The sequence below is a fragment of the Lissotriton helveticus genome, chromosome 8 (genome assembly GCF_964261635.1).
Source record: "Lissotriton helveticus chromosome 8, aLisHel1.1, whole genome shotgun sequence".
Taxonomy (NCBI): Eukaryota; Metazoa; Chordata; class Amphibia; order Caudata; family Salamandridae; genus Lissotriton; species Lissotriton helveticus.
Genome location: NC_136069.1, coordinates 1,398,773,433 through 1,398,845,521, shown reverse-complemented (window position 1 = coordinate 1,398,845,521; position 72,089 = coordinate 1,398,773,433).

The window sequence follows — 72,089 nt, the reverse complement described above, 5'->3', positions numbered from 1 at the left end:
TGCGCCAAAGGTAAGCCCGTCTGCGCCCGTCCGCGCCTGGCCCACGCCAGGACCCCTGGCCCTCCCCGCTGAGGCAAGACGACCCGACTGACCTACGACGACGCCACTCTCAACGCACTCAATGCCGGCCGGACCCACGCCTGCTGCCGAGCCACCCCGAGACGCACCCACGGACCCTTCACCTGCTGCACCTGCAAGTTCACCTGCCTCCGAACCTGCCCCGCACCCGCCAAGACAAACACCAGCAGCAACCACCTCAAGTGCATCCTGATCAACACCCGCTCCGTCCACAGACACGCCGTGGAACTCTGGAACCTCCTTGACGCTACATCACCGGACGTCGCCTTCCTCACGGAAACCTGGATGAACGCCTCCTCTGCACCCGACATCGCCATCGCCATCCCGGACGGGTACAAGATCATCAGGAGGGACCGCATCAACCAGACCGGAGGTGGCATCGCCATCGTCCACAGGAACACCATACGCATCACGACCGACGCCAACGACTCCTTCGCCGCAGCCGAACATCTCCAATTCCAGATTCACACCGACCCTAAGATGACCCTCAGAGGCACCCTCGTCTACAGACCCCCGGGACCGCGCACACAATTCAGCGAAGACATCACAGACTTCATCAACCCGCACGCCCTCCCCTCCACCGACTACATCCTCCTCGGGGACCTCAACTTCCACCTGGAGAACAACAAGGACCGCAACACCACCGCCCTGCTGGAAAACCTCGCCAACCTCGGACTCAAGCAACTGGTCAACACCCCCACCCACTACGCCGGCCACACGCTTGATCCCGTCTTCTCTTCCAGCAAGTACATCACCTTCAGCCACGCCACTGGACTCCACTGGACCGACCACAGCTGCGTCCACTTCAGCTTCAAAAGATCCACGACCCACCACCACCCGCAACAGGTACCTCACAGGAATTGGAGCAAGATCACCGCAGACCAGCTCACCACCTCCCTCAGCCAGAGCCCACCCGCCAACACAACGGACCCCAACAAAGCAGCCCGCAACTTCACACAGTGGCTGACCGCCTGCACCGATGACCTCGCGCCACTAAAGAACCCTCCCAGCAGACGCAGAAGCAAGAAGGCATCCTGGTTCACCGACGACCTCAAGGACTCCAAGAAGACCTGCCGCACCCTCGAGAAAGCCTGGCTCCTCGACCGGACCACCGACAACATGACCGCCCTCAAACACGCTACCCGCAAGCACCACCAGCTCATCTGCACCACCAAGAAGAAATCCCTGAAGGAACGACTGGACAACAACGCCCACGACAGCAAAGAGCTCTTCACTATCATCAAGGAGTTCTCCAACCCCAGCACCGGCACCAACGACATCACTCCGTCACAAGACCTCTGCGACTCCCTCGCCTCGTTCTTCCACCGCAAGATCGCCGACATCCACAACAGCTTCGGCGCCCCACCCACGCACCCAACCGTCGAACCAACGCCCCCCACCGCCACCCTTCGCACCTGGACCACAGTGACCACCGAAGACACAGCCCGCACGATGAACACCATCTACTCCGGATCACCGACCGACCCCTGCCCACACCATGTCTTCAACAAGGCCGACTCCACCATCGCACCCCAACTCCGGAACATCATCAACGCCTCCTTCAACACCGCCACCTTCCTGGAGAGCTGGAAGCACGCCGAGATCAGCGCCCTCCTGAAGAAACCTACAGCGGACCCCACCGATCTCAAAAACTTCCGCCCCATCTTGCTCCTCCTTTTTCCTGCTAAAGTCATCGAGAAGATCGTCAACAGACAGCTGACCGCCTTCCTCGAGACGAACGGATCCCTCGACCCCTCGCAGTCTGGCTTCAGAGCCAACCACAGCACCGAGACCGCCCTCATCGCAGCCACCGATGACATCCGGACCCTGCTCGACAAGGGGGAAACAGTGGCCCTCATCCTCCTGGACTTCTCCGCTGCGTTCGACACGGTCTGCCACCGCACCCTAGTCCAGCGCCTCAGCAACATCGGTATCCAAGAGAAGGCACTGGAGTGGATCATCTCGTTCCTCGCCGGAAGAACACAAAGAGTCCGCCTCCCCCGTTTCGCTCCGAGGCCACCGAAGTCATCTGCGGCGTCCCGCAAGGATCTTCACTCAGCCCCACCCTCTTCAACATCTACATGAAACCTCTCGCAGCCATCGCACACCAGCACAACCTCAACATCGTCTCTTACGCCGACGACACCCAGCTGATCCTCTCCCTCACCAGAGACCCCGACACCACCAGAACCTGCCTACACGAAGGGATGAAAGACGTCGCCGAGTGGATGAGGGACAGCCGCCTGAAACTGAACTCGGACAAGACGGAAGTCCTCATCCTGGGATCTTCGCCCTCCGCCTGGGACGACTCCTGGTGGCCCCCAGCCCTGGGCACCGCACCCAAGCCAACCGACCACGCACGCAACCTGGGCTTCATCCTGGACCCCTCCCTCTCGATGACCAGACAAGTCAACGCCGTCTCCTCATCGTGCTTCAACACCCTGCGTATGCTTCGCAAGGTCTTCCGCTGGATCCCGACCGAGACCAGGAAGACTGTCACCCAGGCACTCGTCACCAGCCGACTGGACTACGGAAACGCCCTCTACGCCGGAACCACAGCCAAGCTACAGAAAAGACTCCAGCGCATCCAGAACGCCTCCGCCCGACTCATCCTGGATGTCCCCCGACGCAGCCACATCTCCAGCCACCTGAGGAACCTGCACTGGCTCCCCGTCGACAAGAGGATCACGTTCCGGATCCTCACCCACGCACACAAGTCTCTCCACGACCTGAGCCCCAAGTACCTCAACGACCGCCTGACCTTCTACACGCCCACCCGCCAGCTATGGTCCACCAGCCTCGCCCTCGCAGCCGTACCACGCATCCGAAGAGCCACCGCCGGAGGAAGATCCTTCTCTTACCTGGCTGCCAAGACTTGGAACTCCCTCCCCATCCACCTTCGGCTGACCCAGGACCATCTCGCCTTCAGGAAACAACTTAAGACCTGGCTGTTCGAGCAGTAGCATACCCCTCCCCCCAAGCGCCTTGAGACCCTCCCGGGTGAGTAGTGCGCTATACAAATGGCATGATTGATTGATTGAGTGCTCATACCCGAACCTGGGAAAGACCTTCTGGATGCAGCCTCTTACCTCCCTCTGTCCTTATTAAATGTGTACCAAAAAAAACTAGGGCAAAACGCTGATGAAATGCTTACTGGTTCACCCATACCAATCGAAATTTATACCACGTTTGAATACACTTTGTAACCTGCGGAGACTGGCATAGGTATTTCATACACCCTGTCTAAATCAGGATCAATATACCCTAGCCTTCCTTGATGTTCAGAAGTCATTTGATTTGATTAGTTGGGAACCTACGGGACAAATACTTTGCAGAATGGGTCTGTGTAATATAATATATTGCATGGGTAAATTTGCTCTGAGCCCAGCTATTGGTTCAGGTGTGCACCGGATGCCTAGTGGTGGAGGTAATCTGGCTGCAAAGGGTAACCTTACCATGCCCCGTCTCCTCTGCTGTGCGCCTTGCCAATGGAACCAGTGGCACGATTGCTGCGACAGGTGTTACAGGGCTGGAGAATTCAGGTAGGACAAACGACCCATGTAGAATCTATGTACTTGGAGGACGCTATGGTATACTTATGCAAGCCAGACATTTCAGCCACGTTTCTAATGAATGTGATGAGGGAGTTCGGTGAGTTCTCTGGCCTACATGTCGCCTGAAAGGAATCAAAGCTGCCCAGCATCCTGAGTCAGGAATACCATGGAGCACTGGTAGTGTTTGTTATCTGGGCATGCATGTAGTGAAGGGGCACAGCAGCGCCACCCTCTGAATGTGGGCCGGGTGCTCACTAATCTTAAACCATCCACTAAATTCTGGAACACCCTGCGGTTCTCCCTGATGGAAAAGTTTGCCCTAATCAAAATGGTTGTGCTGCCTGGTGCCTTTATGTACTGCAAGGAACCAAGCATGAGATTCCCCAGGGTGTATTTCGGGAACTGAACAAGCTCGGTGTAGACTAATTGTGGGCAGGGAAACGGTGTAGGGTGGGACAAACAAGGGTGGGACCTCGATCTGTATTATCTTTCATCACACCTCCAACACACTGTACACTGGTTCGATGGGGAGCCCAACTGGGAGAAGCAGCTCTTGGCCGGCACTAGGGGTAAAGACCTTTTGTCTCTACTACTGTGCAGCAACAGAATGCCTGGGATGATGCCACATGTGTTTCTACTGGTGTGCCGATGGGCAGTGTGGGTGGTGCTCTGCAGGGCGCCATATGCGCTGGAGCGGGAGATTTGGCAATCTGACCCTTTGTACACATAGCTCAAACCATGGCAATCATAGCTGGTGGGAAGGGGGTGCACTGCTTGACATGGCTATATGACGTATTCACGCATGCTTTTACAACGCATGCATGAATAAAAAAAATAATGTATAACTGTTCTTAAAAATTGAATGTATAATTGTATATATGTATTTACCCTAACGGGAGGTGCCTAGAAGTCTGTCAAAACAATTGTGATTACACATGTGGATGCTTATACTAGGTTGAAGATAGTCATTCGCAAATCAGCCACCAGTGCCCATAAGCCTTTCGCTGGTATTAGGCTAAATACCTTTTGGAACCAAGCTGCCCAGATAGAAGTTTTTCTCTCTGTCTCTATTGTTTCCCTTTTATATTGTCTCTCACTAGGTGAAACAAAAGCATGCACGACAAGGTCTTTCCATGTATCATAATGTACTTGAAAATATCTAATGGGACACATATACCTGCAGGGAATCATTGTCTGACATATCATGTCTATATGTAAAGTGCAGATTCACCCAAAAGTGTATCCTGGTGCTGAATAACAGATGTTTACTGTCATCCAACTCAATGGTACTCATTTTATCATCTGAATAAGGATGAAAGGTTGAGTTGACCCACAAGGATTTGAACCTGTGACCAGGAGGTCAATCAGAGCCCCCTACAGTGGATGGATTAAACCACAAGACCTGTATGCTCCCTGCTAAGGTTGTATTACATACACAGTATACAGAAGAGAACGATGTTTTCTACTTGGACACATAAGACCATTATATGTTTATAGCAATTGTTAGTAGGCCCCCAAATTAGCTACAGCAGAACAACTATGTTATAGGAGTAAAAGAGCTTTCAGGGAGTAGAGTATAAGGAAAGCCAGCATTAAAATAGTTTCAACAATCATTCTAAAAAAATCGAAATGGCTGGAATTGTTTTAACTAGCCTTATCCCTACTTGCTACCATTCACAACATATTACACATCCATATGTAAAAAGAAAACATCCACTACATACAACCTAACACAGCACTGGAACCTCCTTGTGTAAAATTGAGACATTTCTGCCCTTTCAATCATGTTAAAACAGCTTTGCTGTGGGATTCATTTTGTCAAGCAGGGGTTAGGTGTGGTCACCTTTCAAGCTGAATGCTATATGACAAGCACTGAACAAAGATGTCAGTATAGGTAGTGCGATGAGACAAACCTTGGAGCTTTAGAAGTGTATCTGAGAGGCAGATGATAGTAGTTACATGTAAATGTAGAATTCAGTAAGTCCTACTTTCTCTGCAGAATTATAAACATTTGAGCTCATGGTAATATCACCATGAAGCTTAATGTCCTGATGTCTCTGCAGAAAATGGGCAGCTAGTAGCATGGATCTGTCGTATTGAAGGTGTCGTTGATGAGGTCTCCATAGAGAGACATTTCGAGGCAGCTACATGGGACTACATGAGGGGTCTCTATATCTTGTCTTTTCTGACGAGATAGGGGTAGGTGTGGTAGATGGTGAACGACAACTATATTGTTTTAACAATATGGAGTTTCATATTGAGTTTCATAAATATTGAGTCCAAAATATTGTAAAGTCAAAAATATCAATGTAGCACATAGAAGGTAAGAATGTCGTTATTTTATGTATAATTATTTTAAATATTGTTGTAAATAATAATGTTTAGTCTAATATAGTTTTTAAAATGTATTTTTTACATTAATTTATTATATTTGTTATCATGTTAACTGTAGGTGTTATTACAATAATAATTGTTTAACATTTTTATAATACAGTTTGTAAATTTTAGGTGTAATTATTTTTTTCACTGTTAATTAGTAACTTAGAATTTAGCAGCATCCTATTGAATTTGCAGGGGAATAGAGTGGGAAGTTATTTAAATGATACATTTTTGTTGTTTACGTTAATTCATTTTTTATGTTAGTTAAAATGTAATGGTTAACCCATTATGTCAACTATTTAAATGATTAACTATTTTTTCAAATGTTGAAGTGCATTTTGAATTTTTTTTGTGTGTAATTCTAATTTGATATAGTGTTATCACTAATTAATAATTACATAATTATATATCTTGCTGTTTAGTTTGTAGGGTAGTGGTTGGGAAGTTATTTAATTTATACATTTTTGTTTTTTATATTTATTTTTCATTTGAATTAAATATTTAATATGGAATTAATTATGTAAACCATCAATTTGTTATTTTGTATGGGAATTGTTTATTGTAATGCAATTAATTTTTTATTCATTGACAGTTGTATTAGAAAAAAAGAAAATGAATGTCATATTTATTTTTGTTTTGATTTTTTAAATTTAATTAGTATGTTATTTTTTTATTTATAATTTATTTGAAATGTATTTTTGTTTGGTGTTGTTTTGAGCAGTGCAGAGGCAAGTGTATTTCTTTTACATATTTCTTTTGTTTTATATTTGTTAAATTAATATTGCATTTTTTCAATGTCATTTTAGTTTATTTATTTATAATGCACATATTTTTATTTTGAATATGTTTCATTATTTTTATGTTGCTAGTGTTAAAATATGTTTTATTTGATTAAGAAGTTAAATGGTCCAACAATTTCCCTACTGCTGCTAAGACTGGAGTAGAAATAGTAAATCTGACTTCTTTGAAGTTCAACACTTTTGCTTATATTTGTTGTTATTTTTCATTATTTTTTCTGAAAGATTTATATTATTTACAAAATAGAATTACAATTTATTTAAATGTAATTTTCACTTTTTCTATTATTTTTTTTATTCAATTCAATGCAACAAATCTTTATTCAGATGCATTCTATCATCCATTAAATTATAGAAAACAGCATAAAATAACAATCGTAGCAGTGCACACATCACACATGTTGAAACAATAATACAGCACAGATTTAAAAACAATATAAACCTGCATGATCACACAGCAGATTTAAAAAAGACCCAAACATACAGACAGCTTCCTCATTAATGAGCTGCAACAGAAATCTAAAAGCTGGTCTGTATTGACCAACATCATGACAATATTTCTTTAAAAGTGGGACTAAAAAAAGTCTGGTGTACTTAACATAATATCTATAGAAAAATATATAATGAAGCATAGATTGTCCAGATAGGCCATCACAAAGACAGGGCTTGGTTTCAAAATGGTGTACATAGCCCAAGGGAAAGCAAAGCAAAATATTTCATAGTGCCAGATCTGTGGCGAAAGAGCAAAGAATGTTCCCAGTGAGTACGAGCAAGCCTGATGTAGTCAGTAAAGCAGTCAGATTGTCAGAAATAAAGATATTGAACCACACTAGTCTTACCCTCCAAGTCCCTTAGGCGCCTTAGTTCCTCACTGTCATAAATTGCATTGGCCACAGCTTTCTTATATACGCCCTCACACATTAGTGGGTCAGTAAACAAAGTTTGCGTCCAGACGAGGGGGCGTGGCAAAGCGTCTGAAAAGATGGACGTGGTTTAGAGGCGTTCCACAGCCTCTAACCCACACCGCCCATTATTCTGCCTCACTAATCCTGCTAAGGAATCATAGCCGCCGGGTCGTGGAGGAGGCGGACGCATTTCTCCGCTCCCCACCATTTAACCCGAATGCCACAATGGACACGCAGCGGACGTGCGCAGCACGCCTAAGGCAAACCCGTCTGTGCCCGTCAGTGCCTGCCCGTCGCCAGGCGCCAGGACCCCTGGTCCTGGTCCCCCCATAGGCTATTCTACACGCGGGAACTGCTGTTTGCCTTGAAAATCGAAGAACCCTGTGAAAACTTCAAGTGGCATTATGACACCCCTTCAGAAACAGTGTAATAACTATGGAATTAAAGTCATGCTAGGTCCTAAATGCCCCCATAAGGTCACAGGTTTCATTCAAATTAACATCTACAGTCTTAACTGTAAGTCAGTGGTAAAACACCATGCCAACATTTTCGATCTTCTTCTGGACGAGGCCCCAGATATATTATTTTTGACAGAAACATGGATAACCATGGATTCCACAGCGAGACCCGCACTAGCCTTACCTGTAGGTTATAGGCTGCTTACTCAGAACAGGTCTAGTGGAAGAGGTGGAGGTCTTACAGTTATATTTAAAATCGCTTTCCACTGCACACTATCCCCACAGTCTATTCCTGACTGCGAAAGTGCCATGTTTTGAATTTCTCTATTACACAAATTTACTTTCATGGGCTTATATATCGCACACCAGGCCCAGCCAGGGCCTTCCAAGAGGCTCTGGTTCATACTGTTCCCACTCTCACCTTAAAATCAGCAAATTTTAATATCATAGGCAACCTTAACCTACATCTGGAATGTCGGAACTCCAAGGAGATTTCCTACTTCTTGGGTGATTTGGAGGCCTGCCAACTAATCCAGTTGGTGGATGGACCCTCTCACCAGGCCAGCCACCTACTGAATCAAATGTTTTCAATTCTTCCAAATCAGTCAGCTAACATTCCTCTGCCTCTCACTGGGACTGAACATGTTCTCATCTCTTTGCGTCTTGAGATGGCAGGCCCTATCCTGAGGTCCCCTTGTCAGTCCCTTATGAAGCGCCCTTGGCACAAATTGGACAAACCACTTTTCTATCTGCCTTAAAGACGTCCCGTCCAGAGTGGCCTGCTGACTTGGGGGCAGCTGATGGAGCTTTTAGGGGCTGGATTGCAGAAAGCAGGATGGACTCAATAACGAATGAAGTGACACTTATCAGAGCTGACCTCCTGATGATGAGTGACAAGGTCAAAACAATGGAAGCCGTCACAATGGACCTCAGCCAAGACTCCAAAATGATGCAGAAGCAGATCAAACACCTCCAAGTGACCAGTAAAGCAATGGAAAGCAAACTAGATGAGTATGATGGGAGGTCTCGCTGCAATAACATACGAATTCTCAGAGTGCCGCAGCGAGTTGAGGGACCCATGCCAGACCACTTTGTCAAAGAACTAATCATCCAAACTTCTCCAGCCCAAGAACCTATCAAAGTTTTTCTCGGTGGAGAGGGCCAAGTGAGTCCCAGGAGGTAGACCAAAACCCGGTGCCCCACTGAGGTCACTATTGGCGAGACTCTTCAATTTCAGGGACCAAGACACTGTCCTACAGGCGACCCGCACCGCACCACCTCTTAGAATCGAGAATAGTGTTGTGACATTTTTCCCTGACTCCACATTAAGGGTACAAAAACAGAAGCGTTCTTTTGTGGGTGCCAAGACAGACTTAGAGAAAAGAGTCTAAAATATGCAATGCTGTTTCCAGCGCTGCTGCGGGTTGAAGCAGAGGGGAAGTCTTAGTTCTTCAATACTCCGGCATAAGCTCAAGAGTGGCTAGATGGGTGGAGACAGGCTAACCAAAATGGCTCCCAGAGGAGGCGGGAAACATCCCCAGAGGACATCCCAGTCGGGAGATGCATCAATGACACAACATGGATGAACAAGGCCCTGAAGACTAAAAAATCCCTAGACTGGCCGTAGAAAACATCAAACTTCAGTGCGGATGCTGGAGAGATTGGATCGATGACCACCGAGCGACAGCAGCTTGCTGTGCTTCAGAAACAGTGCTAAGTGACTTTTTAATTCAATGCTGTAATAATATGAAAATGTTTGAATTTAATGGGGCAACAGCGGTGGGGAAGAGCAAAGAAGTAACATCCCCCCATTACCTTTAGTGTAGTTTTATGATGGGGCGACAGGCACTCTGCATAGTTGGGGATAGGGGCAGATCTAAGCCCAGATAGCAGGGAAGCAGGGAGGGGGGTTTGGAGTTTATGTTAAATTTTGTTCACAATTCAGATGACACTAACACACCTCATAAGTGGGGGTCCAACAATTCTTCAGCACTTTGCAACAATAACCATGCAATATCCAGGCCGGTGGTATGGTTGGCAATGGAAAGAGTGTGAATCACCCCAGTGGGATTGTTCACACCACAGAGGGAGACTAACCATAGTAGAAAATGGGACCACTTTTAAAAGACTGTATTAGACTATTGTCCTGGAACGTCAATGGCCTGGGGGACAAGCTCAAAAGGGGGTGGTGCTCCAATATCTGAAATGACATTCACCAGCTGTGGTCCTTCTGCAAGAGACACACTTGATGGGTAATGCATGTGGGGTGCTCACCAGTTGGGGACACAGGCTCATAGCACATTCGGCATTCACCTCTGGATCACGAGGAGTAGGAATCATGATCAATAAACACTTCCTGATAGCAATCAAGCACACACGGACCAACAGGCAGGGCAGATTCACAGCAGCCACCGGGAGATGGGAAGGTGAAACGTTAACATTGGTATCAATACGTGTCCCGTCAGGCCTCCACACGTTGGCCTTCAGGGATTTAGGGGGGCGAAATCTCCTGCTTGTTCCGCCTGAGGGACGGCTACTAATCCAAGGAGACTTTAACTCAGTTATATCGGTCCACTTGGATAGATGGCCCCCGAGAGAGGCACCACCCTCGAAGACACAGATCCATGGTATTCTCGAAGCCCTGGGGATGGTAGACTCGTGGCATGCGCTCCAACCTTCGGAGGCACATTCCACTCCGGAGCCCACAATAGTCTCTCAAGAATAGATGTTATCATTGTACCTGCAAATCCGATGGGACAGATCAAAGAAGTGCGTCACCTCGCGAGAGACATCTTGGACCACTACCCTGTCTGGACTATGCCGGAAGTGGGAGAGCCACAAGTTGGTAGAATAGCTCCAATCAATCCTTGGTACCTCAAAACAAAAATCAAACAAGAAATCGAGCTCTATTTCCGCGAAAATGAGGGTTCGGTGAAATCGGCCCAAATATTATGGGAAGCTCTTAAAGCAGTCTCACAGATTGCTGGAATCTGGTAAGAAAAAATGCAGGCCTCGCTAACTTAGATGCCGACATCCTGCAACTTGAGGGGAGGTTGAGGGGAGTTGAGGCCGATGCTATTAAACATTTGTTAAAGTCTAAAATGTAAGAATATATGGCCCAGACACAGCACAGGTGCATCTTAGGGCCACACTCAACAGGATCTATGAGATCGGTGATAAAGCAGGGAAACTGCTGGCTTTGCTGGATCAAAGAGAACAGTCAAACAGATTAGTAGTAGAACTAAAGGGCGAGTCAGGCACATCATTGACAGACCCCCAAGACATAGCTGATGACTTGGGATTACAAATCCCAAGTCGCCTCCTCGGAAGGGGAGGCAGAATCCGTGTCAACAAATATGTCCCTCCCGACCCTATCAGCAGAAGACCGCCTGACGCTGGACAGTAAACTTAAAAGCTCAGAGGTCGAGCGTACCATCAGAGATTTACATTTGATGGGTCCCAATGGACTATACATCGACATGTACAAACTAGCTCCCGGCGTGATAGCTCTGCATCTCACCAAGATGTTTCTAGAAAGCCAGGAACAGGGATCTCTTCCTGCAGACCAAAGAATGGCTACAATTGTATTTATTCACAAAAGTGGTAAAAAAAACTTGCGACGCCTACACAGGGTGATGGGTAGACTTGATACATTGCCGGAAGATGCAGTGGTAATGTCCCTCTATGCCACAATGGTGTTCGATATGATGGAGTGGCCGTATATGTTCACAGTCCTCAGGAGGATCGGTGTTGGCCCCAACTACCTGAACTGGATTCAACTTCTGTACAAAGATCCATTGGCTCAGGTTGTAGTCAATAACCACAAATCTCCCTTGTTGGCCCTTGGGAAGGGAACTAGGCAGGGCTGTCCCCTGTCCCCACTGCTCTTTGCTCTAATGCTGGAGCCCTTAGCAATGTGGATACGGAAATATCCCATCATCAGGGGACTCAAATGGGCAGAGGGCTGGGAGGATCGTATCTCCCTTTACGCTGACGACATCCTATTATACCTAGCGTCGCCCAGGACCTCAATAAATACAGCGCTTCACATATTCACTAATTTTGGGAAGTATTCAGGATACAGCATAAACTGATCCAACAATAATATGTTGAGAGGCAGGTTCCCTCCCATTTCTAGGGGCTATACGATCACGGAGGCATCTGAGGATTTAAATTCCTGGACATCTATGTCACCAAGGACCCAACACTGTGTTATGAGTGCAATCTCTTGCCCCATCTGCGGCAACTCCGAAATGATGTGAAACACTGGAGGACACTCCGACTATCCCTACTGGGACGTGCTGCATTATTTAAAATTATGTCTTTGCCATTCTGCATAACACACAGGGCCCAATGTGAGCTGAGTGCAAGTGGAGTACTTTAAAGCCATAGAGGCGGAACAGCGCAAACTCCTCAGGGAAGGGAAGCCTTCCTTCATTTCGACCAACAAACTAACAAGAGGATTGTATGACGGAGGAATAGGACTCCCAGATGTAAAATAATACTATTGGGTATCACAGTTAGCAGCAATCAACCTATGTGTTTATCAGGCACAAGATGACCCAGGATACCAGATGGATAGGTGGCTTCTTCCAACAGAAACTTTGCAAGAATACTCTATTTTAACCCTAATAAAGTGCTACTAACAGGGCCAACAGCACATGCATTCCAAATTTGGCACACATTCAATAAAAGCTTGGGATGGGCGAGGAAGATCACACTGGCCACCCTTCTCTGGGACTCAGAACGATTACGCAGTACCAAGGGCTTTGACTGGTGGGACTTGATAGGCAGTCCCCAGGTCGGGGACTTGTGGAAAATGGGGACGTTATCCCCTTCGCACAGTTACAAATGGAATTTAAAATGGCAGAAACAGAGAAATGTATATATCTACAGATAAGACATGCCCTGCGGTTGGCTATCCCGAAAGGAGAGTCACTCCCTGAATTCTCCCCACTCGAAGACAGAATCCTTGACAAATACATACCAAACAGAGCCATCTCCCTGACATACCAGAAACTAATAAAGCATATATTCTCGACCCACTCCTACATCTCTGTGCACATTGGGAAAAAGATGTTGCAGACCTGTAGGACGAAGAGTGGCAGGTAGCCTTGGCATCCGACAGGGAAGTTGCGATTTCCTCTAGATTTAGACTAGTGCAACTAAAAGTCCTGCACAGAACATACCTATCTGGCCCAGCATTGGTGAAAATGGGATACAGAGATGACACGGGGTGTGGTAAGCTGTGTGGACGAGAGGGCACATTCATTCATATCATCTGGGAATGTCCACACATTAGCAGGAGCTGGTCAGCATTAACTCAATGCATGGAGAAAGTTATGGGGTTGAACGTAGAACCTGGGCCTTGAGGTTCTGTGAATTCTGAACCCATGGGTTCCATTTTGTGTATGGCAGCAATTTTGTGGTTGCCCTCACATAGGCTGAAACTAGTCTTTTGAGGACATGTACACCTTAGCTCGAGTTCATGCTGACTCCTGTTTGACCTGAGTGAACTGACCCTGTTGCCTGAAGCTGACCTTGTTAAACCAGTTCCTGCCCTTTAGCTGATCAAGATTGAGGATCAAAGCACAGGACATTGTAGAGTTTGGTATGCACACACACACACCCCTTATCCTGCTTCTTATCTGTTTTCTGTTCCTTCTTTTATGGTCTGATTATGATATGGGTTGTGGTCCTTTTATTATGGGTTTGTCCGGCTTGTCTAAAGAAGAATGTTGGGTTTGTGCAATGATTGATTATGGGCCGGACAACTGTAAAATGGGTTTGTCGTTTGGCAGACCTTGCATGTCCATGTTAGGCATTTTTTGCATGCTTGCAAAAGCTAGGACTGCCCCTTACTTGTATGCTGAAGTTTGTAACCCTAATCATATAAAAGCCCTCTGTTTTCTGTATTCCTCAGACTACCTCATTCAGTTGCTACGGCTTCTGTGGGACGTGGCCTCACTTATTAAATTTAATAAAGATGTCTTTTCATATTTTCAGCTTCTGTGTCAAGTTCTTTTTTTATTAGTAAGTATTCCCTGAGAATGAAGATTACAATTCTTTAAATGGCACGGCCAACGTGGGCTTCATCAGAGAAGTGACTTTCTGTGGGAGTGATCTTGTCAGAAGACTGAAATCTACTGAGGAGGACAGGACGGGACTCTACTACTCTGTGCACAGGAATTCTGGAGATTCTTTGTCTTTGCAGCCCAGTATATTTCTGCTCTTCCTGATTTTGATCCTCCACATGATGTCACTCCTGACTGAGAACCTTTTTTTTTTGCCGTGAGTATTCTAAAAAAGATTGTTAGGTCATGTAGAACTTGACAGTTAGAATTTGGATAACCCTTTGATTAGTAAAATTAAGAAGTACAAGTGGGTCGCTCCCACGACTTTGTTTGGTTTCTTGATTTTGATTTGGTTATTGCAATTACCAAAGCCGAGGGGCTCGTATATTTGCGAGTATATCGTTTTTGATAACCCCTTGAAGTTTGAAGCTAGATTAGTGAGCTATAAGATGCCTGGTCTTAGCAAATTTAGGACTGTAACTTTGGAACTTTGGAATTTGTGTTGGCAACTTTGGGTTTGTATAGGTTTGTATATAAGCGAATTGCAATTTGTGTAGAACAGGTAATGAGGAGAATTTTCTCTATTTGGTTTAGTTGAACGGTGCACGTACGAGAAGTACATTAAGCACTACATTGATTATAATATTGTATATTTTGCAATATTTTTGGCATGCCTGTTTAAAAGCTCACATAAGAAGAATGTGTTGCTTTATCTGGAAGGTACCATGTTGTGATGTGAAATTAATTAGCCGTCTCTCCTAGAAGGAATACCTAAATAGGTAGGTATACAAACATATTTCTTCCTTGGTGATTCTGTATCCCCAGGGAATTAAAATATGGACATAATACATACAAGGATCCTTTGTTCTGCACAATGTTATAAATGAAGATATGCAGAGCGATTTTTTGGTGTTCTGCCAGCCACAGCTAGTGAATTAAGTGTGTTTTGGCTTCTTGGATATGCAGCAGTCTTTTTTTGCAGTATTTTGGAACACTATTGAGAAGCGTTTCTTGTAAACATGACTTACAACTAGTATTTACAAATAGTTTGGTTTAAGTACAGTCTGTGGGCTGTCCTTTGTTTTTGTTCTGAGTATTGGTTTGTGGGTTAAATGTGTGTTTAAATGTCTATGTGGTTTTCCCATTAGTGCAATTTCTGTAAGTGAATAGCGTTGGCGCTATTTATGAAATGCATGGCTAAAGCGCGCCGTATTGTGTGTCCTGAGTGTTTCACCCCTTTCTTTTTATGTCTTAAATAAGGGATGCAGCTTGCTTTTATATGTGGTATTATCAAAAATGATTGGGTTTATTAAAAATAATTATTAAATTATGAAAAATAATTATTAAGAATAAGTGCTACAAAATTCGTTTTTTACTATTCATGAAGCTTAATACTCATAATATGACCCCCTAGCATTAAAATTTAATTTGAGTTGTGTTGCACTGCATAATGAGGACATTAGCATATGACATCTCACTTAGCGCAGGCGTAAAAAAACTCATTTTTCTAAGGATTTACATGAGATATGTCTAATGTCTAATATCTGTAATGTGTAAGGAACATTCTGAGGATGATTAATATGTAACATACTTATAGGATATTTATTTTTAAGTGCCCCAAATATCAAAGTCGAATTTGGGTATTTTTGCCATTTAAAATAGCTTTAAAGTGCCTTAGGCTTCAGTAAATGCATACATTTAGGTATAAAACACAAATTTGCGGGTTGTTCCCATTTGGGGTTGCGTTTAATGGCTCAGTGAGCCAATGTGCCTGGTGCAGAGGTTTGATTTTAATATGAGGGTTGAAGGTTTTTAACTTTGGCTGGACCGAACTGAGACCTTCATCTATTTAAGGTTGATGAAATGAGTACCATTGCAAACAAGCATTTGTTCTAAAAACTGGTATGTGTGTTATTATGTTCTGCAAATTATTCACAGTAAATGTTTTCATAATATAAGAATAGAAATAAATTATAGCCCCTAACAGGAGTAATATATATAACATGTGTTTTAAATAGAGTGAATTATTGCAGGTTAGGAGGAAACCGGAAGGCCTTTTGTCTTTGACAAACTTCTTAGTGAGCAGAAGCTGGGGGCTAGGACAGCCGCAGAGGCTGGCTCGAGTCGCGCTGAGGTGTTATCTTTAGTTTCCCTGTAAACAATGGAAGGAGGCTGTCATGTTGACATTTGTGACCTTTAAATTAGGGCCTTGTCTCTGTGAAATGCAGAATGACCTTGCTAAACAGGCCTCTAAAAGGAAGGGTTTCTGGTTTCTCCACAAAATTAAAGAACTTAATTCCAAAGGGAAAATATGAAAAAGGTTTCTTTGAAAGTCCCAACACATGCAAAATGCTCTGCAGAAATGATATATTTGTATCTCTGCCTCTAAAAAATAATGTCTGCTAGTTGCTTTTATTTGACCGAAAATGAAGCATTGCATTAAGTCTTAGACAGAAAATAAGACAAAGCTTTTTATTGAAATTTTGAAGGCTGCATGCCTAAGTGAGAACGATTTTCCAATTAAGAATTATTTTTTATAGTGGAAATTGTGGCCCAAAGATAGCATGGAGTGTCAGTGAAAGAATTTTACTTTTGGAAAGTTAAAATGGCTTAATGTTGCAAGCTGACTGACAAAATGGTAACAGTTAAGTAATGGAAATTTATTTTTGTGTCTGTTCATGTGTATTATGTTTTGTCTTCTGATTAAAAGTTATAATTGATGTCTGTTTGTTAGGAGAAATGTCTCTCTTTTGTGTGTTGTGTATTTTTTTTTTGCTTCTGCCCACAGATCATTCATGGATTGTTCTGGGTGATTTTAAGGCTGACAAGACACGTGAGTTTGGTTGGTTGAAATGAGATGTGTTTTTGCGTAACTCCTTTGGAAAGAAATGTCCATGCGTTTTTCATGTTTGTGTATTTGGTTCTATCATGAATTGTTCTCGCTGGTTCTGTGTGTCTGAAAATTGTATTTGACAGCAGATATCCACTAATTGGTGATCTACTGTCAAAAAGGAGGGTAAGGATTTTAAACCTGACAAATTAAGCAAGACCAAATATTGAGTTTTGGGCTTCAGGTTCACAGTGCATAAAGTAAAGGACTTGAAGTGTGTGCGTCGCCGCTCATTTACATATGCTATTGTTTTGTCTATGTTTTTTGTGCTTGATATACAGCAAGTATATCTGATGGCTTAACATGTGCGTTTTGCGTTTATGTTGTTGCTTTTGATACTATTACAAGTTTACCTGTGTTGTGAAGGGATATACATGACGATGTGTATCCTGCAAACAGTTGGGTAGATTTGCTTTGACACTAAATTTCACAGAAAGACAGACAACACTTCATCAGTGTATGTCAAATTTGGCTTTAATGGTATTTGAAGGAAAATAAAAAAGAGATATACAGAATCAAAGTGTGTCACATGCTGATAGTCACATACTGCCCCTCCCCTTAAGGAACAGGCAGCCCTACATTTATATATCCTGATTGGACGTAAGGATAAATTATAGATCTGTGACTTTTGCGCATGGTGACCTAATTTTTATATTACATTAGTCAGTTTTGTTCTGCTTCCTGAATAGTTTATGGCCTTGTACCATAAAGGAAACAAGGTTTAGTTTTTCCCTGAAGAAAGGAACTGGAACATTAGCTGAGATTACCGTATATGGTTTAGCGGCCAGCGGTAGAGCTAACATTCACTCAAGTAATTTCTTTTTCTTCCTATAGATTTTTCTTTCATCACTTCTCCCCTGATTGATGTTGCATCGTCCCTAGTAATTGGGGATGTTAGCTGTGTCCTAGTCCCATTTTCCCTTTTCCATATTCCTTTCACCAGTTAGCCTTCTTTTATTATTATTATTGTATTAGGTTCACACTTCCAGATTACAGTAATGTACCAGAAACGCCTATATTATGTATAATTCCCTTTTGTATGACCAGACTGGTTTTTAAGAATTTTCTTTAGGCTTACTTCATGTCCCTGATAATCTGGATTATGCGATTTTTCTTTTGAGATGTTCTAGATAAGGAATTTAGGAACACCTAGACTTAATCATTGAGAGAAAAAATGTATTTATCCCATTAGACGATGTCACTATGTGTGAGGACATCCATTTAGATACAATTCTCATATAGTTATCTACCCTTAGATGGTAGAGGATATGCTCTCACATGGAAACCCAATTGAAGAAATTAGAGGCACTGTTTTGCTTATTGCCTTTGTCTTTGTACTCTATGAGAATGATAGTGTGTTCTAGACCAGAATTGTCTCATGGCGTATGGCCACTCCCTCGCAGATTGCAGGCCACCTGCTGGCAATCCTCTTGTTAAAAATAAACTGTTTTTGTACTAAATTGAAGGAAAATAACAAATGTGTCCCATTTCCTACGTCACTAGGTTCTGCGGGATTAAGTCATAATAACATGCGGACCTTTGATGAAAAGCTAATTCCCATCAGTGACAGTCCCAGCACCCAGACAGTGATCGCCAGCGTGTCATCAGTGATATCTTCAACATATTGTACTTGCTTCATCAGAAGGCGTTGAACATCAGAAAAGAAGGAGGAGCTGGTTTTGCCACAGAACCAGAGTTTCAGTGCAAAAGAGCGAAAGAGAAGGATTCCAGTTATTTAAAGTTTTTAGTTTTTCACCTGTCATGTGCTGGTAACCTCTGACAGTAGGCAGTCCATGGAGCCCCTTGGCCTGAGTTTTGGCCACACCCCCCCCCCTTTTCTTCGCTCCAACGGAAAGGCAGTGCACCAGTGGATCCAGGATTGGAAAAAGGCACTACATTGTGGTACCTATGATTAAATGGAAGAGCAGCCCAAGCATCCTCTGACACTGAAAAGCGAGTGTTGGAGTCTGAAAGTGTTGCTGAGTATGAAAGCCTGTTGCTCTTTCCTGATTAATAGTACTTGGGTCTGCATGAGATGATTTGTGCCCATGATCAATGGAGAGCACACTATCTGTAGTGCCTGTCGCAGAGGAGAGATATTGGTGCACTGCCTTGAGGACATTGAGACTGTCAAATAAGCTGCGAGTGTTTGCCAGGAGGGCACTCCAACAGATACTGAGAAGGACCATTTTCATGAAAGGCCTGAACGAAGAGGCCCATGCGGAAGAAAACAACAGAAAAGGATTTGATGAACAATAGAAGCCTGCCGGAGAGGCTTGGACGGACTCTGGGTATTTCCCGTGCGATTGCATAAAATGGGTATTAGGAGACTGATTTTTGCTGTTTTGCTGGCATTGTTTTAAAGTAGTATTCTGTTTAGTAAAAGCAGAATAAAGTCCATTCTCTGTGGAAGAGTATCCCTTTTCATCTGAGAGCATTAATAAGGATCACCACTGTTTCACCTGAACATATAATAAGTTACTGAAATGCATAGGAGCCATAAAAAATGTTACTAGATAATTTTAGGATTTGCTTTCTGCTTAGAGTTGTGAAAAATGATAATTTTATTTGTAATAGTGGTCATTATTTTCTCCTGTTGTCCATATGTTCTTAATAACATGTTTTCTAGTATTTTTAAGCATGACTTCGTCTTTTGTGGGTTGGATTGTTTTCACTACCCAATTGACTCCTGCACCCACCTCCCAACCTATGTATTTTCCGGATCACTGAAAGAATATCGACTACCACAATATCGAGTACCCAAAATATCGAGGAGAAAATATCTACTACAAAAATATCGAGTTTGTATGTACAAACAGGTAAGTACAAAAATATCGACTACAAAATATCGTTTACAAAAATATCGTTGTAAAAAATATCGACTTTACTAAAAACAATGTTTAATTACATTAATATAAAAATGTAATTACTAAAATATAATTAACAATACTTAAAATAACTTTTAATAATTAAATATTTAATGAAAGTAAAAAAAAAATATTTTTTTAATCATATTTCTTAAAACATATATATATAGTAACAAAATTTAATTAAATAATAGGCAATATTGTATATGTACCCCAAAAACCCAAAACTGACCCTGAACCCTAAAAATACCCCTTTACCCAAAAACTAAAAACTGACCCTGAACCCTAAAAATACCCCTTTACCCAAAAACTAAAAACTGACCCTGAACCTTAAAAATACCCCTTTACCCAAAAACGAAAAACTGACCCTGAACCCTAAAAATACCCCTTTACCCAAAAACTGAAAACTGACCCTGAACCCTAAAAATACCCCTTTACCCAAAAACTGAAAACTGAGCCTGAACCCTAAAAATACCCCTTTACCCAAAAACTGAAAACTGACCCTGAACCCTAAAAATACCCCTTTACCCAAAAACTGAAAACTGACCCTGAACCCTAAAAATACCCCTTTACCCAAAAACTAAAAATTGACCCTGAACCCTAAAAATACCCCTTTACCCAAAAACTGAAAACTGACCCTGAACCCTAAAAATACCCCTTTACCCAAAAACTGAAAACTGACCCTGAACCCTAAAAATACCCCTTTACCCAAAAACTGAAAACTGACCCTGAACCCTAAAAATACCCCTTTACCCAAAAACTGAAAACTGACCCTGAACCCTAAAAATACCCCTTTACCCAAAAACTGAAAACTGACCCTGAACCCTAAAAATACCCCTTTACCCAAAAACTAAAAACTGACCCTGAACCCTAAAAATACCCCTTTCATTTAACATAATTACCAATTAATCAATTAAATAAAATTAATTACCAATTACATTTTAATTAATTAACAAATATTTTTTAATTAACAATTAATTAAATATTACTACCAATTATTAAATTAACATATTTAATTAATTATAATTAAATTACTTCCCACCCTATTCCCCTATAAACCCACAACCCGCTAGAGAAAATACATTATTTTAATTGACATAATTAGCAATTAATCAATGAAATAAAATTAATTACCAATTAAATTTTAAATAATTAACATATATTATTTAATTACCAATTAATTAATTATTACTACCAATTAATAAATTTACATATTTAATTAATTATAATTAAATTACTTCCCACCCTATTCCCCTATAAACCCACAACCCGCTACAGAATTAAATTACACAATAATTAAAAAAATAATTAAAAATAATTATAAAATAAATTGACACTTTTCACACATATTATAACATAAACACACTATAAATAATTAAATATTATTTAAAAAACTATATTTTTTACTATCTAGATTATATACTTGGATATTTTCACTGTCTATATTATTTACAGTCGATATTACTTCACTTACCTTAAAAACGATATTTTGGCTGTCGATATTCTGTCTAGTCGATATTTTCTCCAAACGATATTTAAAACTCGATATTCTGTCCAGACGATATTTTGGAGTCGATATTATGTCTGTGCACCGTATTTTCCTACTACTACTTCTTTGCATTCTTTTCATATCTTACCTGAACACGAGCAGATTAGAAGGTCGGAATTTGTGAATAATTCCTTTGTACAGTTTCAGCATCAATACCAGTTAATAATGAACACCACTAATTGTTGGGTGTGTGGTCTTATGCCACATACTACAGATAGAGGTATTCCCTTTTTGGTTCTGTCATTTAGTTACAATGGGTCTGTATGGGCATATCAGACGATGTTTATTTATGCCAACGAAGTCTATCCCTTGCGTTCCATGAAAGATAACTCAAGTAATAATGCCTTAGTGAAGGGAATAACGGATAATATTGACATCGATTTAGATACAGACTGAGTGATTGCCTATGTAAGGGCAAAAGGAGGGTGTGAGGTTATGTGAATTCTGAACCCATGGGTTCCATTTTGTGTATGGCAGCCATTTTGTGGTTGCCCTCACATAGGCCATGATTGTGGCTGAAACTAGTCTTTTGTGGACATGTACACCTTAGCTCGAGTTCATGCTGACTCCTGTTTGACCTGAGTGAACTGACCCTGTTGCCTGAAGCTGACCTAATTAAACCAGTTCCTGCCCTTTAGCTGATCAAGATTGAGGATCAAAGCACAGGACATTGTAGAGTTTGGTATGCACACACACACCCCTTATCCTGCTTCTTATCTGTTTTCTGTTCCTTCTTTTATGGTCTGATTATGATATGGGTTGTGGTCCTTTTAGCTTGTCTAAAGAAGAATGTTGGGTTTGTTCAATGATTGATTATGGGCCGGACAACTGTAAAATGGGTTTGTCGTTTGGCAGACCTTGCATGTCCATGTTAGGCTTTTTTTGCATGCTTGCAAAAGCTAGGACTGCCCCTTACTTGTATGCTGAAGTTTGTAACCCTAAGCATATAAAAGGCCTCTGTTTTCTGTATTCCTCAGACTACCTCATTCAGTTGCTACGGCTTCTGTGTGACGTGGCCTCACTTATTAAATTTAATAAAGATGTCTTTTCATATTTTCAGCTTCTGTGCCACGTTCTTTTTTTATTAGTAAGTATTCCCTGAGAATGAAGACTACATTTCTTCAGCCTGGGCTGTATCTGTTGAATGTATAGGGGCCCACAGACCTAAATAGCAAAGAGAGGATATGGGTGATGTTGGGAATGTGCATACCTTAACGTAACATCGCCAGACTGTGGGGGGGTGGGAGGCACCAACGAATACTAAATGTAAGAGGGATATGGACTGGTGTATGCTAATGGAACGTTCAATATACAAATCACGGGGCTGTCACACAAAGTGGTCCCAAATATGGGGCAAATGGAACTATTATAGAGAGGGTATTTGTAAACCTCCAATCGGGGAACAACACCATATCACTTCACACGAGTAAACCGGGCTGGTGTTCGTAATCACAAACATAAAATGCTAGACCTGAATAGAATGATGCATGTTTTACATAATAGTAACACACATTGTACTGACTTGCTATATGTTTGTGAAGTGCTCAAGCTGACATCAATAAAAAGAATTATTTGCATCCCAACTTTGCTAAGTTCATCCATTACAAATGCAAGCCAAGAATTTAATAATCATTTATCTAGAGAGAGACAGTCCCTTATTATCTGCATAGTCAGGAGAGCCTCACAATTTTGCCAAATGGCAAACCATAACAATACTGGCCACACCCTACTCCAATCTACTATATAGGGAAGGCCATGTTATGTGTGGCAAATAAAATGTGAGGCTGAAACTAGGACAGATAAGACGATTCTACAAAACCTATTTTCTTCAATCTATATGGCCATACAATTTGAAATCCCCCACACCTCGGCCCCTTACATGGAAATGGGTAGACATTGCAATCTATATATTTGTAGCATTGGCACAAGGGACCCACCCCTTTAGGTTGTTGAAGACTACGTAATGACCCAATAGCCAATTCAAATGTGGTACTGCGCAGGGCAAAGATTAGAGGGCCAGGATTCCTGAGCAGAAAAAATTGTGCCCAAATAAGGAAAATTATTAATACTACTCAGGCAGTAGTTACTAAAAGACATATTAGGTAGGCCATAATAAATGGAAGTGTAAATCATTAATATATAGAATAAATAAAAGAGGGTCCCGCACGCACCCCTGTCTCACTCTGCGATGAATTCCAATGTTCCCAGACACCTCACTTTGTGCACCAATACGAACCATGGTCCTCATATACTGATGCAGATAAGCAACAAAATGGGCTAAAACTATGTCCAAACCTCGTGCAGCAAGTAGATGCCATAATTAGGCCCGGATCACACAATCGAATGCTGAGGAGAGGTCCATGAATGCTAAATAAAGGGAAGACTGTTTCTCTACTGTGTATTTTCTGAGGACCAGATTTAAATTGAGACACTGCTCAAAGGTTCCTACGAAACCCGTATTGGCATTAATGTAGAACAGACTCCTCTGACACCCAAGCCAAAATCCTGTTACAGATAAATCTGCCAAGTATCTTTGCAGTCTTTAAATAATTGAAATTGGCCGATAGCACCTCGGGGATGAACAATTTCCTATTTTTTTTAAATAGGGAGTATTATGGAAGTATCCCAAGTATCAGGAAGAGGAGAATAGGCGAGATTGTTAAAAATATTTGTGAGCAAGATAACCCATAGCCACCCCGTAAAATGTCCTTACAGTGTACTGATGCGAAAGTCTATAATTGCCTTCGCTAATTGAAATGTACTGGATTCCTCTATATTGTGTGCTCTATGCCGATGAATGTTTAATAAAAAGAAATATATAAAAAACATATATATATATAATGAATGAATGAATGAATGAATGAATGAAGGCAGTCTTATAATGCGCAGACTTATCCCATGGGCATCAAGGCGCCTAACCAAAATGAAAACATGATATGTGAGCCGATGACCAGCTTACAGATACGCCTTTGCAAAAAGCCAGGTTTTTAATGCTTTCCTGAAGGGTCCAATAGAGGGTAGTGTTTTTAGTTCCAGGGGGAGAGTGTTCCACAACTTAGGGGCCAGCACAGAAAAGGTTGTGCAAATGAGCCACTAAGACAAAATCCCTAGGGTTAGAAATGAGTGCTAGCGGTAGAGCCCGATTTGCTGCAGAACAGTCAGAGTTGAACCATCTGGGAGTATCAGACATAGGCTTAGCAGGTTTCAAGAATGCCTTCCTAATCCCTGAGCAAAGGTTAGTTCCATTACCCTCGAGCCTCCACTGTCAGACACAAATTTACCAGCTCCAGATTAGTTTCAATGATCAGTTTTAGGGTTTGAATGGGGTCACGCAATCTCCGGACCAATCTCAGGTTATCAAGGCCAGTTGCATGCACCAATATCCTGCGTAATCTCTCCCTTAAGACGCAGTGAAAGTGTGGCCTCAATGGGGTTGTGGTCACTATAGCATGAGCAGACCCTCAAGGATTTTGCAATTTGCAAACAAATTGTGAAATCAGTGCTTTTTATAAAAGTGCCCGCAAAATCTGGCAACACTGGACGAGATGCTCCTCGCATTCCAGTTGGTGCCAAGGTGCCGGTCGCAGCTGGCCCGGCACTGACAACCAAACCCCTCATTAGATAAGTACTTTCAGCAAGCCTGGCTCGCTCGACGACTCCCCCTTCGCTGCCACACAGTGGTGCCGTTCATGGATGGATGGAGATGCCAATGTCATCTTGTGAGCTATCATTGTTATTTTCCATCCGGGGATGCTGTGGAGGTGAAGCAGTTGCAGGCTGCTAGGGGCAAAGAGGACAAGGAATGTGACCCCCACCAGGAGTAAGACTAGGGCAACCCGAGGAAGAGCAGAACAGGATATCATGGGGGGGCTGGAGGATGGAGCGCATCATCCCATGGACACCTGCGCTCTCCACCATGGAGGTTTGGGGCAGGAGAGTGGTGAACAGTGAGGTGTCCTTTGTAATAGGCAATGTGGAAGGGGTTTGGGGGGATCAAGCACCCTTTAATTACAAGTCCCACCTTCCAATGTGTCTCCTGCTGTTCGGCAAAGAAAGGCTTTCCATAAATCAGACACAAGCAGTTAGCGGCCTAAAACACTCTTACTCCTTTGTGTGCTGTGCTGCTTGCATACATTTGGGAAAATCAAGTGTAGCTTTTCTGCTTTGAGCTTCTACAGTCTCCCACTAGGCCACACCTTCTTCAACAGATCACACTCTGGTAGTTCGCATTTTATTCTTGATGCCTCACTCGAAAAGGGTGACTGTGTAGAGCACCAGATCAAACATTCCAGAGATTTCATGCCCGAGTCCTGTCTTTGCAGACGTTATTTAAACCTTTGCTTCTCCTGCATACCTTTGCTTCTACCACCTTGGTAGACAATGGCCTTCAGAATGAGGGTCTGTTAATTACCAAACTGCTGATGAGACTACCCATTCACGTTTGATGGTAACTTTTTAATCAATCTGTGAACCAAAATCTGGTTTGGTGATAAGTAATACTGTGGCAATACCAAATATGAATATAAGAAACACTCTCAGGCACATTAAACATGCCTATTTTAAAGTGGACTACTTTGCTAAAACAGTTTTTTATTGATTTAAGGTTGAGAAGGAATGATTACAAGTAAAATAAAGTGCTGCAATAATGTTGCAAAAGTTCAATTTTTGTGCCGCAAAATTTGCAAAACTATGCAAGTATCCGGGGGGGATCTGTATGAAGATATGACCATATCATGTAAAAATGGGTCCTCTAGATTATGGGCAAAAAATACTTAGGGCCTTATTATGAGTCTGATGGACTGTCAAACCCAGGTTGTTGGTGCGGCTTCCGCCACACTGGTGGTCCAACTGCCTTATTACAAGTTGATACAAGAAAGTGAGCGACCCAGCTTACCCTTGAGGGCTTGGGTAGTTTAATGAAAAGGTAAGAGTGCCTTCAAGGGAATTCGTTTTAGACAGTTTCTTAATTAATAGTCTGATTTGTGGAGAATCAACAAATTATCCTCTTGGAAAATAAATTCAGCTTAATGTAATAGAACTTTAGACAAACATGACTACATATAGACCAAACAAACGCACAAACCAGGTGTATAGAAAATAGAAGTTTATCAAACAATTTAAAAATAATTCATATGATATACAGGAAACAAAGAATAGGACTGGTGGTTGATACTAAATTAATGTACAAACAACTCAGCAGAACCTATGAGCGCCTATCCCAAAAGTGTACTCAAAAAACAAACAGGATAAGGCGGAAGTCGACGTTTCGGTCTCCTACAGGCTACTTTGCGAGACCATCTTCAGGACTGATGATATTTTCAATCTGTATATTAAAATGTAATAGCAATAATTGTGTCTATAGCGTATGGGTTTCAGCAGAGACACGTCGCGTTGTATGACTCAAACTATAGGTACTTCCGGATGTTTACTGATCCACATCAATCTTAATTTTCGAATTAGTGACGCGGGAGTGCAATTCCACTCACAGTTGTGGCCCAAGTTGAACAGCGACTATGCCAAAAGCAATCTAAAAAAGGGGGGCGGTTACGCTAATTATTTCCGCAAGACCTCAACCGGGTATTTGGTATGAAGGTAACACTAGCCAGTGTTGGTCCGCAGTCAAGCCCAAAACACTCAAAGAAAGGGGCTGAAGTGTCTGCGGAGCACAAGTTTGTTCAACTTGGGCCACAACTGTGAGTGGAATTGCACTCCCGCGTCACTAATTCGAAAATTAAGATTGATGTGGATCAGTAAACATCCGGAAGTACCTATAGTTTGAGTCATACAACGCGACGTGTCTCTGCTGAAACCCATACGCTATAGACACAATTATTGCTATTACATTTTAATATACAGATTGAAAATATCATCAGTCCTGAAGATGGTCTCGCAAAGTAGCCTGTAGGAGACCGAAACGTCGACTTCCGCCTTATCCTGTTTGTTTTTTGAGTACACTTTTGAGATAGGCGCTCATAGGTTCTGCTGAGTTGTTTGTACATTAATTTAGTATCAACCACCAGTCCTATTCTTTGTTTCCTGTATATCATATGAATTATTTTTAAATTGTTTGATAAACTTCTATTTTCTATACACCTGGTTTGTGCGTTTGTTTGGTCTATATGTAGTCATGTTTGTCTAAAGTTCTATTACATTAAGCTGAATTTATTTTCCAAGAGGATAATTTGTTGATTCTCCACAAATCAGACTATTAATTAAGAAACTGTCTAAAACGAATTCCCTTGAAGGCACTCTTACCTTTTCATTATTACAAGTTGGCCAGTCGGACCGCCATGGGACTGCTGCTGTCGCCAGGGATCCGAGATTCCTGGCGGTCTGTGGCCCCTAATATGCTGGTGGTACCACAGGGGCACCACCAAGCATATGAGGAGTTTCCTCACCTACACAGTTTTCATGGCAGTGAACCCGCCATGAAGAGTGTGGCAGTGAGAAAACTAAGGGGGCCCTACAGGGTCCCCTGTTGCCTCTGCACCAGGGGATGCACACATGGTGTCCCCCTTGCATGCATGCACCCACTGTTCCTGCAGGGCATGGACTTGACAGTCTATGCCCTGCAGGAACTGCCTTTGATGCTCCCTTTGCGGGGCCTTTATCATAGGCACCACAGTGGATCGCCAAAGAACCACCCGCCACAGACAAAAAAAGTCATAATCTGGCAGGCAATTTATTATGGCTTTGGTGGTCTTGGAGTGGGACTGCAGTGTGGTGGCACCACTCCAAGACTGCCAAAGTCATAATAAGGCCCATAGTCTACTGTTGATGATCTGCCATAACCCTTAAAAGTAGAAGTCAGAAATAGCCAGCACTTTTACCAAATCCAGTACCTTAGGTACCCCCCATGTGCACCCCCTACCCCCCCTTCACCCAGGGGGCCCGCTACGGGCCCCCGAGGTGAAGATCCACATGCTTTTCCTCGGCGGAGAATCCGCCGCGGAAAAGCATGTTTCCACAGCCATCCTAATATGTCTGGCGGTGTATGAGAGACACCGCCACCATATTAGGCCTTTTCCGCCGCGGTTGTAAGCCAACCGCGGCGGAAAAGCGACGGACTGAAACCAGGACCCACCAGCCATCCTAATGTGGCGGTGGGTCTTTGGTGGGTCCGCAGAGGATTTTCCGCATCCTCCGGGCCGGATGCGGAAAATCCTCCGTTGTAATCTGCCCCTAAATCCGCACTCTGAGGGTCAGTACTAACCTAGGGCTCAGAATATAGCTCCTCATAATTAATAGGCAGCCGCACATTAAAATCACCAGATAAATAGAGATACCGTGTATGCGCTAAGCAGTCCAGGTCATCTGCTATTTCAGAAATGCATTTAAATAATGTGGGAAATGTAGTAATAGGAGTACCACCAAAAACATTATTATAACAATTCACAGTTTTCAGAGTCAAAGCTATTTTAACTACTATGATTTGAAAGCTGCTGTGAATATACTCTAGGGTTGTGACATGCCCACCTAGTGCAGTACTCACCCTGGTTGTCAACTCCCACCATACACATTCACTACGTGATGGGGTGGCAGGAACACTAAAACAATTAAAGCCATCCATGTATATAGGCAATGTGTCCCATGTTTCTTGAAACAAAATAATATCATGTCCCCTAATAAAACTAAGCAAAATCGTGCAAGTCAATCTTAGATCTAAGACTGACCACATTCCAGCTTAGTATTTTGAGGGACTCAATACCCTTATCCATAGTATTACTTCTTGCCCTATCGGAAGCCCCTGAGTTAGACTCAGCTGTGGGAGTTACTGGACCCATAATATGAGTATCTAATGAGAAATGTTCCAACACCCAATTCTCAAACTCAATAAAAGGGGAAATATTCCAAAAAGACTCCCCATGCTCATCCTTCCTAGGGGACAACTGAATGGTTGTTGGGGTGTACTTTCTAAGTCAGTCTACCTTCTCCAGATAATTTAGTGAGGAAAACAAATTAGTACAGGGGACACCACAAGACGTTCTTGAATTCTGAGAATGGGAACACAGGGAAGGGGTCAGTGGTCTTTAAAAAAATCCAAGTAGAAGAGTAACAACCTCAGTATCAATTGGGCTATGGGACTTCTTTGTGCTTAATATGGTTGAACACAAGTAGGCCTTTGAAAATTTACAACAATACAACCATTCCCTGTGATACTTCTCACTGAGTGACCAAGCCAACCAACCTCCCTCACCATAATTATCTCATTGGGACCCCAGGCTTTTAAGCGCTTATGCACAAATAACCAATAAGCCACCTTGTTCCTAAATTCGTCTTAGGACTCCTATTGACCAGTTTTTAGGGACGGGACCCCAGCCAGAATTAGCATATAAGGCATGTCGAAGATGGGAGGCTTCGAGTTACTTGACATGGGGCAGCAACGAAACTCCAGATGGTCCAGGATTACAAACTGATTGACACAGGGCACCTGTGATGGAATTAACCCCAGTATGCCCCTGTAGGAAAGTACCTCGTTTTGCATGATTAGCTCGTTGCATGATATAACTTCATACTGTAAGTACACTGGGTCCCTGATGACCAGGTTCCCAGTGCCAGGTCTCTTTCGCAAAACACTGTACCACATTTGGCACTCCTTCAGCTACCTCTGTATGTAGTACCCTTAGTACCTAGGCCATGGGTACTGAAGAAGGTCCTCTGGGGCTGCAGCACTGGTTGTGCCACCTCAGGGCCCCATACCAAGGCTATGCACTCTACCATTGCAGGTTGCATGTCTTGGTGGAAGAAAATCTGAAGTGTCGACATGGCACACACCCCTGTGTGCCATGCCACCCATACACTGTATAAAATATAGGCAAGTCACCCCTACTGCAGGCCTTTAGCCCTAAGGCAGGATGCACTATATCCTGTATGTGGGCATATCAGCATGAACAGATGTGACCCTTCAATGTTCAGTCCATTCTGTGATGCTGTAAGTGAACAGAGAAGTCATAAAGAGCACATGGGCTGGATACTTGTCAACACGAGCTTCCTAGCTCCATGATGGCTTCACTGATTTCTAAGATGTTTGGTACCAAACACCTTGTTCTAACAAATCCTCACTGATGCCAGTGTTCAATTTATTAATGGATTTACACAGGAGACCCTTTCAGGGGGTCCCTTGAAACCTAACCAAACACCAGTGGGGTCTCTGGCTGGTTTTCCCCAGCCTGCCACCACCAGACATGTTTCTGACCTCGTGGGGCGAGAGCCAGCATTCTCAAAGGACAGAAACAATACCTGCTATGGGTGGGGGTGTTTCACACCTCCTCCAGGACAGAATGGCCTTCCCGGGCGGGAAGTTTCAAAGGCAATGCCACCTTTGAAATCCAACACAGGAACCTCCAGATATTGGCGGAGGCCAGCCCACTTTCCTGCTCCACTTTAGGTGGGAGGAAAGATGGGAAAATGAGTTAGATGAGGAGGAGGGTTCCCCCCTCAGCCTGAACCACCCCAAGGGTGTGGTAGGCAAAGTGAACCCCTTTCCTGAAATTCCACCATCTTGAGATGGTGAGAAAACCTCCAATCAGGGCTGGGTAGTGCCTCTTCCCATAGGAAGTGGCCCCTGGAGGGCACAGACACCCTAGAGGTAAGTAGCCTATTGGCTACTACCTGTCTCCCCTTGTAACACCCCTTAATTCAGAATTTAGGTGGCTCCGATAGACCATAACCTCAGATTCATCGGACTAAAGAAGACAAGGACAAAAGAAAACAGGCTATGTGACAACAGAAGCCTTGCTGCAGAAAGAAAAAGCCCCAAACACAGCCAGCTGAAAAAATGACTTGGCAATCACTGCTGCTGTGTCATATTGAACTCTGAAAGGACTCCAAGAACCCCGAAGCATCTTCAGCCTGCGAGAAATTGCCGAGAAGCTCCTATGGAGTCAAGGTATCACTCCTTCGCACACCGCAGGGACCAATCCCATAAAGTCTTGTTTGTCAACTTGCAGCTCCTTCTTGACCTTGACGCAGCACCGAAGCAAGAAGAGGTACACAGCTGTGGAGGGTCAGATATGCCTCTCCACTAGGTTTGGAGGCACCAGGACCCTCAACGGTAAAAAACAAAAAGAAAAGTTCACTTCAGACTCCCAAAGAACTAGAAGCAAGCACGCATCAAGGGACAACGAGATACCCAAGACCCACTTCCTGAGTGTTCCAGCTCTCCTGAGATCGCCTCTGCAATTTACCTGCTCCTGACCATGAGGAACCTGAAGACGCACAATGCCTGTTCGCTCTGTACTCACCCCCAGCACTGACTAACCAGCTTAGCTCCAATGGTTGCTAGGTCCTTGCAACCTCCTCCCTCCAAGGAAACACACCGGACTTACCTGTAAGTCCACCTGTGCAGTACATTTTAAAGCTGCCTCTTAGTCTTTGTGTACCAGTTTCCAAGGGCCTCAGCATTCTGCTCCTGCCTGATCAGGATGCTCCCGAACTTCTCCTGTTGAAACTTTGGACCTAATCCCGACATTGCCCTAAAACGAGAAGATGAACTTCGTGAATGTATTGCCTGATTTACATGCATTTTTCCTCTTTTTCCCCATTGTTGCACAGAAAAGTGATATATTTTCCGACATTTGAAATCTTGTAACTCTGAAAGTACTTACCTTAGAACTGTTCTTGGTCTTACAAAATACATAAAAATCACCTTTATTTTTAAAAATGTGTCTCAAATTTATTTTTGAGTGTGAAAGCAGGCTTCCTGCAGCCCCTATCCAATATTTCCCATTAGTGCCCATAGCAGTCACAGTTGCATTCCGGATAACACTCTGAGAAAAAACCATTAATAGGGTTACTCACAAACTGTTGGTGAGATGCCACTGGGTCATTGCCCTTATTACTAGTGGTCATGGAGGGAACTCAGCTAACAACTCTACCTAGGAGGCCCTCGAGCCTTTCCAAACACTCAATCAGAGGCTTAATTTCCTCATCACGGATATTACCAACCCTTGCATGCAAAGATTCAGATACAGGGGAATCAGGAAACAAAAAGTCACCAATCTGAGAAGCCGTAGATTGTTTTGAAGAGACTTAATTATTATTATTATTATTAAATTTAATTTGTAATGCGCACAGATACCCAAAAAGGGTTTCCCGGCGCCTAGCACACAAGTTGCTAGAAAGCGAGTGGTTAAAAGCACATTTACTGCTAAAAAAGCCAAGTTTTAAGATTTCTTCGAAAGCTCAGATAAGACGAGTCATTTTTCAAAGACACAGGAAGAGAATTCCAGATTTTGGGGCCGAGACAAGAGAAGGAGCAACCTCCCATTCTTGTTAATTTGAATCTGGGGATAACAAAGTCCCCATGAGCTGTAGAGCGCAGGGGACGAGAAGGAATGTAGGGATGGATGAGCTCTTGCAGATACGGTGGTGCAACCCCTTGTTTGATTTTAAAGATGTAACACAAAGTTTTAAATGTAATTCTTTGATCAATTCGTAGCCAGTGGAGGTCACGAAGATATGGCGAGATGGAAGCCTTTCTGGGAACTTGGCGGAGAAGGCATGCTGCAGAGTTCTGCACTACCTGTAACTTTCTCAGTACCGTTTGACAACTACCAAGGTAAAGAACAGTGCCGTAATCGAGGCGAGAGGTGATAAGTGCCTGGACTACCATGCGTTGAGTAGAGACGGGGAGCATCCAGATGATCTTATGAAGCCATCTCAGGATCGTAAAGCAGATGGCAGCCACATTAGCCGCCTGTTGTCTCATGGAAAGATTTTCATCAATGATGAAGCCCAGATTGCGGACATGAGTGACAGGAACAGGAAAAGGACCCATTTTGTGAGGCCAGTGGTGAGGGCCCCATAGGTCCTTCTGCTTACCTAGGATAACAACCTCCGTCTTGTCCCCATTCAACTTCAATAAATTGAGGCGCATCCACTCTGTCACTTGCCGTAGGCCGCACTGAAGGGCAGATGTTGTAGTGTCTTTGGTGGTGGACAATGAAAAAACAATCTGCGTATCATCAGCATACAAATAGAGGGATAATACTGCCTCCTCCACGATTTTAGCCAGGGGTCTAATGTAGATGTTAAAAAACAAGGGGCTTAAAATGGACCCCTGTGGGACTCTGTGTGCTGATGCGCAGATCTTAGATGATGACTTGGCAGAAAAGACTTGAAAGGTGCGACCACTGAGAAATGAGGCAAACCAAGACAAGGCGATGCTATCGAGCCCAAGTGTCCTGAGGGCATTAAGCAAGATGTTATGTGACACGGTATCGAATGCGGCACTCAGGTCTAGTAGAATGAGTGCCGCTGTTTCCCCTCGGTCAAGATGTTGGCGCAACTTCACAGTGACCCCAAGCAGAGCAGTTTCGGTAGAGAAATTGGCTCTGAACCCGGATGAATGAGATTCGGATTGAAGTTGTAATGCTGCTGAGGGCTGAATACAAGAAAGTAATTGTTTGTCATTGGAGGGGGTACGCGAGGGCTGTTTCCGCATGACAGCCACTGATCTTCCCAGTTCTCTTTTACGCTTAACAGCAGTGGAGTGAGCAGTCTGCTAGAGAGAACAGTTGCTCCGCACTGGTACAGGCTCAGCAATAACATCCAAACCAGTTTAACTATCGGGACAAACAGTTGCCGGCTGGTATTTAGCCCCGTTCTCAGTCATAAAGCTATTTACTGGGATATCGCCATTACAGACACAGCTGGTAACACCCCGAGGTCCAGAGGCAGTCTGCGCCGCTCTGTCAGTTCAATCTCATTTGTGACAATCCCGACAACCCTTTCCAACATGCTGTCAATAGACACGGAAGGGGAGTGCGGTACAATTCTCTAATTAACCTCGTGCTTCTCCATTGTGGTTACAGTGTATACATAAAAACTTCTCACCTTTCCCAAAATGATGCTGCTTGGGTGAACAAGTTTGTGGGTTCCTTCAGGTCTCAAGTCAAAGATGGGCGGCCACCCCAGCCCGGTCGTGGACGGGCACAGACGGGCCAACCTTTGGCCTGGGTTAGTCTGTGGGTGTCCTGCTCCTCTGGACTGCTTGGTGTGCAATAAGCGCTTGAGGTAAAGCACAGCTGCGGGTGATGAACGGGGCTCTCTGCCTGCCCCCTCTGCATCCTGGAACCTGGAGTCCTTTAACGATTCCTCCAGAGTCTCTCCCCTTTAATTAGGGTTGTTTTATGTTTTTGTTGACATGCCTTTACTAATTTTAATTTTTAAGTTATTTTTAATATAAGTGTACTTTTTAAAATTGCATAAATATTATTTTTATGTATTTTAAATATGTATGTATATATATATATATACAGTAGAGGCCCGTGGAGGAGTTCCATGGGGTGGAGAGGCAGGGCGGGGAGGGGCAGGGCATTCTTGCGATGCAGCGCGGGCAACAAAATTTGTTTAATTTACTTACTTGTTTACTTACCTCCGATCATCCACATTCGGGTGTTTACTGCCCCACCCTCCCCCTCCCCCGCCCCGCCTCACCACCCCACTGAACTCCTTCCACTGGCCACTACTGATATATATGTATATAAATATATATATATATATATCAAAGGAATCCCGATCGCCTCTCGCTGCGGTCATGAACGGGCGCAGACCTCCTCTCCTCTTCTCAGATAAACTTAGTCAAATATTAAAACGCCATCACACCAATAAAGTGTCAGCAGTGCAGAATTTTATTTTCTGTTAGTATCAGAGCGAGTGCCCTCCCTGACGCGTTTCGCTCCGCAAATGGAGCTTGATCACATGACGCGTCAGAAGTAGGCTGGTCAATTTATAGTGAATAAAAGCCCATGCGCCTAAAGAAACAGGACGCATGGGTAGACAAGAATACAAACCAAGCATTAAAGTAAGTATTTAAGCGCATTCAATAGCGAGATGACACAACAAAAGGAATTATGGCATAGTGCTCAGGAATCCTCATAAGAATCATCAATCCAGATTCATAAATGATTTCCTTAAATCAATTAGTACAAGTGCATAGTAGTACTTAATGCGACATTGAATAGTTATTGACAAAAGAGTGCTAGGTGCTCCATCACTAATGTCTGCAATGTTAGACATATTGGAAATAGTAACTGATCAAATGCAAGTGCATGAAAAGAAAATACTGAACTGCACCAGTCATAACTAATTCAAATCCTCAGTGTCCATATGAAAAATGTATATTTATCAATGCTAGGTTGTATAAAGTGCAAGTGCTACCAAACGTGAAAAGAAAATCATATTTGAAAAAAATGATAATGAATTTAAAAAGTCAGACGGCTGAAAAACCCTTTTTGGAACCTATAACATGGCTTTTTTGTTATATAACAACATCATGAATGTATTTTCAACATTCCTAAACATATTCAATTCTTAAACAATAATGCAGACAGACAAAATTTACCCCAATGAAAAATAGTTCACTAGACTACCACATTATAAGAAATGATGTAATTCATCAAATGCATTCAACCCATTAGGTGATCTTGTATCAAGTAGCATGATAAAGCATGCTTCCCTTTGTCTGAGAAGCCTTTCTCGGTCCCCACCTCGTCCAGGATTGGGAACTGAGCACAATAGAGTGTATTTCAGATCTTTCAGTTTTTTGTCATGGACTGCCTTAAAGTGGCGAGCCACCGGGTAATTCATGTCAGAATTAACTATTGCCCGTATATGCTGCAAAATGCGCTGATTAGCAGGCAGCTTAGTGCTCCCAATATAGGAGAGTGAGCAGGTGCAGGTGAGTTGGTAAACGACAAAGTCACTGCGACAAGTTAGATGTTCATTTATTTGTATGGGCTTCTCACTAAAGGCTGATGTATAAAGTGTACCATTAACAGCAAAAGTGCACGCCCGACAAGACGTGCATCTGAAAAAACCTGGTTTGGTGAACCAAGAGACTTTTGAGGAGAGCTCAGGTTGTGTTTTGTCCAAGGCATCTTTCATGGACGGGGCCCTCCTGAAAGTAATTGCTGGTGTTTTGGGTAGCATAGGGCCTAGGATAACATCCGTTAACACAATCGGCCACTCTGCCTTGATAATGCGTCTTAGTTTGTGCACCTGGGAACAATAGGTAGTGATAAATCGAACTGATCCCCCAGGAGTAGATTCTGAGATTAAATTAAATCTGGGGGTCAAAAGTTCGTCCCTCGAGCGTCTTAATGCTTTAGACAGGGCACGGTTTAACAGATCTTGTTTGTACCCGCGCCGCAAAAATCTTTGCATGGATTCAGCCAGACACTGATTAGTTACCTCAGGATTGCTAAAAAATTCTTTTAATGCGAATAAATTCGTCTAGCGGAATGCTATTGATGGTATGTGGTGGGTGCGCACTGCGGGCATGAAGGATGGAATTTCCCGCAGTGCTTATATATAATATTGTTCATAGATTTAATACACCGTATAAACTAATAGTATTGAAAATTAATTTTAGTTTGTAAAAAAAAATCATGGCTTTGTTTAATATGTTTGTGATTTTTACTTTTAAGTCATTGTTAATATTTTTAAATGAATGTTTTGTCAAAAGTGTTTAATTACTGTTTTTATATGTTTTAATAATTTATATAACTATAAATAATTGACCATACTAATTCAAACAATTTTTTTATATTATAATTTTGTAATTTTATATTTTAAATATATTATCGAAAGTGGTATAACTGGGATTTTTTTAATGTACTAACCTTATTTTTGATGATATTCTGCTCCACGATATTGTTGACTTGACATTTTGGTAGTTTGCTCACAAAGTATGTCAACTCAACATTTTTGGAGGCAATATTTTTGCCACCATATTCTGGTGTCACGTTATTGTGGTTCTCGATACTTTGTCAGACTGCCTTGATGTCTACAGTGTAAGAGGCAGTGAAAATTGACTACTTTGTAGCCATTCTTCCTTTGACGTCTTCAAAGGAAGAATGGCACACACACAAACAAATGCATGCACACACACCCACCCAAACACGCACACAAACTCACACACACGAGTTATTTGTGTACGTCAGCTGGGCTTGCAGGTTGACATGCATACTGAAATGATCACGTCTGCAGCACTCCGCATCCACGTGAGACATGAAATATATGACCACTGACTTATTGACTCTACCATGGCATTCACGGATATAAACCCTATAGAAGTTCTATATCTTTTAGATTCCTGGGAATTGTGGGTTCTATAATAGAACCCAATATTCCCAGGAATCTAAAAGACCACATTAGAGCATACTTCAGTACAAACGAGGGCTCAACTGAGAGTTATGCTACAATCTCAAAGGCATTTCGACTCTTCATCGGTGTGCGGTATTACTGATACAGAAATAGAAACAAACCACACCTATTCCCACTAGATGCTGAAAAAGCACCACAAGGCGTCACACACAGCTGCTCTCTGCGGAGGAGGCCCTGATTTACACATTTTAAAACCCCCATGGCCCCCGAGCAGCGACGCCCATGTACAGCACACCGCTCTGCAGAACGCCATGGCGACTGCTGGGGTTTGCCGCCGCAGGACCTGTTGCTATGAAATCGGCGCTGCGGGGTGTTCGTGCGGGGGCAGGAACGGAGCCGGCAGCCAGGGGTCGGCTGATGCAATCCCACTGCTTGATCAGCAATAATGTATGTACATTCACACACCGAAACCGACGCCACTGTCCACTGCTTCCCCATGGTTTTTCAAATGCATCTATATTGTTAATTAGTCATCAAAAACACTACAAATTGTAATTTAAAATTAGGTTTTACGTTCAACTGTAATAAGCCATCCTTCTGAGAGATTACTTGTTTAAAGGATGTGACATTCTCGAGGCACAGCAAGAGTGCCATGGGACCTGAAGCAAGTGGGGAAAATAGGCTCCAGGGTCGGTATTAAATGAAGATATAACTGGACACAGTGGGCCAATCACTTCACAAGACCACTGTGTCACTGCACCTGCTGCACTGACAGCTACACCCCTGCTTACGGGTCTCCAAGTTCCCCATTCAACCCGTCTCTTCCCCCGCCCTCTTTCATGTCCCTCTTTCTCTAAACCCCCTTCTTGTCTCTCTCTTCCCCCTGTTTGGCTCTCACTGCTCTTTTCCCTCCTTTCTCTCCCGGCAACTTTAGTCTCTGGCTCCTTTCTTCTCATATTCCCCTGCCATTTAGCTCATAATTACCTCATTATCTTTCTCTTTGGTCTTTAACTACAGCCATTATGTTACGTTTTCCGCTCCTGCTCTCCTCATATTTCACATCTTCTTTTTTTCTTTCACCTCATTCCTTTCCTCATATACTTTCTCCCTCATCTTCTACTCTCCCTTCCAACCTTCTCAAAGAGCAAACACAAAGCCAGAACCCAGACAGACTCTGGTTGAAAAGGTATGAAAGGGCAGTCTCTAATATAATGGCTGCCGGTGGGTGACAGGCCGGGACACCTCCTACCTCTGAAACTGGTGCCACCGCACCAGCTGCACACTGGTAGATACGCCTCTGGTACATTCTTGTAGGACCTGTAGCTATGACTTGCATGCTGCAGTATAGTGCCGAGAAGCTGGAAGGACTTGAGACAGCCTTATAACCAGCACTCTAATCAGTCTAACAAAATAATCGTCATGAGAACGTTAGCGTTTCTGATTTATCCTACTAGCCACAGTTGCAAACTATTATTTCACTTCTAACGTTGTTCCATCAGAAACATAGCCATGGCTTGGAATCTTCCACCTGTGTTTCCTGAATAATTGTCGACAGCTGCTGTTCATCTTCCTTCCTTCTCCAAAGCCTTATTTATAAGAAAGCTCTCGTAAGGGGTGGGCCTACCCACAACTCCTTTTACTTTTTATTTACTGCCTGTCTGTGCAGACCTCTTAGTTACTAATGGCCCAGAGTGAGTTCCCACCTGTTGTTGGAAAGCGTGGATCTTTCTAACAGCCAAGCATGTTCTACTGCTGTAAAGCTCTTGGTAACATGGCTGAGTGGGAGTGCACTGGGGCTCCTCTGTAGTCTGCCTCCAGTTCCTCGCTTGGTCGGATGCTGGAGGAAGCTGTTGTAGTTTTCCTTGGGGCTGGTGATGGTTGATGGGGTGACTCCTGGTGAGGAACTGAGGTGAAAACAATATGTGGCTCCTTTCCTGACAAATCTGTGTGTAGAGGCCATTTTGGATGAGAAAGTGGGCGGGCTTCAGATATCTGTGATTCCTTCCCTTCCATTCCTGGGCCGCAACATTTTGAGACCACAATTGCATATTCTTTTGAAACAAAACTTCAAGAAGAGGAAGCATCTGTTGCTCTCTATAGGAGATTGAAATGGCCCAAAACCCTTCAGATCCTACAGGAGGACTTGTTATGTAAGCTGCTACCACTCTTCATCCACCAACTGGTCTGGAGTTGCTGAATGTTTCCTAGGCAACAACAGTGACCAAGATTTCAAAGCTACTTCTAGCCCTTCTAATGTTTTCTTTGTTCATGAGCAGATCTTCTCCCACCAAATCACTAGGGAGGTAGTATCCAGGACTTATGTGGTCACTGGCTGGATTTGAATTTGAATGCTTGGGTTCTGGGGTTTGTTTCAAAGGGCTACCAAATCATATTTTCCACTCTTCATCCAGATTCCGGACCATTTATGACTTCTTGACCACAGCCCACAAAGAGACAAGAGGGTGATAACCACCTTGACCCAGGAGAAGTGGATCGAGCGGTTTCCTGGTTCCGAAGACCTCCATGTAACATTCAGACTCATCATCAATCTGAAGAGCGGAATCAGTTGTCCACATAATGAATTTGAAGATGGACAGCATCCACAGCATCATTCCTCTGATTCAGCCAGGGGACTTTCTAGAGGTTTGACACGTACCGTCTGGTTTCTTCAACTGATGTTTTTGAAGTTTATGGCTCTTTCCTCCCATTTCCATTTCAAGGTTATGTCCTTCAGGCTAAAGATTGCCAAAACAGTATATTTCAAAGTGCTTGCTTCTAATGGGTCTTCTTCATGAAAAAGGGATTGGGCCTCATCAATACTTTGATGACTGGTTAAGTCATGCTTAGTCCCGGGTCAAGAAGGTGGCAGATATGGAAGGGGCGTACCACTTGTTGGGCTCTATGGGGACAGTTATTAATGCAGCCAAATTCAGGTTGGATGCAGCTCAGCATCTGAAACTCATTGGGTGCCAATTGCAGACAGATCTAGAATTGGTGTCCTTACCTGTGAAACATGCCAACTGCATGTGTGCACTTACAATGTAACTTTTGGCCTAGCAATTGGTATCCGCCAGATGATAGATATGGTTGTAAAGGGATCTCGTGAGCAGTATTTTCTTTTGGCTGTGGCCCTCTCCATCTTTGTCCTCTGATTCCAGAGTGTTAGTAGTTCCATGTGCATGAGGCCTGTGTCCTCACACATTACCAGTTGGTGGGATCCATCTTCACAGAAGCACAACAGCCAGACTCCACTGCTGATGGACAATGCTCAGGAGCTGCTTTTATGGATAGTCCATGCTCAGCTGGAGAAAGAGTTTCATCTTCTTCCTCTTCTGTAGCCTGCTGTCTTCAGTTATAGCAGGAGTGTGAATCTGTGATCCCTAACAACTCTGTAAGCAATTCTTCCAGTCACTCAAGCATATTTGTAGTTAATATGGGGCAAGGTGGTGTTTCTGAGGATGGACAAATCACCACCAAGGCCTATGTGAATCTGGAGCTGTGGAGTCATGTTCAAGGAGCTGGGTAAGGTGGTGTCTTTAAGGGCAGTCCACATTAAAGGAGTGACTTAGATGGATTTATTGAGTTGAGTGTTCCATTCTTCCAAGGTCTTCTCTCTATCTCAGGAGGTGTTCCCAGAGGTGTGCACCAGGTTTAGCACACTAATACTGGATTTATTTGCCAATCAGACAATTCCTTGATGCAAATGTTCTGAGCTCTAGGTTCCTGTCAAAGGGAGCTTGGAGGCGGATAAGCAGGCTTGCCCCTGACCTGAGGGTCTTCCATTAGCCTTTACCGTTTTCAAGTTGTTGCAAGGCATTTGACTCATATTCTGGGAATGAGACAGTGATTGGTCCTTGTGGTTCCCTTTTGCCCTCAGAAAGCATGGTTCATTGTTCTCCACTAGCTGGTGTCGGAGCTGGAGTAAATTCTATCTATCTCCCTGTCCCCACTTTAGTTGTCTACTAACTCACTGGGTTCTCTTTGGAGAATTCCCCTCTTGGTGTGGCGATTAAACCCCTAGATCTGGGAAAGTTGGGACTTTAGAGGATGTTCTCTGTGTACAAGCTTCCATGTGCCTGCTCACTCTAAAGGTGTATGATCACCAACATTTCGGAAATAGTGTGTACAAATTGGTGTTGTAACTTTGAAATGTTCCCCAATGCTGGCATTAACATTTCTTCAGCATTTCTTTTTCTCAGGATTGTCTCTTTCCATGCTGAAGTGGGCTGACAACAGCGCCTGCTTAGATTACAGGCTGTTGAGTTCATGACCTTATTGATTCTTATAGCTTCCTAATTAACTTGCACTTTAATTCAGGGAAGTCTCCCTCCTTGGGATTTGACCTTAGTGCTTTTTGTTCACAATTTGTTCCTTGGAACCGCTGCAGGATGCCTCCCTTAAATAATTGTCTCTAAAGACCTTTTTTTTTCTAATGGTTATCACTTTCAGCAGCCAGCTTGAAGAGTTGGATTCTCTTGTAATCTAGGCTCACTTTATTATTCCTGAATGCATGATTCTTAGGACAAGTCCTGAAAATGTCTTGATGTTGGCTCAGGCGTTTCATAGTCAATCTGAGGTGGTATCCCTGTTTTTCACTCTGATTATGTTTCCCTAGAGGAACATGCCTTGAATTTACTGAATTTGTGCAGGATTGTGTCAATTTGGTATGGTATCAGAATATATTTGGTCAGAATATCGTCCAACATAAAACTCAATATTGTTTTCAATTCTATCACCCCACTAGAATTATCTGCATCCACTGGACAATATTATTATAAACGATATTTAGAACACATTTCTGCATGTAATATTCTCACAGACAGGCGTCCATTTACCTTGAGTGAAATGCCTTCTATCATCACTATCACAATCTTTTGGTGCAACACAACAAGGGCGGCAATTGCAAAAAACAACAAGTGATGGACTGAATGTGGATCAATGTCACACACTCCCCCAGTCAAAAGATCTGGGCCCAAATCCATCGTTTTTTTGCACTCCACACCACCCTGGGTCAGATAATGGCTTTATGCAAATCAGCTCTGACCCTGTTGCCCCATGGGAACAGTCCAGTCCGAACTACAACAGCCATATCTTTCCCAGAACGGAATCAAGCATCCGAGGACCGGACCGGTTTCGAGGTAACACCTCTCTTCAGCCCGGCTAGCTTGACTCCAAGTGGTGTGGAGTGCCTGGGACCCACGTCTGGGCATCCGAGCTAGCCGGGCTGAAGAGAGGTGTTACCTCGAAACCGGTCCGGTCCTCGGATGCTTGATTCCGTTCTGGGAAGGACATGGCTTTTGTAGTTCGGACTGGACTGTTCCCATGGGGCAACAGGGTCAGAGCTGATTTGCATATCGCCATTGTCTAACCCAGGGTGGTGTGGAGTGCAAAAAAACGATGGATTTGGGCCCAGATCTTTTGACTGGGGGAGTGTGTGACATTGATCCACATTCAGTCCATCACTTGTTGTTTTTGCAATTGCCGCCCTAAGTGCGCTGGGGATGCCCAGACGTGGGTCCCAGGCACTCCACACCACTTGGAGTCAAGCTAGCCGGGCTGAAGAGAGGTGTTACCTCGAAACCGGTCCGGTCCTCGGATGCTTGATTCCGTTCTGGGAAGGACATGGCTTTTGTAGTTCGGACTGGACTGTTCCCATGGGGCAACAGGGTCAGAGCTGATTTGCATATCGCCATTGTCTAACCCAGGGTGGTGTGTAGTGCAAAAAAACGATGGATTTGGGCCCAGATCTTTTGACTGGGGGAGTGTGTGACATTGATCCACATTCAGTCCATCACTTGTTGTTTTTGCAATTGCCGCCCTAAGTGCGCTGGGGATGCCCAGACGTGGGTCCCAGGCACTCCACACCACTTGGAGTCAAGCTAGCCGGGCTGAAGAGAGGTGTTACCTCGAAACCGGTCCGGTCCTCGGATGCTTGATTCCGTTCTGGGAAGGACATGGCTTTTGTAGTTCGGACTGGACTGTTCCCATGGGGCAACAGGGTCAGAGCTGATTTGCATATCGCCATTGTCTAACCCAGGGTGGTGTGGAGTGCAAAAAAACGATGGATTTGGGCCCAGATCTTTTGACTGGGGGAGTGTGTGACATTGATCCACATTCAGTCCATCACTTGTTGTTTTTGCAATTGCCGCCCTAAGTGCGCTGGGGATGCCCAGACGTGGGTCCCAGGCACTCCACACCACTTGGAGTCAAGCTAGCCGGGCTGAAGAGAGGTGTTACCTCGAAACCGGTCCGGTCCTCGGATGCTTGATTCCGTTCTGGGAAGGACATGGCTTTTGTAGTTCGGACTGGACTGTTCCCATGGGGCAACAGGGTCAGAGCTGATTTGCATATCGCCATTGTCTAACCCAGGGTGGTGTGGAGTGCAAAAAAACGATGGATTTGGGCCCAGATCTTTTGACTGGGGGAGTGTGTGACATTGATCCACATTCAGTCCATCACTTGTTGTTTTTGCAATTGCCGCCCTAAGTGCGCTGGGGATGCCCAGACGTGGGTCCCAGGCACTCCACACCACTTGGAGTCAAGCTAGCCGGGCTGAAGAGAGGTGTTACCTCGAAACCGGTCCGGTCCTTGGATGCTTGATTCAGTTCTGGGAAGGACATGGCTTTTGTAGTTCGGACTGGACTGTTCCCATGGGGCAACAGGGTCAGAGCTGATTTGCATATCGCCATTGTCTAACCCAGGGTGGTGTGGAGTGCAAAAAAACGATGGATTTGGGCCCAGATCTTTTGACTGGGGGAGTGTGTGACATTGATCCACATTCAGTCCATCACTTGTTGTTTTTGCAATTGCCGCCCTAAGTGCGCTGGGGATGCCCAGACGTGGGTCCCAGGCACTCCACACCAATTGGAGTCAAGCTAGCCGGGCTGAAGAGAGGTGTTACCTCGAAACCGGTCCGGTCCTCGGATGCTTGATTCCGTTCTGGGAAGGACATGGCTTTTGTAGTTCGGACTGGACTGTTCCCATGGGGCAACAGGGTTAGAGCTGATTTGCATATCGCCATTGTCTAACCCAGGGTGGTGTGGAGTGCAAAAAAACGATGGATTTGGGCCCAGATCTTTTGACTGGGGGAGTGTGTGACATTGATTCACATTCAGTCCATCACTTGTTGTTTTTGCAATTGCCGCCCTAAGTGCGCTGGGGATGCCCAGACGTGGGTCCCAGGCACTCCACACCACTTGGAGTCAAGCTAGCCGGGCTGAAGAGAGGTGTTACCTCGAAACCGGTCCGGTCCTCGGATGCTTGATTCCGTTCTGGGAAGGACATGGCTTTTGTAGTTCGGACTGGACTGTTCCCATGGGGCAACAGGGTCAGAGCTGATTTGCATATCGCCATTGTCTAACCCAGGGTGGTGTGGAGTGCAAAAAAACGATGGATTTGGGCCCAGATCTTTTGACTGGGGGAGTGTGTGACATTGATCCACATTCAGTCCATCACTTGTTGTTTTTGCAACACAACAAGGGCTACGGTTGTCTTCCTGTACCTTGAGTTCATAAGTGAGGTCCACTTTATCTTTGGCCTCTGAAGTTTCAGGCAAAGATCTGATTGGTCTGGTTCAGGAACATTCTACTACAGGAACATGGGCTTCATGGGCAGATGCCAGTTTGACTTCAAACATTTTCATAAAGTCTGCAATATAAGTGTGATTTGCATATCAAACTATTCACCTATAGGAATACATATTTAGCCTGAACTGCCAATATTATGGTTCTATCAATGGTCCACATATGGTATGCCATTCAACGTAGCTGTGCATATTGCTTTTGCAATTTGTGAGTGCTTTGCATAGTAGGCAACTTGAAAACTGGCCAAATATACAACTTATAAAGCTGTTGGGTATTGTACATAATACACAACTAATTTAGTTATTTAGCAGTGGTTCTTGACCTTATGACTTCCGTGGACCCACACTTAATCATTACTGGAACCTTAGGACCCCCAGTGAATCACTATTAGAATCCAGGGTCCCCCTATGGGTCATTACTGGAAGCCCAGAGCTGCACCCTAAGCATTTTCGATGTTTTGAACTACAAAACAATACACAAAAATACAGAAACAAGCATTCATCAAACAAATGCAAAACTTAATACATCTTTGATTTAATTCAGAAACAAACCTAAGAATTATTTTGTTTAACTTTTAATGGGAAGGGTGGAACTTTTTAAAATTTAGTTGAGGCAGCGTATCGTCCATACCATATTCTGTTCGATGTACTTGCTCCTATGGATCAATCTGAGTATACTAGCTTAACTTTTATCCTTCAATATCAAATTCATTCACATTTACAAAATATTTGAATATTTACAATGTAAAATTTCTTATTTATTTAGATACAATTTGTTCATCTGTTAACATTATTTCATTTTCTAAGCAGCCATGGACCCCGTGAGTAGGCTTTGCTGACCCCCAGGGGTCGCCGGACTACAGGTGAAGAACCAATGTTGCCTGAGACCATGGTTGAGGGCCAAGGCTTGCGAGTCTCCCAGCTGGGTGAGGGGACATCACCCAGGGAATCCTAGCACCAGCGCCTTCCTGCTTGCCAAGACCAGTAGGCCCTGTGAGGAAGAGGAGAGATTCAAAGGGAGTGAGGTCCAGTAGGGAGCCCTGTCGAGCAGACTCCCTCTGTGAGGAGATGTCTGCTGAAACCATGGGGCCATTGCCTGTGTGCAGAATGAAGTCAGCAGCCCCTGTATGTCAGAGGAGGGCTACCATACATTGAGCGGTGTGCATCAATGCGCTTATTGGGCCGGATCCCATGCACAGTGAGAAAGCAGCAACCCGTGCCTCCTGAGGGGGCCACCATATGTAGACTGCTGAGTGGTTAGGGCTGTCGCCCATGTGAGGTAGGGGGAAGTGACCCTGTAAGCCAGAAGAGGCCGCCGCCAAAACTTCACTGTAATGATCGGAAGCCCATGTACTGTGAGGATATGGTGAACTCATATGTCATAGGGGTCACCGGAACCAGCAAGTCGTATGACCTGATCAGGATCGTTACCAAGAGGAGTGAGGCAGCAGAGGACCCTGCGCACATGCCCGAGATGAAGGATTTACACCAGGAGCTAGGTATATTCACCCCACCCACCCCCATTGCGGGAGGAACCGGAGACTTACCCAGTGAAAAGGAGCCATTGAGAACTTCCAATCGATGCATAGGCGCAACAACAAGTGAAGACTAGCTGACTTCTGACTGCCAACCACTTGGCGTTGCGTGCAGCTAACTCACCTGAGTCCCCTGCTGCCACACGGGGAAGGGTTGGCTCATGAACTCCAGTCATTCTGATCCTGCGACGTGCGAGTAAGACTGATTATGGGCCAGTTGATCTCAGGTGAACTTGCTGCTAACTAGCACTGCGGTGCTGGAACACTATTTCCTTTAAGAATTGAGTCACAGTGGACTCTTAAGTCTAAGACTACTAGTGGGGCATACCCTGGATGTTGCCAATAGTGAATGGGTAATAACCAATATAGTTAACACAGGAAGGAAGTGGGACAGAGAACCACCAAGGAAATACTAGAGCCCTGACCTCAGCGGGATTGTGTAGTTGTTTGTGAATGTTTTCCTATGTATTGGTAGAAGTAGAAATAAAATACTTGCTTTTTTTCATCAAAGTGAATATTTGGCTGGAAAATAATTTATTGCTGCTGCTGCAAGCATTTCGAGTTGTGAGACTGTGTTTAGAATTAAATACAGAAGATTCCTCTAAAAAGTCTCTGAAGACGTGTCTTTTCCAAGCCCCTGACACTCTCTGTCATGCTCTCCTCTAAAGTGCTTCCCTTCAGGCCTCACACTAGGTTCACACTGGGGTTTAGTATAGTGCCGGGATGCACATTTCTAAGTGACAGTGCACTTTAGAAATACCCCATTCATTTATTAATTCGCTTCTTTGTATCTATGCACCCTCCCACCCCCCAAGGGGACCTTGGACTGCTTGGACCATGCTAACCTCTGAGTCAAATGCTGAAGGGGTACTTGGCCCAGCTGCTCAGAATCCATAGTAGGTTAGGCTGGGACATAAGGAGTAAAATGCCTGTAACCTCTGGTTGCCCTTCAGTATCCGAAAAGGGGTCTGGCAGTAAATAATATAGACATTGTACTCGAATAATTAAAGAAAAGGTCAGTTTTTAAACGTTTGCATTGTATAAATGTGGCATGGTTATACATTAGTTATTATCAGCTGCATCTTGTGCATTATGTTGCCTCCTACTAACATTTCTGTCCTACTGTAGTAGCTCATAACATATCTATTTGTAAAACGCACATTCACCCAAGGGTATCTTGGCACTGAATAAGAGATGTTTATTGTTACTTAACTTAATGATTACTAATTTTATCGACCTCAGAAGGATGAAAGGCTGAGTGGACCCGCCAGGATTTGATCAAGTGACCAGAAGGTCAAACACAGGCCCCTACAGTGGATGCATAGGCCACTAGGCCACCAGACCCGGCTCTTTATATCAGGCATGTTGCATCTCTCTTTTATGAGTTCTGTCAGCATCTCTGTGGTTGCACCTCGATGTGCTACCCCTGAAATGGTCAAACCTTTCACTCTGACTTTTACACCTTGCTCATGCGCATCTGAAAAGGCTACCTATGTTGTTGTTAGTCATGTCTTCTCTAGCTGCAGGTTTCCCTCCTTTCCAGCTATATTTGAGCAACATTTGCAGCCCTATGTTGATGTGTAGATGTGTCCAAACAGACCCTGACTTATCCTGGCCATGCAATACATTGTGGCATTGTTTTTCTTACCATTATGAAGGTGTCCCTAAAAATACCTAACATGTGTCTTTTATTTTAATACCATTTTATTTTAATGTATTTAACAAGAGTGGTTCTGAATGCATTCCTAATTCTAGCTCATCTATGGTTCTCCAGCTTTCACATTCCATTCTTCTGATCATTTGACAAATAGAACCCAATTCACAAAGTATTTTGCCCATGTACACTGGACTAGGGTACTCAAAATAAGCATTGGACATTCACAAACCTGATTCCTAGAGTCCAGACTACTAGAAATTACCACATGCATAGAGCATTTGTGAATGCAGAAATTCTGCCTGCGTGGAGAAGTTCTTTAATTGCATATTTGTAGGTGTTTCGTTTTATCAGCAATTGCAGTGGATATACAGCCTTATCATGAACAGTAATGAAATATCATGAATCAAATGACATCTGTAGCAATAGGAGCAAATGACAGCAATCAGTGAGGACAAACATTCATTACCAGAGATCAGTAAGGAGGCAAATGGAAGAGTGAAGAAGCAATCCACATAATCGCCATAATGAACGCCAGCATATTCGGGATGTCAAGGGGATCGATCATAGGTTACCAAGGACAGAGGAAGAAAGGGCATATCCTACAGGGTCATTCCAAGAAAGGGCCACAGTGTGCACCAATTTGAGTAAGCCGAGGAGCAATGTGAGCAGGTCTCATGGCCCGTCTGTAGCATTGATAGGATGTTCCAGCAGGTATGCCTGTAGTGGGCCCCAAATGTCGCGGAGACGTGAGGAGTGAGGGAGTAAATCAGCATAGGTGCAGAGTTGGTCCTGCCAAAGAATCATCTCCCAGCCAATCCTTAAATTTGGGTGCCCGGCCCCGGCCCTATCTGCAGGCCACTCGCCGCTTAGCCAGCACAAGATAAAAGGACACACATTTCCGATGTTTGGCAAGGATGTGTTCAGTATACCCAAGGAGGGTTATAAGTGGTGATCGGGGGATAGGTACAGAAGCCATAGAGTCCAGGGCTGTAAGGACCTAACGCCAATAGGTAAGTACCTCTGGACATTCCCAAGCAAGGTGTAGGAAATCGGCATGTTCTGCTTAACATCTATCGCATCTGTTTGTGTCTCGTAAACCAAAATTGTGGAGTCTGACCGGAGTGTAGTAGCTGTGATGTAGGATTCTATAATGGATGATGCGGAGCCTGCTGTTGGAGGAGACCTGTTCCGTCTGTTTGCCGCAGAATGAGCATTGTTCGTCAGTGAGATCATGACCTAGTTCCGCCGCCCATTTAGCACGAGCTGCGCACGGAGGATAGTCAGTATCTATATAGAGTATGATAGAGTGTGGACACCAAGTGCGAAGCAGAGGACGCGTGCAAGATTTGGTGCAGTGGGACCAATGTCACAGGCTCAGGGAGATATGTGGAATGACAGGCTTGGATGCCGTGATGAAGGCGGGCATATAAAAAGGTTTCCATGGTAGATGGTGGGGGGTGGTGACACAGTTCTTGAAGAGTGCGAAATTTGCCACCCATATATAGGTCTCCCCAGCAGTGAATATTTTGTGTACGTGCAACCTTCTTAAATATACCTTCTTGTAATAAAGACACCTCTGGATTATAGGTAAGTGGGAGAAGGGGAGAATAGAGGCAGGACTCAGGTGTGCGATCTAAAATGCGGGACCAGGCTTTTATCGTGCAGTCTCTAGAGAGGAGGACGCCATCCAGTGAGATTAGATCTGCAAGCCAATGTTCAGTGGTGACGTGTGGAGTATAGCGGGGTGAGTTAAACCAGAAATGAGCAAAGTGTGCCTGTGCGCTTATATAGTATAATTCAAAGTTAGGCACGTCAAAGCCTCCGTGTGCATAAGGCCGCATAAGCATGTCCCACTGAATACGCAGCTGCTTACCTCCCCATACTAATCTAAACAGTTCCGATCGGAGCGTTGTGAAAAAATGCCGTCCAGGGTCGTAAGGAATAAATATAAGAATTTGGGAAGAATAACCATTTTGATAAGGGATATGCGACCAGCCACAGTAAGTGGAGTGCTATCCATCGATTGATGCAGCCTGTGACATGTTACATTGCACATTCATAGTTGAGTCGCATTAGCTCATCTCGACCCGCCGTGACACGGATCCCTATGTATCTTCATCACACCACACAATGGGAAAATTTAGTTAAAAAGTAGTGGCAGAGCTGGTTAACAGGAATATTTGTGATTTGGACCAGTTGATATGAATATATGATTGGCCGCCGAATTTAACAAATTTGCGCAGTAGTGGGTTTAGATTTTGGCGAGGCTCCTTAATGTAGAGGGTAACATCATCCGCGCAGAGAGAGATGATAACTGGGCGAAGGAAGCAGCATAGGCCTACGTGATTATAGTGTTGTCTAATTTTGGCTGCCAGTGGTTCCGTTACTAAGGCAAAGAGGATGGGGGAGAGTGGACACCCCTGACCAATGCCGCGGGATAGAGAGATAGAGGGTGAGTTGTGTCCGTTGATCAAAACCTTCGCCGTTGGTGAGGTGTACAGAAGTCGGACCCATGATAGAAAGCCCGTAGGAAGTCCCATGCATTGTAAAATGATGAAAAGATAGTCCCACTCCATCGAATCAAAGGCCTTAGAGGCATCCAGAAATACAGCCACTAGCGCTAGTTTGGAATCCACTGCTTGTAAGATGTAGAACAGCGTCCTAAGGTTGTGAGATGTCCCCCTTCCTGGATTAAACCCGGCCTGGTCTGGGAGGACCAGCTTGTCCATCAGTAGGCTGAGGCGATTCGCTAGCAATTTAGCAAGTATTTTTGCATCTGTGTTTATGAGAGAGAGGGGCCTGTAAGATTCACAGCGGTCTACGAGTTTACCTGATTTTAATAATGATGTGATTAGTGCCTCTCTCATCGAGGCAGGCAGTCGAAGCAGGCATGTTTTTCGCCTCCCGGGCTTCAAGGAAGACCTCTTTCAGTATTGGGAGCAACTGTTCCATGTAGGTCTTGTAAAAATCAATGGGGAGGCCATCGGACCCCAGCGCCTTTCCAGACTTCATCTGCATGATGGCTGCCTGCAGCTCATCATCTTCAAATGGCGCTGCTAAGAAGTCACGTTGTGAGTTGCCTAGCAATCGAAGAGCTATGTCTTCTAGATAGGGAGCAAAGTCAGGAGGAGAGGTGCGTTGTGAACTATATAGATCTGCATAGTAAGCGTAAAACGTGTTTAGTATGTCGAGACTATCTCTATGGCATATCCCTGCATTATGGATCTCCAACACATAGTTGGAGAGGCGAGGTTGTTTAGGCGCGACCGGGTCTCCCGCCCTCCCCATAACGACGAGCAACAAAATATTTGCCTCTGAACATCACCTCACGGTCTGCAGTAGCAGTATAGTCTGTGAGCTTTTTGCGGAGCATGGCTCGTTGGAAGCCAGAATTAGTAGTCCAGATGTCAGCTTCTAGCTGTTTGATCTCACTCTCTAAACAATGGAAGTTTCGTCTAATATCACAGAGTACACCAAAGCTTTTGGACATACCTATGCCTCGGACAGTGACCTTGAAGGCCTCCCACAGCATGCACCCACCTGATCAACAGAGCCCTTATTCCTGGTAAAGAAATCCGTAATCACTTCCCATAGTTCGGTTTGAAAGGCAGTATCCAATAGTGTTTCAGGCACTAGTCTCCAACATCGTGGGGTGGTGATTGAGTTGGGGGGATTATTTCTAGGTAAACCGGCGCATGATCGGAGTATGTGCGGGCCAAATGTTTGACAGAGTGAATCCAGGGGGTCACTCCATGTGAGCAGATACAATAATCTAACCAAGACCACGAGGTATGCCCTGCTGTATAAAAGGTGCCTTCCTTATCAGTGGGGTGAGCCTAACGCCATGCATCCACTAGGCCATGCTCTGCAATTATCCCCGAAAGGGCCTCTTGAGTGTTGGTATAGTGAAGAGAAACGGGGTTAGAACGGTCCAGGGTAGAGCATAGAGCTATGTTAAAATCACCCCCCATATAACAGGCGTGGAGCATATAACTATGTGTCCCCGAGCGAGGTGAAATAGTCGGGATCGTCCAAGTTAGGACCATAGCTACAGGTGAAGGTGACCGATTGTGTACCCAATGTACCCCCGAGTATGCAGCTGCGGCCAGCAGCGTCACTGTATGTGCCACCTAGTACAAATGGTGTGTTTCTCTTAACTAGTATGAGTGTGCCTCGTGAGTATGTCGAACAGGAGGAGAACGCACGTGCAGAGGCCCACTTACTACCATAGCAGGAACGTCGACGAGGGTCTATATGAGTTTCTTGGAGCATAGCGATTTGTATATGGTGCCACTCTAGATATGTTATTATTTGCCTCCATTTATGAGGGTCACAGAGACCCCTGACATTCCATGTAAGCATTTTGATGCAGGGACGATCAGTTTGTGCTGTCTTAATAGATAGGGGGAGTTTATTTGGCGAGTATGTCGGCATAGAAAGGTAATGTGTGTATTCACGTAAGATTCGGCATGTTGACCAACAGCTGCCACGTGTGCAACAGAGCAATAAAAAACATTCCCATCCCTTCCCACCCCCCTACAAAAAGAAAACCCTATTGAGCTAACATCAGAATGAGTTTTGAAACCTCCCCCACCCACAACGGCACCCCAATCGTGCCGGCATATGACTGCCCACCCAATATCTTCCAATGTTTCAATCGGCTTCATTGAGCCTGATGAGGCCAGCAAAGCAAAAGGAAAATCCGACAGAAGACAACCCAAAGACAAGAAAAGCAAGGGGGTTCTCCCATAGGGGGGGCGCCAAGAGAGCACTAATCCCTTCCCATGTCCCAACTCTAACTGCAATGCAGTCCCCTGGGTATCAACCCATTAGGGGGAGTAGAGTGATGCGGGGGAGGGGTGCTCGGTGATGTATTAGTTAAATCTACAAATTATACACTAAGGCAAGTGTAAACATGAATTGATATCACAGTCAATGGTCAAAGCCACTAGGGCACTTATCTGTCCATGACCATTCTGCAGGAGTACAATAATGTCCGGAGGAGGTTTACAAGGGTCCTTCAATAGGAGGTGGGTGATGCATAGGATGTCAGCATCTCATTACATGTTGCCGCAGTTCAGTAAGGACAAGTGGAATTTTCAGCAGATGATACTGCATGTGTCTTCCTATTTCCCCTTAGCCCCTGGGTGGCGAAGGGGATCAGGAAGTACGATCACGAGGTGGCGAACGTCTCAAAACAGTTTTTAGAAAGTCTTCCACTTGTTGCGAATTCGTGCAAAAAATGTGTTTGCCCTCATGTGCAATCCGGAGCCTCGCGCGATATAGGAGGGCATATTCTATCTGGGCGTTGCAGAATTTCTGCTGACAGAATGGAATTTCTGGTGTGCCTCCTAAACCGCCAGGGTGAAATCTGGATAAATGGTGAATGTGTTCCCTTTGAATTGTAGTGGCTTCAGTTCACCGGCCTTCTGAAGTGCGACGTCACAGTCACAATAGTTAAGAAGTCTGGCAATGATGGGTCTTGGTGTTTCACCCGGCGGAGGTTGTGGCCCCAGGGAGTGGTGTGCACGTTCAACAACTAGATTGGGCGAGAAAGATTCTGCACCTAGGGAGCTTCTCAGGAGACGCTCAACGTAGTCCTCCATGAGTCCTGTATTTGTGCTTTCCGGTATGCCTATTAAATGGATGTTGTTGCAGCGGCTTCAGACTTCAATGACTTCGTTTTTAGCCGCAATGACTTTCAGTAGCTTGTCCATTTGCGTTACCTGGGTTTGCAACTGAGAGGTGGTGTCTTCATTCTCAGATATACGGTGTTCACCCTCCTTCAATTGCCAATCGTGCTTGTCCACTTTTTGTACTAGAAAGTCCAGACAATTATTCATTGTGTCCATCTTTCCCGACAGGTCCGATAGACTATGCTGTACAGCCAAAAGCAGTGTCTTAACGTCATCCTCAGCAGATTGGGAGGGTGCTTGCGCTTGATTCATATCAGTGAGTTAGGCGTCCACAGAGGATGACCGAGCCGCGGCCTTTTTGGCATGAAAGGTCAGTCTAGGTTGGCAGCTGTCAGGCTTCCCCATTTTACAGCTTCGCTCGTCCAGGCAATGTAGCAGAGTGTGTTGGCAGTTGGCTCCCAATCCCCAAAAAGCACGTTAAGAAGGTGTTTTAAGTCTAAGCAGAAGCTGGACAGGCTTGGGGGATAGGGGTATCACCGGGAGTTCTGCAGTCGAAGAGCAGCTCAAAGGCGGGAAGAAACAAAAAGAAGAGGGGGGCTTCACCACCTGGCAGTCAGTGGTAGCATGTAGTGTCTTGCCCAGTCAGCGTGTTAAAGATAGAGTCTCAGCGTGGGTTGTTGCTGATTAAAAGATAAGGATGCAGATGCCCCAGACCGTAGTGCGTTATCAGTAGTTGCGAGCGTATGTCCAGAAGCAGGCCATGCGGGGACATAAGCGGTGTGAAGCAGTTGTGATGAGGCGTAGAGCATCTGCTTGCCAGTGTCTGGGGACAGGTACAAAAGGGGGTGGTGATTGACGGAGCATCTGAACCAATCAAACACTTACACCCAGTCAAAAGATCTGGGTTTGATCCATCACCGTTCTTTAGCCCACTCTGCCACCCCAGTTCAGACATGGCTATATGCAAATCAGTCTGACCCTGTGCCTCATGGGAACAGTCCAGCCCGAACTGCCAAGCCATGCCTTCCCTGGACCGGAAACAAGCTTCCGAGGACCGGTTTCTGGCATTCCAGCCGTCTTCAGCCCGGCTTGCTTGAATTCAGTGGCAAAGTGAGCAAGGGACTCACGTCTGAGCATACCCTGCCACACTTATGGCGGCCAAAGCGGTACAAAAGGGGGTGGTGATGGACGGAGCATCTGAACCAATCAAACACTTACACCCAGTCAAAAGATCTGGGTTTGATCCATCACCGTTCTTTAGCCCACTCTGCCACCCCAGTTCAGACATGGCTATATGCAAATCAGTCTGACCCTGTGCCTCATGGGAACAGTCCAGCCCGAACTGCCAAGCCATGCCTTCCCTGGACCGGAAACAAGCTTCCGAGGACCGGTTTCTGGCATTCCAGCCGTCTTCAGCCCGGCTTGCTTGAATTCAGTGGCAAAGTGAGCAAGGGACTCACGTCTGAGCATACCCTGCCACACTTATGGCGGCCAAAGCGGTACAAAAGGGGGTGGTGATGGACGGAGCATCTGAACCAATCAAATACTCACACCCAGTCAAAAGATATGGGTTTGATCCATCACCGTTCTTTAGCCCACTCTGCCACCCCAGTTCAGACATGGCTATATGCAAATCAGTCTAACCCTATGCCTCATGGGAACAGTCCAGCCCGAACTGCCAAGCCATGCCTTCCCTGGACCGGAAACAAGCTTCCGAGGACCGGTTTCTGGCATTCCAGCCGTCTTCAGCCCGGCTTGCTTGAATCCAGTGGCAAAGTGAGCAAGGGACTCACGTCTGAGCATACCCTGCCACACTTATGGCGGCCAAAGCGGTACAAAAGGGGGTGGTGATGGAAGGAGCATCTGAACCAATCAAACACTCACACCCAGTAAAAAGATCTGGGTTTGATCCATCACCGTTCTTTAGCCCACTCTGCCACCCCAGTTCAGACATGGCTATATGCAAATCAGTCTAACCCTATGCCTCATGGGAACAGTCCAGCCCGAACTGCCAAGCCATGCCTTCCCTGGACCGGAAGCCGGGCTGAAGACGGCTGTAATGCCAGAAACCGGTCCTCTGAAGCTTGTTTCCGGTCCAGGGAAGGCATGGCTTGGCAGTTCGGGCTGGACTGTTCCCATGAGGCACAGGGTCAGACTGATTTGCATATAGCCATGTCTGAACTGGGGTGGCAGAGTGGGCTAAAGAACGGTGATGGATTAAACCTAGATATTTTGACTGGGTGTGAGTGTTTGATTGGTTCGGATGCTCTGTCCATCACCACCCCCTTTTGTCCCGCTTTTGGTCGCCATAAGTGTGGCAGGGTATGCCCAGACGTGAGTACCTTGCTCACTTTGCCACTGGATTCAAGCAAGCCGGGCTGAAGACGGCTGTAATGCCAGAAACCTGTCCTCGGAAGCTTGTTTCCGGTCCAGGGAAGGCATGGCTTGGCAGTTGCGGCTGGACTGTTCCCATGAGGCACAGGGTCAGACTGATTTGCATATAGCCATGTCTGAACTGGGGTGGCAGAGTGGGCTAAAGAACGGTGATGGATTAAACCCAGATCTTTTGACTGGGTGTGAGTGTTTGATTGGTTTGGATGCTCCGTCCATCACCACCCCCTTTTGTACCTCCTTTTGGCCGCCATAAGTGTGGCAGGGTATGCTCAGACGTGAGTCCCTTGCTTACTTTGCCACTGGATTCAAGCAAGCCCGGCTGAAGACGGCTGTAATGCCAGAAACCGGTCCTGGGAAGCTTGTTTCCGGTCCAGGGAAGGCATGGCTTGGCAGTTCGGGCTGGACTGTTCCCATGAGGCACAGGGTCAGACTGATTTGCATATAGCCATGTCTGAACTGGGGTGGCAGAGTGGGCTAAAGAACGGTGATGGATTAAACCCAGATCTTTTGACTGGGTGTGAGTGTTTGATTGGTTCAGATGCTCCGTCCATCACCACCCCCTTTTGTACCGCTTTTGGCCGCCATAAGTGTGGCAGGGTATGCTCAGACGTGAGTCCCTTGCTCACTTTGCCACTGGATTCAAGCAAGCCGGGCTGAAGACGGCTGGAATGCCAGAAACCGGTCCTCGGAAGCTTGTTTCCGGTCCAGGGAAGGCATGGCTTGGCAGTTCGGGCTGGACTGTTCCCATGAGGCACAGGGTCAGACTGATTTGCATATAGCTATGTCTGAACTGGGGTGACAGAGTGGGCTAAAGAACGGTGATGGATTAAACCCAGATCTTTTGACTGGGTGTGATGGTTTGATTGGTTCGAATGCTCCGTCCATCACCACCCCCTTTTGCACCGCTTTTGGCTGCCATAAGTGTGGCAGGGTATGCTCAGACGTGAGTCCCTTGCTCACTTTGCCACTGGATTCAAGCAAGCCGGGCTGAAAACAGGCTGTAATGCAAGAAACCGGTCCTCGGAAGCTTGTTTCCGGTCCAGGGAAGGCATGGCTTGGCAGTTCAGGCTGGACTGTTCCCATGAAGCACAGGGTCAGACTGATTTGCATATAGCCATGTCTGAACTGGGGTGGCAGAGTGGGCTAAAGAACGGTGATGGATTAAACCCACATCTTTTGACTGGGTGTGAGTGTTTGATTGGTTCGTATGCTCCATCCATCACCACCCCCTTTTGTACCGCTTTTGGCCGCCATAAGTGTGGCAGGGTATGCTCAGACGTGAGTCCCTTGCTCACTTTGCCACTGGATTCAAGCAAGCCGGGCTGAAGACGGATGTAATGCCTGAAACCGGTCCTCGGACGCTTGTTTCCGGTCCAGGGAAGGCATGGCTTGGCAGTTCGGGCTGGACTGTTCCCATGAGGCACAGGGTCAGACTGATTTGCATATAGCCAGTCTGAACTGGGGTGGCAGAGTGGGCTAAAGAACGGTGATGGATTAAACCCAGATCTTTTGACTGGGTGTGAGTGTTTGAATGGTTCGGATGCTCCGTCCATCACCACCCCCTTTTGTACCGCGAGTGTCTGGAGACAAGCAGGGGTTAGTATGGGCTCCGTGGAGGCGGCAGCATCACTGGTTCCCCGCAGCAAAATGATGGCTAACCGCGGTTTGCGGGACAAATTTTAATGGGGAGGACTGCCGGTATAGGGACTCCATAGCTGGATAGAGGCTGTGTGGGCTAATTATGCAGGGCCTGTATGGGGAAAGTCAGACTATGGGCATATCCCCGCTGTGAGGTCCTGGGGGATGGTGCGTTGTAAAGCAGGTCCCCGATGCGTTAGCGGCACTGTCCCTGGGCCCAACGCGGCTCTGTGGGTCGGTGAGATGGCGCGCTTCCCGCCAAGGAGAAATGGTTGCGGCTGTCGTGGGTCTCACCTCTGTCTCGCCGAGCGCAGGATACACGCGTCTGTATTTGAAGGTGCAAGCAGCCTGGCACGGCACATGCCGATGCAGAGGAAACTGGCGTGCAGCAGGGGATCCTCAGCACAGGTCCGGTAAATGTCCGGCCTAGCCCCACGTGGGATCCTCAGGGCTTGAGTAGGGGCAGCGGCCGGCCAGGTCTCCAGCCACGGCACTCGCCTCTGCGCCCGCAGCATGATAAGTCCCAGTGGTGAGTACCGGGACATGAGGGAACAGTGATTTTTCACCCTGTGTGGCCGGAAGGTCTGATCATCAGGTAGGCAGTTTTAGTTTCCAATAATAGCTGGTAGATGTGCAGTGAATTGATGGATTATATCGCCGAGCTTCCTGAGCCTCACAGGTGTGCGGCCATCTTAGATGTTCACCACCTAGCGCCCCCAGTTTGTCGGTGTTTCTGCATGAACCCGTCCACAAATATATAAACATCCACACACTTGTATTTTGAGAGTCATTCGTAGACTGCCTGGAGAGAGTTTCAAACCCTGTAAGCATACATAACTTTATTTCACTGTCTTTGAGGGTGCACTCCTATAATTATTTAGGGTTAATTCGAAAGAGTTTCACCATGGGGGTAGGGGTGCGGGGGGTGAGGGGTAACACGTTCCCTAAAGAGAAACAAGAAAAGTTAAAATGTAAATGTTGGGTATTTCCATCACTTGTTCACTTGCAAACTTTTCTACTAGATAGATCAGCATAAAGATTTTTATTCATTCAAGTTCCCAGTGAAATGCAGGACCATTGTAGAATGATGTTCTCAAGTACTTTTACTTTGAAAATGTAATAGATCTACCAATAAGGGATTGTTTAATTGTAAGATGCTGCAGCAAAACTATATATGAAAAACGTCTTTCCTTCGAAGAACTGGCTCTTACTTAACCCATTGTATCAGCTTACACTATTGAGTATTCATACGAAGAAATGAAGTTTCTAAGAAAGAATTCTGAAGAACCTCTTTATAATATCAAGAGCAAGACTGCTGTTAGCTAAACTGTTACATTTCATAAAAAAGAACCAAAGCTTCCATTACTTTAAATAATTTTTGAGGATGTAATTGTCCTTCCATGAGTTGCCTGAAAGTTTTTTTATTCCAAGAATTCTTAAAGATGATCATGGTAATGTAAACCAGGTATGTCCGAGACAGAAAGAAAATGTTGTGATTCAAATCCCAACTAATTGACATGGACTAATACATCAGTATTAAGAGTAAGATTTAAGTATACTGTAAGATTTTGAGTTTGAAAAAACTTAAAGAGGGAGCTATCCAAGTCAAACAAAAAGTATGAAATGTTCCCTAAGGATATAACAAGAACTATACTTTGAAGTAGTAATTGAACCAGTAGATAGTTCATTATGGCTTTCCCCAACTGTAGTGGCAAAAAAAGGAATCAAGTACCTGTTATGATCTTACACCACATAATAGTAACATTTGGATTGATGCACACTCACTACCCAAAATTGAGGAACTGATGATCAATTTGAGCAATACCACCATTTTCAGCAGATTAGACCTGCGATCATCTTATCATCAAATTGCTCTTGCCTCTTCATCTCACTATTTGACAGCATGTATGTCTCCAGATGTGGACTTTTCCAAAACAAAAAGATGTAATTTGGATTAGAATCAGCAGCTGCAGTAATTCAAAGGGTAATGGAAAAAATGTTATTCAACATGGAGGGAGTTTCAACGTTTCAAGATAATATACTGGCAGTTGGAAAAGATTGGCATGAACACACCTGAACGCTGTGCCGTTCTAGACAAAACAAAGATAAATGATATCTGTTTGAGACGTAACAAGTGTACATGTAGGCAAACATGTTTAGAGTATTTATAGCATATAGTTAGTGCTGAAGGAATTAGTCCCAAACAATTGAAGATGACCCTCATCCCAATAGCAGAGAAAAAGGTATGTCTTTTGGACTTTGTGAATTTTGTGCAAGGTTTCTTCCCAACTTTGTCACAATATCTGAACAAACAAAACGAGGTTACATTAAAAAAGTACACTATTCTCTCGTAAGAAACAACAAGAAGAGGTGTTTTTATGCTTTAAGTAAGATTTGTAAAATGCACCCATTTTGCTATCTTATAGTCCAGGTTTACCACTTAGCATTATTGTTCATGGTAGCCAAAAAGGAATAGTTGCAGAGGTTACGCAGAAAAATGCAAAAAGAGAGAAACAGTTGCTTTAACATCACAAGTACTAAAAGATTCTGAAAAATCATAATCAGTAATAGAAAAAAAATAATGGCTTAAACATGGGCTGTACTTCTGTACTAAAATTCAGATATGTTCTGTAGGGTAGACATTTCACCATTAGAACCCATTAAAAAACGTCTGCTGTATATTATGAGTAGACTTAACGCACATTTTCAAAAACTAACAGTTATATTTACCAGACCCATTACTAAACTTTTATAATGCAATTTCAGTGTTCGTAATCCAGGCCTTACTAACAAAAGAGCAGACTTCTTATTACATTTTCTCTTAGAAGATGAGGGCACTTGTGATAATGAGGAATGCATCATTGCTTCGGTAGATTTTGAAATTCAAAAGATGAGGACGCAAAATGTTCTTATGAATGCTCCATAGGAAAATTCATTCTTTTCAGAAATTATGAACATAGTCCACCTAGTTCAATCAGGAACAAATTACTTGACCTAATTTATCAGGCACATTTAGGATTAACACTTGACACAAAAAGTCTACTTGAAACTAATTGGTACCCTATAATGGACTCCATTGATGAATTCAAAGTCAAAGGACATAATATTTGCAAGAATGCTGACAATCATTTGATTACTAGATCCACTCCTATGATAAAATTTGAGCTCACTGAAAAAGTTTGGAAAAATAGATTTCGATTTTTAAGGTTTATTTATGATGTACGAAAATACATTTGAACTAGTTCTCACGGACAATAAATCAAAATGGATTGAAGAACAGTTCATTAGACAGAGTTGAAGTTATTGAATTATTTTGAGTTTTTGGATGAGAAAGATTACACAAAGTTTTAGTCACCGACAATGGGAAACAATTTACATCTAATGAAATAGTGAATTGTTTTAAAGACAGAAGAATGTAATGCTCATGATGAGCTTATATCACCATTGGATACATTACCTTACAGAAAGAGCAAATAAACTGAAGCAGTTAGACTAACTTAGATCAATATATTGAATGTAAATATAGTACAACATATGTTAATCTCAAACCATGCTACCTCTCATTTGACAACAGGCGTAGCTCAAGCTCTAAGGGGACATAAAGTATTTACACTTGCTGAACCAGAGGGGATTAATTGAAAGGGAGAAACCAAAAGATAGGTAGAATGTAAAGAAAGATGCATTAGAAAGAAAGTAATTATGAATCAGGATAAAGCATGTGCTAAATATACTTTGATGAAATGTTTGCAAGTTAGACATTTTCAAGTTGGTACTTTAGATAGAGTCTAACTACCTAATAGTCATAAAGGGTGAAACAAAGTTTAGTACTATTAAAAGATGTATGTAGGTCAGATGTATGTTTAGAAGATGGAAAGTGGTGGAACAAATCATCAGCTGTGTCAGTTTCCTTCAATAGGACAAGCACGATGTGAAATAACAATTCAAAGCTCATCTGTTCAGGTTCCCAATTTTCACCTCATCAAGGGGAAGATTATCAGTAATTCAGTGAAGGTCAAGGAAAATAGTGTTGGCGAAGTGTGGAAGATTCCCAACAAACACGTCCTATGTGAATGAAGGTTTAAAAGTAAAGAGCATAGCAAGTTTTCATTTATAAAATATTATTAGATATTTCATTATACTCTATGTTTATAGTATTATGTTTATTGTAAATATTTTGGTTGGAAATTACCATCTTTTGTGTGTGGTAAGCCCCAGATTTTTTTGCTTTCACTACCCTATTTTTGCAGAACCCCCTTTTTTAGGCATTAGTACTCTGCACACTTTACTCCTGTTAACCAGTGATAAAAAGCTTTTGCTATTCCTTCCAAACATGGTAAAATTGGTATGCACCTGATGGGTACATTTAATTTACTTGTAAATCCATGGTACTTCTGGTACCCATGGTCTGTAAATTAAATGCTACCAGTGGACCTCAGCACCCATTGTGCCACCCAGTAAAGTAGCACTGAAAGGCATGTCTCAGGCCTGCTATTTCAGCCTGCAGTGCAGTTGAAAACTGCCATTTCCAACTGGCAATAATACATTTTGCTGGGCCAAAACCTATCTTTTTAATAATTATAAGTCACCCCTAAGGTAGGCCCTAAATGCTCATAGGACAGGGTGCATGGTATTTAAAAAGTAGGACATGTAGATTTAAGGCTTTACATATCCTGTCAGTGCAAATCCTCCTTAGTCGTTTTTTACTGCTGCAAGGCGGACTCTCCCATAAAAATGTACTGGGTTAAATTATAACTCCATATAATGCATAACTTCAGTTTGAGACAAGCTAAAAAATTATTCAAAGACTCATTGTAATAGGAATTTGAAATCCAACCTAATGGCCAAGTCCAAACTAAAACAAATATTTTGAAAATATCGCTTTCAGAAAGTTGCCTTTTTTCTGCCTAAGACAAATGTGCCTTTCTTCCAATGTCCAGGGTCATTTGACTGTTAATGGCTCTTGTGTGGTGTGATGTGTATTGCTCCGAGACAGTGAACGAAGGACCTGAGTGTGGAGAAATGAGGGTCTTCTTGACAGCATTGGTTGGGAGGTACTGTGCCCCTAAACTGTTTGCACTTTAAAGGGTAGCTTGGGACTGTATCCATTCCTTCCTGACTTCAGAAGAAGACTAACCTGTCACTAGCAGATGCAGCTCACACCTGAGCCTGCCTGCCCTTTGTTTTACTAGTCTACTTGGAACCAAACCCAAGGGAATGGAAAGAACTAACCAGAACCAGTTTTAGAATAAAACAGATGGGTGTGCTCTGGGCATAAAAGCAGTAACCCCAGATCCTGAAATCAGAATATTCCATGGACCTGCAAATATTAAGAAGAAGGACTGCCCTGCTGACTGTAGACTGGCCATGCTTGCCTTGAACCCAGGACCCCAGACGTGAGTCCAACTGTCAGTTGGCTGACCTTCTGTTTGAGCAACATGGACAAAATAAGTTTCCAGAGGCTTTGCTTGCTTTCCAGCTGACCAGACCTAACTGGACATAATATGGTTTCCTCTGTTGGCTTATGTGGGAGTGAGGCCTGACCCCAAATTGCTGTGCTCAAGGTCCAGCATCCTTGCCTGGAGTCAGATTGTACTTCTTCATGGTTAATTTAAGGTTTCACTAGATCCGACGCAGAGAAGTGCAAAGCTGCACCATGCTGCTCCTAATTGGAAGCTTTACCGGATCCAACTAAGAGAGACCCAGAGTGACGCAGAGCCTCGCAGACCTGGACCATGCAGCTTCTCGCCGAAGGCTTTACTGGATCTGCGCCAAATAACGTAGAATCCCGCAGAGCTGTGCAACTCCCAATTGAAAGACCCTCTGGATCCAACACAGAGCAGTAGAGAGCCCCACAGAATCACGCCTCTCAGTCATTGCATCAAAGTCAGAAGGTAAAACTCCAGCAGGCCAAACCTGGCCCTGTATCCCACCTGCAATCCATTTTGGTCACCCTGAACATATAACTTTGTCCCAGTCTGGCATGACAAGATACCCGCAGTTTAAGTTGTGCATTATTTCCTTGATATTTTTACCTAAAAGTTTAAAAACGTATAACTTTGCACAGGTTTATGTAGTAACTTTTGAGGTTTTGCCTGACAAGGATTGTCTTCTCAAACCCTTCAACAAATAATTCAATTCTTCACAATTATATTCTCTGATTCGTTTATTCTTTGTCTTTAGTTATTGTTCAATTATTTTAAAACAGAAAGATGTGTTATGTATTGTGTATCAGTGAGTCTGGGACTGATTGACTCCGGAGTGGAAAGAGAATATAGGGATGGCATCGACTGACGAGGCTGGGCATGATATTGGCTTTTCACAGTGCCATGGTATCTGTTTGACTGTACTAATAGTATCCATGGAAGAAAGTCAGCACCCTCGTTTTCAAACTTTTTCGTTTCTGTTCCAAAGATTTAGTTCATCAATTTTATGTGGACCAGATCATAATTTATGAATTCCTTTTGCAAATTTTATTGGAACTTGTAGTCCTTTTCTCTGTGCTTTCTCACTTCAGTCCAACTACCACAGGAGCCATGGCCAAGGATTATAAAGGGGCCTGTATGAAAGAGCATACTTCATTGTTTGATGCTAGATTATATTTTTCATTCCCCCTCATTTAAAAAAAAGTACAACAGTAAAAGGCTGCATTCAAATTTCTGTAGTCTTTGTAGAGGTATTGGTCGTCAGGGCCGGTCTGGCCATAGTGGGCACCGGGCAATCACCTGTTGCGTCGTACGGGTGGGGCCGGTTTTGGGCCCCTGGGGGCTGTTTTTGTTACAGGGCCATTTTTCAGCATAGCTGAAAAATCGGCCCTGTACCAAAATCGGCCAGAAACCGGCCCAGCAAAGAGCTTGGCGGCACCTCCAACCCCCTGCCCCCCAGTGGTGGGGGTTGGGGGGGTGGAGGGGGGCAGCCAAGCACTTTGCCAGGGCCGGTTGTGGTTACCAGTCCAGCCCTGTTGGTCGTTCGGGGTAGCAGTCTCACATTGCTTACAGCGCTCTCACACCCCTCTCAGACTAGCAGTCTCACACTACCGCCAGCACTCACACACCCCCAGACAAGCAGTCACACCGCTGCCAGCATTCACATCCCCCAATCACTACAGTGCCAGTATTCGGACAGTACCGTGGCTGTCTTCAGAGTAAAATCATACTACACACAGCTCTTTCATATGCAGATTCAATGCCACTGCTTCTTTTAAAATAGCAAGATATGCTGCTGACAGATTGCTCACCTCGGATGACCTGTATGAGAGTGACTCTAAATTTATACACGTAGCAATACACGGCGGTTGAAAGATTTACATGTTAGCTATTTATAATGTCTTTCCTAAGACTTATTGTAGCTGCGAATGTTCAGGCCAGGGCACGAATGTGAGTGGGAGGCATGCCAGAAGACAACAATCATGATGTAGGAAGAGCGCAGATGGCTACTCGCTTCCTTGCATACATTAAAATGCAGTCTGCTATAACCTATATTACCAAAGACTAACAATTTATATTCTGTTATCATGATTTGTCATAATTATTTGCACTGTGAAAAGGAATGTTTTCAAGTTTTTAACCTATATTTTGGACAACATTTTTGTAACAGCCTCTACTTGAGTGACTGGGACTAATGAGAAAGTTGCAGAGAGAATCAACTACATATTTGGGATAAAATGAAAATTCAATTGCTCCACCAGAGTGTAGTGTCCTCATCAGCCCAGGTACTTGCCAATGAATACGCCACAGACAGAGCTTCTGCACTGCGACAGGGCACACGTGGCACACACAAGCAGTTTGCTAGACCACAGCAAACTCTCTAAGAGAGCACTGTTGATCTTCGGGTTACTTATCCCCTATCTCGTCACCAGTTGTAACGTCCTCACAGCTCGGGGACTCACCAATGACTACACCACAAACGGAGGTTGGTATAACATGCCTTTATTCTTCTGCGTGTAACCGCAAACTCCACATTCTACGCCTGCATTCAATTCACTACGCTCTAATGCTTATGCTATAGTTCTACAGAGTCCGTCTGGAGCCACAAAGGTTCCGTTATTACATACTCACATGACACTACATCTCCCCCTCTGTTAAATAAAAAATAAAAACATTTTTACCAATATATACAATTAGCGCTTTTCAATGAGACCTTGTGGCATTGATGATGGAGAACCAGCAGCAGTCTGGGGTTCTTCTCTGGTCCTTTCAGTCCCAGTCTCTACAATACTGAGGAGCGATGAGCCACATGTCTAGAAAGCGAGAAGTCTTGCGTAATGGACTTCCCAGGGTGTTGGGCAGTAACCATGTGTCCTTTACTGGCCATAAATCGAAATGCTTGAGCATTGGACATTGATTTTCTATGCTGACGAACAAGCACTAATAATGCTCCTCTAGTGAACGTGACATCATTTGCAAGTCAACACTTGTCTGCATAGGTCTTCATTTTCCTCTTTTGATCGAAATCTTTCATGCTTGTTTCTTCCTTAGCATTTGTTCTTCGGTTGGTCCATTGAAGTAACCCGTCACAGCTCTCCCGAACATCAAGGTTGCAGAGCTTTCAACTGTGGCCGAATGAGGGTTTGAGCAGTTAGCTGGAATAGTGGAATTTAAGACGGCTTTAAGCTTGAGCTTTTCTATTACAGCACACTGGGCAACTTTCTTACTAGTACTCATGAAACATTCGAAAAGGCCATTGGCCTGTGGTCAAAGAGGTGTACTCTTCTGATGCTTCACATTAAGGTGACTGAGAAAGTCTCTGAATTATTTACTGTTGAATGGTGGGCCATTGTCTAACTTTAAGATTGCAGGATCACCCCAGATTGAGAAGATTCTGTCTAATTTCTCAATGAAACATTTTTGAGTGATAGATGAGAGATCTTCTATCAATGGAAAATGGGAGTATTCATCAATGATCACAATCAGGTGATGTCCGTTGTCAAGAGGACCAAAGAAGTACACAACAATTCTTTTCCAAGCTTGCATTTGCAACTCTGACACGTTTAACAGGTGTTGAGTGGTTTACAATGAAAGGAAGTTGCATAAATGACAAGCCTTTAATTCTCTCTCAGCTAATTCGTCGAGATGTAGAAACCAGTTTTGGTCTCGGATAACTCATTTGGTGGCAACAATTCCACGATATCCTTCATGGGCCACTTCAATCATTTGTTGTCACAGACTATCTGGAATGACAATTCTCCAACCTCTTAGAATAATAACTTCCTGAGTAACAGACAGTTCATCTTTGACATTCTTAAACGTTTGAGATTCACAGTTACTGGTAAGAGGTCTAGGGAGCTGGTACCAAGACTGATGTGTAATAATGTCTTTCAGTTTCAGCATGTCACTATCTTGACTTGTGGAAGTGACAGTTTGTTCCAACAAAAGGGCAGCTGGGGTGCTTGATTTCACTATGAAATGTATATAAGCTTCAGCCGTCTTAGAATGGGTGCCAGGGTATTGTAGAGGCACTCGTGAGAAGTAGTCAGCAGGGTTCTGATCTTTCCCTGGATGATGCAAAATGGTGTAGTTGTGCTCTGGCAATCACAGACCCCAATGTTCAATGCAAGTAGCCATTTTTGCTTTTGGACTACTAAAAATAATCAACAATGCCTGATGATCGGTCACAGGTATGAAGGGCTTCCCATACAAGAATATGTGGAAATGTTCACAAGCCCACAGCACTGCTAAGCTTTCTTTTTCAGGTTCTGAATAAGCACATTCAGCTTGGGACAAACTTTGGCATGCATACGCCACAATACGTCTTCGAGCATCTGGGTGTCCACGGTGCTGTGCAAGGATGGCGCCCAATCAAACAGACCTAGCGCCAACAACAACCTTAGTATGAAGCTTTGGATTAAAATTTGACATGTCAGTAGTGTTCTTAATAGCTTGTTTGATTTTCTGGAAGCTTTGTTCACATTGATGTGACCAATAAAAGAAATCATTAGTTTTTGTCAAGTCTCTTAATGGTTCACTAACAGTGGCAAAGTCTTGTATGTATCTCGAGCAACAGCAGGTGATGCCAAGGAATGAATGAAACATGGAAACCACTTGTGAGAACTGGCAGCTGACAGCACTTGGATTGGGTGTCATGTCCCCATCAGAAAATATATGGCCATAGAATTTTAACTTTTTCTTATGGAACACAAATTTCTCAGCATTCAAAGTTAAACCGGCATCCACGAGCAACTGACACACTTGTGTGAGAGCTTTGCAATGCTCCTTCTCTATAGCTCCAAAAACCAATATGTCATCACTATAATATAACAGGCTGTATGATAGGTCAAATGACATCTTGGTCATAGCTCTGCAGCTGATGACACACCAAAATGTAGTCTCTTGCAACAGGTCAGGCCAATATGTGTAGAAAAGGTTGTAATGTACCTGCAATTTTCTTCGAGTTCCAACTGTTGATGCCATTTATTCAGTCCCAGGCAAGAGAAGACCTTCACACCATTCAATTGTATTATCATGTCCGCAATGCCCGGACCTGGATGTTGCTCCCTGTCAATTGACTTGTTCGTTTGATGCATATCCCCGGAGATACATAAGACTCCTTCACTGTCTTTTTTGGATACTACCACTATGGGACAAGTGGAACGTTTAATGATATTGTGTTTGAGTAAGGATTCAAGTTCGTTTTCAGCAGCATCCTGTAGGTGAAAGGCAATTTGTCTGTGTCTTTGAGCAATAGTACTTTTGTTTTCCTGTACTTCATCATTGCTATAAATGAACCATGACTTTTTAGTTTTCAATGGCGTCAGTCGGGGCAAAGGAGACAGTTCATTATATTTCTCCTCAAGCATGATATTAATTGATACACCACTATCGATAAGGTATTGAACAATCATTGACCTTTACTGTGATCTTCAGACAATTTTTGAATGACTTTGGTGCTTTGTTATCTCGATTTTTCTTCACAGCTGGCCAGTCCAACATGTGCACACTTTCCTGAGGTAAACATCGTCATGACACAAACGTCTTCTTCACTTTCACTTGATATTGATACGGAAGAACTGTTTGGTGAAAATGTAGATGTCGATTAGCTTCATTTGGTGTTGATCTGCCTCCGCTGATGTCGTAGCTTGGCCTTATGAGCGTACATCAATTGTCACTTCTCTAACTTTCCTGCTGCCATTTTGTCTTTGTGCCATGATGCACGTACGTTTTCCTTTGCCTTACAAACCACCACAAAATGGTTCTCTTTTCTACTGCCTTTGCAGATCTGCCCAATGTCAATTGACATAAGTAAATTTTCTACAGATGTTCTTCAAACAAACCCCCTAAAGATCTGTTAAATAATATGCGGGTTAATAAGTACCTGTGGCAGGGTATGAATCCATCTATTCAGTACCATCTTGGGTTTGGGGTGAATAATAAGTCTGGGGATGAGGGATGATGCTGACCAGTCTGTGGTGAGCTCCAGTGTAATCGGAAGAGCCACCTTAAGAAAACATACATGACCTACTGAAAGTTGAAGGTAATCTGTTGGTGGATCAGGCATGGCCAAACAATATACAGTATTTTATATCCTCTTTCTCCTTTAAGATTTATGTTTCTCTTCCCCCTTGGAACGTTATTGCATGCTGTGTGGCACCAGTGTCTTTGACTGACAGTCCTAGGCTTCATTACCTTTAGCTGACTCTTCTGTTGTATGATTCATCATTGATGCTAAAGGATAACATGTCCCCACACCCAAACTAATGTCAAGTTGTGACAAGTTGTGACAGACTTGTCACAACTATGAGATAAAACATCAAATTCCACAGTATAAGCTAACTGTACAACTACACATTTGCACCGAAAATCTGTCAGCACATCATAGGTCGAGTTTTAAATACTTGCAGTGTGTTGTCGTTGGTAGAAGTTGGGGGGAGGAAGGCAACAATTGTGTCTGGAGATGCTGCATGTGATTTTCCAAGCACATCCATAACATTTTCACAACCAAGAGAGAAGTAGAGCCTTCAGGGTCCCATGAATCTCTAGAATCCAGGTGGTAGTTCCCTAATCTCTTCATCCAACAATGAGCCAGGATCTAGCCATGCTAATGTGTCACAGGCTCACATTCAACTCAACCGGTGGGGTCAACTTACTCCAACCTCAATTCATGGGTAGAAAATTAGGATTGTTAATGAAAATTAGTTTCCTAAAACTATCATGAAGAGTGCGCAGCAAGCTCTTGTGAAACTTCTTGCTTGAGAGGTTTAGCCAATATCAGCATCACGCTTAATTTAGGAAACCATTATTAACATTCCATTTCTGCTGACTTGATCTTTGTGAAATTAATTGAATTGAATAACATCAACAGTCCCAGATCTGAGCTTGGGCAGAATAGTCTAAGGTGTTCACATGTGGTGATGGTGCATGCAGACAATAGTGATGGTAAAAATTCACAGAGCAGAGAGTACAAAACGAAGGAGCAAAGACAACTATACATGAATTTATAACTGATAGCAAATGGGGGTTTTACTCTTAAGTAGAAGAATGGTTGAGGGGGACAAACAGACCTTAATATTGAACAAACTCTGGGGAAAAGGCTTTTAATGCAGTATTTACTCCTGACATATTTTTGAATAGTGGTAAAGCTAGGGTAAATGTCAAGACTCCTAAAGTCATGTGAAAAACCTACCCACTAGACAGAACATCGTGGTGGGGTAAAAGTCTTGTATGTCCATCTCAGTACATCATTCACATAGGTGTGGTTCACGTCAAGGTTGTTTTTCACTAACTTACTTTTTCTAAGTACACACATTGTGTGCAAGTAAAATAAGAAAAAGGTAGAAGGAGATTATGACATCTGTCCAATGTATAAATGACAAGCCTATGCACACGCTCTGATCAATTCAGACTTTGGTAAACAAACAGTAAACATCACACAATAACAAGAGTAATCCGTGTAGTTTGTTCTTTTTGTTATTTAATCTGCAATGCCCAGCCAACACGTGTTTCTTCATTAGGGATGTACCCTCTGACTTATTCAGGCCTAAAAAAATATATAACATAACATAGTGTGTCATAAACCTATTCATCCTAGAACACATATGGTATGAGGAACAAACCTTGTTCAAATCTGTACATAAGGATTTGCATTAACCCTAGTGTTTATGTGGTAGGAATACCTACTACTAACAAGTACGTGCCAAACAGTTGTTGTAGTGTTTGTATGCAAGTCAAGGCTGTTCGTCTTATTATAATGTGCATGGGTGACAGCAACTCATTGGAAATACACTGACATAACGAACCACTGTGCAGAACACCGTGTTGTTAGCAAAAACAGGAGCAGAAGAATAAACAGGAAATCACAATAAACTAAAATTTGGAGAGAACCCAACGAAACAGATGGGGTCACAATGGTGCCCCAAGCCTACGGACCTATTAGTGAAGGTCCGGCCATATCATGAAGCCCTATCAAAAAACGATCCATGCAAAACCCATGTTTATGTGCGGTAAAGGCAAGGCGTGCCCTACTTGTCAGGCTTCCAAATTTTGGTATCAGACTCCTAAGAAGAGGAGTAAACAAAGCCCAAATATAAGCAAACTGAACACGTAATTGTCACAAACGTGTTGATGCTCAAAAGAAATGAGCGGTGAGAGTAGACCTCTCACCTCTCCGCTAGTTCTACTTCCGACCCGGCTGGTCCTATGGTGTTGAGTATTTCCCCAACAAATTATGAAATCAACGTGCTAGTTTTCCAAAGGTCCCTGTTAATACAAAACTAATCTTAGATTATGTAAAGTAGTAGTCCTGCAGATCACAAATATACACCCATACAATAATGGCCCGTGCAAAGAGTGCCCCCAGTTCTCACCTTATCTCCTTTTCAAATACTCATACTAAGGAGTATTGTGGATCAATGTTAATGTCCTCATGTGTTTGAATTCCAAATCCGGGTACCTGTAGGGTCAATGAAAACATAGTGTAAGTCGAAAGATCTAGTGAGTAACTCTTAACGTATCCACCAATATAACCAAGTCCCCATAAAATATCTTAGCGAGTGCA